Raw genomic sequence first — 72,089 nt, 5'->3', positions numbered from 1 at the left:
TTGAGTATTTGAATGTTTACTGATTGGCCCCATTCACTTCCATTGTAAGTGCCTCACTGTCACCCAGATTACTTTAGATGTATTTGTGTATTTGAAGGATATGGCAAAACTACTTTTTGGTAATCAACATTATTCCACAAATGCTGTCGATTGAGCTTAATTTGTATTGAACCTACAAATTTCCTTTAAGCAGTCAGTGAATAAATTGCCGTTTATAATCTTACTGTTATATCTAACCAAACCTGCTATTAGCCCAGTATAATTATATCCATTTATGTGTCTCCCTCTGTGTTTAGGAGGACCATGAGTGCCAGAAACAGATCCTGCTCCTCTTCTATCCTCTAAGCATGCAGCTCATCATCCGCTCCCAGGCAGCCACCCCATGTGTTGATAGTGGATGCATCGCCACCATGGTGGTCAGAGATATGTTATGTTTTGTGTCAGGCCCTGGAGAATTTCTTATTTATTATTTCAGAAGTCTAGCTGGGCCCGTTCATATGCCCCCTTATTGTCTTTGCCATCAGAGTACAGCTACAGTAGAGTGCCTTCTACCCTTTGTGGTGGGAATGAGCCTGTGTGAGTGTTAAGTTTGACAAGGTTCTATAGAAGGGGTCGGCAACCTATGGCACAAGGTGCGATTCACCAAAAAAGACTAAATAGTTGATTGGCTTGTGATGTGCGAATGGCTTGCACGTGCAGTGCGAGTCTCGTCACACTCCCATTCAGCACACGAAAACACGCCCATTCAGATCATGCGGAAGGATTACATAAGGTGTAGATTGGAATGCAGGTGCGAAAAACTTCATATAAATAAATAGACTGCTCCTCTCTCGCTGTTACTTGCGTACTAGTGATTACAGGAAAATTAAATATGGCACTCCATGTCAAAAAGGTTTCTTTTCTATAGATTGGTGTTGTACTTACTATGGCATAATTTAAACGACAAATAGAATTGCATATGTCTTTAAAGCTTGCCTTAAATTCACCTGTTCATTCCTTTTTGTTCTCTTCTCTCAGCATGTTAAGGGGAATTTGACACGTCTGCTCTCCTGTTTTGAAGAGCTGTGTTCTTTACCTCAGGAGGGCTGAGTTCGGCAGCGGGGGGCACTCCTTAAACAGGCAGTGCTGGACAGCCTGTAGCAGTTTAAACAATACATGTGTCATACAGCTCTTGGGGACATCAACAGCAGTTGTGTGGAGGTGAGAACTTAAACCTCTATCACGAATACTGAAGTGCTTTCAAAGCTGTAAATTCCTTTTTCACTAGTTTTGCTTAATGAAGACCTGGGATCTCATCCTTCAAAACAATAGTTGCACCCTTTCAATTTAAACATACGTCTAATGGCTTCATTTTTTGAGCGATTCAACTTAATGTTTTGTTTAAACCTCGCATCGCAAAAAAAGAAATGGTCTCATCTGCATTAGGCCTTTTCAAAACACAGGCATTCACATTGAGATTTCTTACCAATAAATCCAAAACTCATTTAACCTCCACCATCAGCCTTGAATGAAGATGTTGGCATACTAATACAGACCACATGGCCCTCAGCAGCCACTCTTCTCTCAGCAGGCTCTATCTAAACCCAGCACTAATGTCCCCCACAGGAAGCAGAGCAGAGGACATGTGCTTTTAATCAGATTATACAGAATATTTTTTGTGCCCTAAATGGGATTAGATGGTGCAAACGGGCTTGTTCGCTGTCTCACTTCGCAGCGACATAGATACAACAGGACCATTGTAATCATACCAAAGATGTCTATGATATGAACAAAAGCATGATGTATTTATATGTTTGTAAAATTAGCACTATGATCCACTGTGTTAAAACATGCAACAGATGATGTAGCAATCCTTTGTGAATGTAACATATCTATAGCATCCATAGCAGCTTTGATTCATTTACTGTTACTGAATTAATTCTACTCTCTTATTCTTTATGCTGTTAGACTTCATAGATATGTTTTTGTGCTGTGTAATTTCACTGAAGCCTAGAGTAGGAATATATTTCAAAAAAGTTATCATGAGCGACAGCTAATGACCATCATCAGCTTTCATCCATACAGTCATAAAACCAGGGCCATTACAGTACATTCAGCTCTGTGGCTTTCTAGTTTAAGCAGGGACAATCAGTGCTGAAATGGCGTCTTTAAAGGGGTCATGAAATGCTCTTTTTTTAAATCATTTTATTATCTTCCATGTGGTCTACTGATAATGTTTGTAAAGTTTTGTTTAGTTTTTTGCACTATAACAGTCATAATTTAGTAGCATATGATAATTTTCCACCCTGTTTTTGTCTCTCTCTGTGAAATGCTTGGTTTTGGCCTAAGCGCCTCCTTAAAATGCCAATGTACACGGACACTTTTATGATGGGATAACATCGTGCAGCTCCTCGAATGAAGCCATATTTGAAACTCAAATGGAAGAGAATGAACAAGCCCCCCAACATTATAAAACTAAATTTCAGGGTTTACACATAACTCACACCCAACACATTGTAGCTGAATGCATTAAACTGTTCACTTAAGCACAACTATTCACTGCAGCACCATAAACTATCAAACAGTCATGACATTTGAAATGTTCATGAATGAAACTGTTTATTTACTGTTTTGTGATCACGTCCAAGTGTTTTTATCTGCCCATTCCTTTAATAACAGTTCCTTTGCAAAGCTTAAATAGTATTACGACTATTTCAAAAGAAATCCTTGCTTTTTGCCAAAAAAATGCACATATATTGTCCAAAGCAGTGCACTAGGGAGCGGTTAGAAAGAGAGAATTGTAAAGTTCCTGACTTCCTCTCCAGTGCTCAGTGCTCCTACTCCAGAGCTCTCTGGCTGCCCTTCAGAGCTGCGTCTTTAGAGCTGCCCTTCAGAGCTGCGCCTTTAATTTCCAGTGTTTGCAGCTGGGCCTGTGTAGCTCCATTCTGGCATCTCATTTTCAGAGTTTTAATTTGACATTGCGTCTTTTAAAAGCATCACAAGATAAATGACAATGATCAAAAACCTCTTTATATTGCATATTTATATATAAACATTATTTAAATAGTCCAGATGGGTCCCCTTTAGTGTTCAGGAATAGTTAGGCCACACTTGGCCTGTTTGTCCAGCTCTCTCTCTCTCTCTCTCTCTCTCTCTCTCTCTCTCTCTCTCTCTCTCTGAGTATGAACTGAGTGCCAGATGGCGGGGCCAAGGGTGATATGACGTAAAGTAGGAGTTGATGTTTTTTCGCTGTAGTGGCAGTCATGAATTAATGGGCCCCCTAGTGATGTATAGTAGTCGCAGAAGTAGAGAATGAGGCAATCTTGCAGCTTGGTTTCAATAAATGCTTTTATTGCATTGGGGATTAAGGTTTGAATTCTGAAATGTACATTATGTTTTTACAGTAGAATGACCTTTTATGTCAAAATATCAAGAAAAATATTTTTATGTTAATGTTAAATTAAATCAAGTCTTTCCATGCAAACACACCTCCTTTCTATGTAAATTAGGATTATTATAGATTGCGCCTCATTCACATAACTATTTTATTAAAAATACACAAGCATCTCTTTCCCAATCATTACAACTCACCATCCTCTGAATAAAACTTTAATTTCAATTCTGATTTGCCTCACCCATCTCTGAAAAGGAGATGCTTGTGTACATTTTCTATTGATCATATAGAGCAGTAGTACTGATTCATCAAATTAAAGAGATGATTCAGGTGTCTGGATCACAGTAGTGATGCTCTACAGTCTTGTCAGAGTGAGCCAGATCATGGGTATCTACTGTATCCTCTACCATATAGTGTTCAGAACTAGGGGTTGACCAATGTTTTTTCCAGGGCCGATAACGTATTCAAAGAGACAGATAAACGATATTTGGGGATTCAGGGGTATTCCCTGAGAGAAAATGTAAGTAAAAGTCTTAATGAATCAATTTTATATGTTAAAATGCAAATCTACCAAAACAAACATGCAATCTACATCTAAATAGTGTAGTTTAAAAATACTGTTTGCTATCGTTAAGTATAAAGGGGCTGACTATCAAACAATGGAAATGTTTTTCACCGTAAGCAGAGAACTCATAATTTCAAAGTTTTTGTTGTCTTTCTTGCCATCCATGCAAGAGATGATGTTATTTCAGATTACAAATTGTAAACTAAAATCTCTGTTTATTATCAATAAGGTTGAAACATTTTGATTAATAATGCAAATTTTAGACGGGAAAAAATTTCTAGTCTGAAGGTGCTCTGGAACCATGATAAACTGTCCTGTCACAAACGTATCTGCTTATCTGAACCGTCTGAGTCATATCAGACACATGAAGTTTGTTTCTGCTTCATTTTCGGATTCTCCAGTGCATTTTAGCAAAAGATGCTCACTCAGCTACTGTCTACTGTCATTAAAATAACGGCATCTGTAGCTCTACTATGCAACGTTTCATGTCGCGGGCTGGTGGAGAGAGCCAATGAGTGCGGAGTGTGAAAAGGCATAAGCGTGTTCAGTGTTAGAGAAAAATATTCAAGGAAATAGTGATGAAAGATTAGTGCTACCTACATCTTGGAGCACTTGCGGTGTACACAGCTCCATTGTTTTGTCATACTATTAACCTAATGTTTAGAAACAGTGAAATGGGACAACCATTGTCATGATGTCTCACGAGCTGGGTCTGAACTCCGAACCACGGATTTTCTCCATCCGGACCGCGAGACAACATGACAATGGTTGCCCAATCTAACCGCTAATTGGTGACCTCTGGCATAGAGTATTGTGATGTTTATTGCAACATCAGTATCTGTATTCTCGTTTTTGGAAACAGCTTGTCCTCGCAGTGATGCATCTTTCTCTTGCTGCTTTCCTCTCTTCCTATGCTTCCCCACAAATACGGTTTACAGTGTTGATTTGCCATTTACTTGTGACATATAACCAATCTGTTAATACTGTTGGCAGGACATTGAGCCAGTCTTCAAGCAGTAAGCTTTCAGAGAGAGGCAGATTCAGAGCCAACAGAGCGCATTTTAAAATTTATCGGCAATCAGATTAGACAAAATAACGATTCCAATCATTTGAACAATTATGAATATCAGATCCGATCATCGGCCAGGATGATCATCGGTCGGCCCCTACTCAGAACTTGTCCGCAAGATTGGAGTTGTGCTTTGCAAATTGTGTTCAACACAAATTTTGTGGGTGGTTTGTGCCTTTGTCTGATCTGCATAATTCCTTTAATGAATCAGGTGCTAAACCAATGCAGACAGTGCATGCAAATATATAGCACTTTTACAGGGTTCAGTTAGTTTTTAGTGAATTTCCCCCCTGAGACATTTGGTAATTAACACAGATTGCAATTTATACCTATCACATATGGTCATAATGTACAGTAAATCTGTAATATCTGCCAATCTGTGAATTAATTGAGAGTTAAGCAGGGATACAGACATTCTTTCCCTATCAGAATATTACATAAAAAAATGTATGATAAAATAAATGAGTTACATACCCAAACAAATCTCAATTCAAAAGCAGATTTGGGGGATAGTTGTTTCTATGAGCAGGTTTTTCCCAGAATTAAAGTCCTCTCTTACATAATTATTTTAATTAAGGTTTTGTGGTCGACAGTCTCAGGATTTCATACCACAGTCTGAGTGAAATAAGATTCCAAGGGTGAGCAATCCAGGCTCCAATTCAGAAAACACAGCCAAACACTAAAATCTGTACTTTATGTGATCTGACAGGTAGTAATTTAGAAATCAAATATGGGCAGTGGAAATTTTGTTAGATCCAGGGGAATATGTGGCAAGTTTATGTTTGGACATTTATAATCAACATGAGATGATAGCTTGGGCCTAATGTCAAGAAATCTCTTTCTCACCCTCATCTAAGTTTTATGATCAAGGCTTTTCACATGCCAATGTTGAAAATTTTGACCATGATGATCACACATTCTGTCATATAGGTACATGATCAGCTTTAGTGTTGAAGCAAAGTTCTCAATGATTATTTGAATATTTTGTGAATACACATGTATTGCACTGTGCCTGACTGTTGGTTTCATTTAATGACTTCCAAAGCTTGGGTGGCACATACTATCACTGCATTTATAGACTGTCATCAGTGAGGAATGTAAGAATGGTAATTGGCTGGTGAGAGACAGCTTGGCTGTTTATATTTTAATGTCTCTTTGTTTTTTCTTTTCTCCAAGTGTGTGGAATGGTTGGAGTGTTCTTTTTCTTTTACTGAACACAATAAAACTAGAGCAAACCCTCTGGCTGTTCCCTTTGCCATGAACCCAGAGAGGTTACCACCCTGGAAAATAGTGTAGGCTGGACATTGCATAATGTCTATGGAAGAGAAAAAAATGTAACAGCTTCAGGATATAAGTGAAATCATAACAATTCAATTCAATCACCAGAAAGTTCTTTCTTTCAAAAGAAAGAGCCAGATGAGGTCATTTTAAGAGCACAGCACTGTATGCACAAACCCATCCTTGAAATTTCAGTTACATAAACCTATAGCTGCTTTACAGTTGCAAACAGATCACTAATCTGACTGGACTGCTGTTGTCTAGCAGATATGTCTAGTAAAGGGAAGTTTGAGGTCATGTTGTCCATTGTGTTTGGCTGGATAAAGTCCATACCAGCTTTATTATTGATTGTTCTCAGGGGAGCAGCTAATGGGATAATGGCCCCATATCAGTCGACCTACACACATACGCACTGAAACATACATATCTCTCCAGCTCAGTTTTGACCCTGACTGCCTCACACTGCTACACAAACTCAGGTGTAAGCAGCTAGGCCAGCACAGAAGTTCAGCATCCCTCCCTCTCTGACATCCTGTTTTTAACGTCCAGCAGACAAACTCAAGTGTGAGGAGGACCTCACAATCAGCACTTTGACACTGTGTGCCCGAGGAAGGAAATAAGACCATGTGTGTATGTGTAAGAGAGCCCTATATGAGAGTGTTTGTGTGTGCATGAGAGAGAGAGAGTCATGTTCTGTTTAGAGTGTCATCCAAGACCGCTTTATTCCTTGCATAGGTTTATAAATAAGAAAATTATTTGACTGTAATCAAATTCAATTGGAAGTCATTCATTTTGAATGAGAGTTGACAATTTGATGTGGCATGAGCAACAGCATCTGTTGTTAAAAGATGAGCAGACTTTAACTTTACACACATTAGTAGGGGTGGGTAAAAACATCGATTTTCCAATCCATCGCAATCTTCATTTGAACGATCTCGATATCGATTCTTAAATCTCAAAATCGATGTTTTACGCTATGCGCAGCCCTCCGCTACATTGAGAGGAAATCACTCGCATTTGCAACCATATTTCATGCTATGCGACAAAAAATTTATATATTTGGCAACTGGCTGGTAAATGTTTAGATTTCACTCACCACTGAATGAATTGTGTCGTACAGTGGTGGAGAATTCAGTAGCAAGATCTTTCACTGCGTGTTGAGAGTAAAAGTTGTTCCAGTTTAATGTGCGCGCAATCTTTACACGCAACCCATTTGTCACTGAATAATGTCTCTTCTAATACCCTTTCTGTTCTGTACAGTCAGTTGTTGATCATAAACTACAAAAAAAATAATAAAAAAAGAAACTTACACTGGTGGCCAAAAGTTTGGAATAATGTACAGATTTTGCTCTTATGGAAAGAAATTTGAACTTGTATGCACCAGAGTGTCATTCAACTGATCACAATATATAGTCAGGACATTAATAATGTGAAATATTACTATTACAGTTTGAAAAAAAAATTCAGAACTTCTTAAACTACTTCAAAGAGTTCTCATCAAAGTATCATCCATTTGCAGCAATTACATTTTCACAGATCCTTGGCATTCCAGCTTTCAGTTTGTCCAGATACTCAGATGACATTTCACCCCACAGTTCCTGTAGCACTTGCCATAGATGTGGCTGTCTCTTCTAGCACTTCTCACGCACCTCACAGTCTAGCTGATCCCACAAAAGCTCAATGGTGTTAAGATCCATAACACTCTTTTCCAATATCTGTGTTTCTTTGCACAATCTAACATTTTCTTTTTGTTTTTCTGTTTCAAAAGTGGCTTTTTCTTTGCAATTCTTCCCATAAGGCCTGCACCCCTGAGTCTTCTCTTTACTGTTGTACATGAAACTGGTGTTGAGCGGGTTTAATTCAATGATGTTGTCAGCTTAGGACATGTGAGGTGTCCATTTCTCAAACTAGAGACTGATGTACTTATCCTCTTGTTTAGTTGTTCATCTGGCCTTCCACATCCCTTTCTGTCCTTGTTAGAGCCAGTTGTTCTTTGTCTTTGAAGACTGTAGTGTACACCTTTGTATGTAATCTTCAGTTGTTTGGTAATTTCAAGCATTGTATAACCTTCATTCCTCAAAACAATGATTGAATGACGAGTTTCTAGAGAAAGCTGTTTCTTTTTTGCCATTTTTGACCTAATATTGACCTTAAGACAGTCTATTGCATACAGTGGCAAATCAAAAACAAACACAAAGACAATGTTAAGCTTCATTTAACAAGCCAAGTAGCTTTCAACTGTGTTTTATAATGGAAAGTGATTTTCTAGTACCAAATTTGCAATTTAGCATGATTACTCAAGGATAAGGTGTTGGAGTGATGGCTGCTGGAAATGGGGCCTGTCTAGATTTGATCAAAAATGACTTTTTTCAAATAGTGATGGTGCTGTTTTTTACATCAGTAATATCCTGACTATACTTTGTGATCAGTTTAATGCCACTTTGGTAAATTAAAGTACCAATTTCCTTCCAAAAGAGCAAAATCTGTACATTATTCCAAACATTTGGCCACCAGTGTAATTCTAATCAGGCATAGCACAGATGATATAAAGCCATTTTAGTCTTTCTCGTTAACATGTGCTCATTTACAGTTTTTTCCAATCGCTATGACAGTTTTTTCAATACATTTAACAAGTTTCCTAAACTCTTAACGCACCAACACACCTAAAACACACAATTGGCAAAACGGTTAATTTCATGCTCAAAATCACACATTGTAAACTAAACTCCAAAACTAATTTTCAAAATACAATAATACACTAACACAATACACTATGTCTAACAAAACACTGCAAACATGTTTCAAAATCAAATAATTATTCAAAACACTAACACATGTTCTCTTCCAACAGGAACATTTAGTCAGTCATAACACAATGACAAAAAAACACTATCATCAGCTGAAATTACAGAAACTGCATTATTTTATGTGTCAGGTCTGCCCTTATACAATAGACAGTATTGTTATATCATTGTCTTTAATAACACAATGAGAAGCGGAGACGATTGCCGTGTTGATTCATTTTCTGTTTACTTGGGAACTCAATCTTCTACATGTTTAACACAACCAATACAGGGGATGAACTAGAGCGCCCTCAAGTGCGCAGGCATATTAAGTGCATATCACAAGTATATTGTATTGATCATAGATTGTGTTTTGCACTGTAGTTTCTTTTGATGCCTCTCTACATTTTTGTTTTGTTGGGTTTAGTAAATGCATGCATTTTGAATCTTTTGCTGCAGAACTTCAATACAAAAAATGAATGACCATCTCAGAGTAGCTTTATAGAATGTACAGTTTCTGAAAAAAAAAAGACAGAGACAGAATTGCTGCAGTAAAGACTTTATTTGCAAAAGGACATTGCTGCAAGATATACAAACAGAAAAAGCACTGGAATAATAATTTAAAAAACAAAGTAATCTTCTAATCTTCCCGGTCTTCTGCATTTGGCCACATGTTCTCATCCACATCACACCTGATATCTTCTCTGGCAAGGCATCGTGGGAAGAATCTTTTGGCATGCCCTATCCACCCCTGGCAGTGTTCAGCTGTGATGTCTTGGCATGCAGCATCCATTGCATCCAGGAGGGACATTTGGTCATGTGGACGATGGTCAAAAACCTTCCATCTCAACTTTGTATAGTTGAAAAACTCCTCAATGGGGTTGAGGAAAGGGGAGTAAGGGGCAAGGAAATGGGACATCATCCTTGGATGGGCGTCAAACCAGGCTGTGACTGCACGGGAATGGTGGAATGCCACATTGTCCCATATGATCACATATATTGGCAAGTGGTCTCCCACCTGTCCCCTTTCTACCTCTGGCACCAGTCTTTCGTGCAGGTCTTCTAAAAACAGGAGAAGGCGGTCTGTGTTGTAGGGGCCAATCTCACATTTATGCAGGAGTGCACCGTTGTTGGAGATTGCGGCGCACATGGTAATGTTGGCTCCTCTCTGGCCCGGCACGGTAACTGTGGCCCTTTTGCCAATTATGTTTCTCCCACGGCGATGCCTTTTTGCTAAGTTGAAGCCAGCCTTGTCAACATAAATAATTTGATGTGGGACTTGATTGGCCTCCAACTCCATGACTCTCTGAAAGTAATTAGACACAGTGTATGTAAATGCTTTGCTGTATATCTACTGTATGTCCTAATGTACTCCAGGTTTATAGAGTAGTTTACTGCAAAACACACTGTGTATAGTACAGTAATGACTGTATTGCATAACCTTACCTGGACGTATTGGTGACGGAGTTCTTTGATGCGCTCACTGTTCCTTTCAAAAGGAACTTTGTATAGTTGTTTCATTCGAAATCTGTGTTTAGCTAGAGTCCGAGAAATGGATGTTATGCTGATTGCTGCAATGTTCCCAAAGACAAGGTTGCCCTCTACAACTCTGGACTGAATGTCCTTCAGTTTTATTTCATTGTCAGCAATCACCATGTTGACAATAGCAAGTTCCTGTTCTTCATTCAGGAGCTTTCCTCTGCCCCCTGAGGGAGGTAGACGTTCAATCCTTAGAGGGACAAAATACAGTTACATTTTAGAGACCGGAGGCATACAGTCACTCTAATAAATGGTAAAATTATTTACACTTTGCTGTAGGAGAAGCAATATCCTACCTGTTGGTATCTCTGAAAATACGGACAATGGATGCCACTGTGTCCCGGCTGAGATTTGGCTGTACTCGTTCACCAGCTACTCTGTATGATAGCCCATGGTTTATGACATGGTCAATGATAGTAGCTCTTATTTGATCAGTTACCCTAGCTCTGGTCCTTCTTTGAGCGCCACCACGCATTCTAACTCCTCTACCTTGCCCCACTCCTCTCCCTTGCCCTTGCCCTTGCCCCACTCCTCTCCCTTGTCCTTGCCCTTGCCCCACTCCTCTCCCTCTACCTTGCCCCACTCCTCTCCCTTGCCCTTGCCCTTGCCCCACTCCTCTCCCTCTACCTTGCCCCACTCCTCTCCCTTGCCCTTGCCCTTGACCCACTCCTCTCCCTTGTCCTTGCCCTTGACCCACTCCTCTCCCTTGTCCTTGCCCTTGCCCCACTCCTCTCCCTCTACCTTGCCCCACTCCTCTCCCTCTCCCTTGCCCTTGCCCCACTCCTCTCCCTTGTCCTTGCCCTTGCCCCACTCCTCTCCCTTGTCCTGGTACTCGTCTTCCTCTCCCTCATGCAGTCATTTTTTCTTTCTTTCTTTCTTTCTTTCTTTCTTTCTTTCTTTCTTTCGTTCTTTCTTTCTTTCGTTCTTTCTTTTTTTGTGTTGCTCTATATTGTTCCTTTTCCACACAAGATCAGCCCAAAGAGTCCTGTTTTAAAACATATGATCATGCGATTGAAAGAACCTCAACACCTGAGTGTGCTTCCTAGATGGGAATCAGCTGTGATTTATATATTTGCATAACTTCAATAAGCTGTTTCTCATTAGCAATGGAATAAGATACAGGGAATATATTTGTGTTTCAATTCACAATATGAACAGCTGTTCACTTTGACTTTAGCCTACATAAGTTATGTTTAGAACATGATGTTATCTGTTCTGACATACAGTGTGAAAGCATTTGTAAATTTGACTGTAAAATTACATTGTTTTGGTCTTGGTTGAGCTTGTGTGTAAAAGAAGTTAAAACATTTTATATTTGTGTTAATTGTATGCATTTTGTGTTAAAGCAACAAGAAATGTGTTAATAGTATAGCTTACACAGACGGATGTAGTGCTAACTGTGTTAAGAGTTTTGGAAAAATTTTTAAAGTATTGAAAAATCTGTCATAGCAATCGTAAAAAACTGTAAAGATGCGGTTTGCAGAAATGTAGGATTCCCTTAAAATGACAGTACCGTTTTTTATGATTGTGTTCAATAAATCAATGTAAATTCCTATAAATAGTATATATTATGCAATTATGCAACCAGAAGGTCAGGGGTTCAAGCCCCAGCACCACCAAGACACCACTGTTGGGCCCTTGAGCAAGGCCCTTGAACTATCTGCTCCAGGGGCGCCGTATCATGGCTGACCCTGCACTCTGACCCCAGCTTAGCTGGGATATGTGAAAAATAAATAATTTCACCATGTATATGCAGAAATGTATGTATAATGTGTGACAATTGATCAATTTATCAATTTATTTATTATGCAATTTAACAATACAAATTTAACTAAATATAATGTATGCAATATAATTTACATTTATTGGTCAAATACATTGATTTGTAGAACATATAATTAGCAAAATTAATATTTTCATATTGTACCTAGTTAAATAGGTCCCCTGTATAATTCACAGAATTAGCTGGGATAGAATGGATTTCATATGTTAGCAAAAGGGACATAATGACTGAAATATACCCATACGAATAGATATAGAATCGAATCCAAATCAGAATCAAACCGAGAGCTTGTAATATGGAAATCTGTATAGATACAAGGTCCTACAAATTAGCAGAGACATGATGCAGAGACTACCTTTGAAAGTACAGACAGTGCACCACCACCTTTAACTAATTAATCGCTGTTAGCTTGAACACCCCTTAACAATACCATGTTTTTTATATGTGATGTTATTACAAAGTAGTAAACAAAAATATGTAATTTACATAAGTATTCAGCCCCTTCCTTTCAAATTGAGTTCAGATGTATTCTATTTCTTGACAACCCTTAAAATGTCTCAAGAACCATGTTCAAACTTTCTCACTGGTTCACTCATTACCTCTTCACAACAAAGCAAAAATTATACGGGGAACCAGTGAGTTTAAAAAAGGGAGCGAATTCAGACAGTGATGTAATTGCCATGTGCCGGAGATTAAAGACTGAGGCACAGTGGAAGTGTTGCATAAACATCTTTGTTACAAACAAAACATCTATAATTTTGTCTTTGTTTCAGGCTTTGTGGCTGCATGGTGATACAGTAACCTGACTTTTCACAATTATTCATCATACTAGCCACGTACACTCTACAAAGTTTCAGGAGTGACAACCTCATTTAAATGCAGGAGTGAATCCCCTAAATTAATATTTAATTAGTTAAACCAGTTTTGAGCTCACTATTTTTGAGCAAAGACATTATCCACCAAATACGCATTATCTAGCAATGTTTAGTTGGCTGCCGTCGACAGAATCGCCGTGTTTTGTTTGTGTGCGTCTAAGTGGCTGCTGGAAGAGGAAATGAGGAAACGAGAATAAAAGTATCTGCCTAATGAATAAATGTAAATGTAGGATGATTAGCCAATATATACAGATGACTTTCATGCACGGCAGCAAGTTAATGACTTTTTCCTTCTCGCTTTGATTTGAATTTATACAGTTATCTGTTGTTGTTACCAACTAGTCCACACAAATAACTTTATTTGTTTACTAATTAATCTATTCATCCATTAAGAATATTACCTATTTTATTCATTTAAATATTATTATTATTATTAGACATGTTTGTTTAAATAAAAAGAACACATATATCCTTATGTAAAAGTCATAGCATAAAGTTAGCTGTTGGTATTTAAATTGTATGAAGTATAATTTTGTGTAAAGTCTGTATCCTTATGAAGCTCTTAGCGCACCTTTTTTTCATATCTCATGTCGTGCTGTGAGTGTATGTGAATGAGGTAGAGACAGATTTGTTCTCGGCAGAGTGCGTGAGTAAGTGGCACTTGTTAATGCAGAAATGCCATAAATCAGAAGATTTGAACATACACCCTCTTTTCACAGACATATCCTCTTTTTCGAACTTTAATAAAGCATCCGGTCGTATTTCTTGATTTCCAAAACGTCAGAGATTTGGCTAATTTAATTTTGAAGTGTACAACAAGAAACGCAATGAAATCTAGAGTATCATACTCGTGGATTCTCTCTCTCTGCATGCTGTATGTCTGTGTCTTTCTCTCTTTCACACACACACACACACACACACACACACGTGCAGCGAGCGAACTTTACCATGCAAATGTGTGTGTGATTGTGTTCTCATCTGTTTGGGATTGCCGTCAAAACCTAATGTCCATACCCATACATTAGTGTGAATGTGATTTACGTGAAGTAAACACAGACTTTTCTTCCATTTTTTACTGTTGTTAGTGATATTATAGTGCTTGGTAATGGGAATAAGTGGCAAAAAGGAAGAACACACTAAGCATTATGGGTAATTTCGCTGCCTGTAAAAAAAGTGGATAGATGAAGTTACGGTTTATAAACAAGCACTCCACCGTTTCCTGATTCTTTTAGTTGCCCATAAAATAACATAAACAATTGCTGTTTTGGGGGTTGAAACACCCCATTTTCCACAGATTATTGGAGATTAGAGCTTCTTTAAAATTCCCCCAGATCATTGCATCAGAAAAAACTCAGGATTTGACATAATGAGGACGATAATTCATGGGTCACCGTCACTGATATCATGTCTGCTCTATTAAACACAATTGACCCCAAGCTGATGGTGGATATTACATTTTACTAATAAATTAAGTAAACTGATTGCAAACAGCTGTTTTAATTTCCAAAAGTGCTGTCGCTGTGACAGATATGAGGTCAAATATGATCTAACAATTATATGATCAAGACCACCATATATGATACAACAGGAGGAACAGGTCCCGTCTCCACCACCGCAGCGCATGGAGCACTGTTTGTGAAAGGATAAGTGAATTAAAAAAAATTCATACTGTGAAAATGATGACTTTGCCTTTTTTTTAATGCAGTAAATAATATTGATCAATCGAAACAGCTGTTATTAAGTTTTGATATGGAATATGATCATAATGAAGAATATTATTATTTATTGTATGTGGGTTAATAATTTCACCAATAAAAGACACATATTGCATTTCTAGTGGTAGTTTTTAGTTTTATATATCAAATTTTTTAGGCTTTAGAAGTGTGTTAAACATGTGAGGATGTGTATTCATCAACCGGTTACATATCCGACCATTATACCCCCCGTCCCATTTATTACAATTATACCCCCCTGAATTGACCTCAGGTCAATTCAGGTACTTCAACCCTGTTTTGAAACCTTCTTCTAGTTCTTGTTGGTGTTATAATGATGAATAATTTTCTAATAAAAGACTCATGTGGCTAAACCCTTGAGCTGAAGAGAGTTAAATTGCTCTCTCAAGTGACTACATTATCACAACACTCAAGTTTATGTATATTCAGTGAACACACTCTGAGACTGTTTGAACCAGTGGATACTTGACCTTTGACATTCAGATTGCTTGCACAGCAGTTTAAGTGTATAATGTTTCAAATATGAATGTATTATAAATGTGTATATTTTAGTGACACATATACTTTTGTTACAGTTTAGCTATAAGGTACTGCTTACTTTCAGGTACATAACCATAAGCATACATAGGTGCACTCATTATTAGTAATAAACAAGAGCTGTTTTCTTTTTTTTTTTTTTTAGCAGGTAGACATTTTTTCTGTGAGACATGCAGAGTAAATATATATTATTTGTATTATTGTAAAGCCTCCACTTAAACATATACCAACAGTGTATTTAAGGGCACGTCCAAAATGTGCTGTATGAGCATGGTCCACTATTGGATTTCACACTGCCTTCAGCATAATTTGTACCAGTTGTTCAAAATTTTTAAATGTCCAACACTCTCACTTATGGAAACAATCATTTTTAACTGTTGAAGGCAAAACAATATTAAAGTTATGACTTCATTATTCCCTCATGTCTAGACTGTCTATCTGTCAGTCTCATTCTCTCTTTCTTAACTTCTCCATCACTCTACTCTATTTCTAACTCTTTTTCTCCTCCATTTAGGTTGCAACCCTGTTTTTATTCATTTCAGAAGTGGCAGATTTAGTGATGTGGTTTGGGAGAGTCATGGGACCAGAAGGGTCCAGCCTTAACGCCCATGCTCATCTCTCTCATCTCACCCCTCCTTTTGGTCTGTAGCGTTGCCATGGTAATCGTATGCCGTTATTAGGGCAACATGCTGATGTGAAAAGCAGGACCTATGTTAATGTCACTAATGTTGTTGTTTGGTAAGATAAAGTGTGAGTGGGTGTTGGTGTGTTGAATTTTTGGGTCATTAGGAAGCTTGCTTTAAAACAGGGCTGTAGATTAAGCCCCATGAGGCTGAACTGATTAAAACAACAGACAGATTCATGAACTGTTTTTCTTTGCTAATGCTGCTGAAGGCTTAGCTCTGTGTGTGTTACAACCATCTGTTGCCTTTAATCTGAAAATAGTTTTCTCATTCTCGATTTCATTCTGTACATTTTTTTATTAAATCAAATAACTTATTCACCACAGTCTCATATTTTCTCATTTCATTGCACTAGGATGAACGTACCTGTAATGAATTTGGTAACACTTTCCATGAAGCCCATATTATAATGCATTATGCATTTATAGTGCATTGTAATATCATTAAAATCAGATTTCAACATGTGTAAGGATGCCAGATTTCTATAGGTGAAATCACCCAATCAAATCTTGACACTTTAATTGATGGTAAATATTCTGCCAGGGTGAAACTTTAGTCCCGCAATCTGGCAACCTAGAGCATGCAAGCTCTCTCTCCTTTACGAAAAGACGCCGGTTTTCTGAAAACATTAGTTTAGAAAACATCTGAGTTTAGCAATGGGTTGACATGTCTTTCCTCGTGTTCACATGAAACTTATGCCGCTGGAGGTTATGCAAGTTTTCAAAAGTTTCACGCACTTAAAAAAATGGCCAAGATAACAGTTCAAGGAAATATTTTGTCTTTCTTTAAAAGAAGACAGAAGATATTGCTATGAGTGTATACTTACACTAAATGTTTTTAAATCAAACAATTTTTAGGGTTTCGCCCTGTGACTTCCTCGTAAAGGAGGAAGTGTGAGCCAGGTAAACAATCCACGTAAGCTTTTTATTGCACACACTTTTTAGTAAATTTTTAATACACACTCTTTTCTTTTCAGCAACACACACACCTCTACATCTCTCATTCCAACACAAAACAGCTGTTAGAGGGGATTTCCCACAGGTGTCAATCCTTACCGTTCTTCCTCTACCGGCCTCACTCTCCACAGATGTCGCTTGGCCACATTCACATCACCACATACCCCATCGCACTTACTCCACCCCACCCCCCTCCCCTCCCCTTTCTGAAGAGGAAATCTGCAGCAGTCACCTGCGCCCCGGCCTGTGGACCAACTTGAACTTAAAAGGCTGGAGAGCTCGATACCAATGGGTGATCCACGCGTTGGTATCATTCATGCGATGGCGCCACTGGAGCAGGGCGTGGTCTGAACAGAGGGTGAAAGCATGCCTCAACAGATAGTACCGGAGGGTGAGGACCGCCCATTTGATGGCCAAACACTTCTTCTTCACTGTGCTTTACTTAGTCTCCCTCAGCGAGAGCTTACGACTAATTATGGCACAAAGCACTCCTCCTCATCCATCATCTGGGACAGTACCGCTCCCACCCCCCTGTCCGATGCATCTGTCCGTAAAATAGAAGGGAGAGAGAGAAATCAGGAGAGTGCAATAACAGCCTACCGCAAAGTGCAGCTTTCACCCACGTGAATGCCTGCTTACACGGCTCCGTCCACTGGACCGGATCTGGTGCACCGTTTTTAGTCAGATCAGTCAGGGTGCTGGTGATGGTCAAATAATTAGGCACAAAGCTATGATAATAGCCAGCCAGCCCCAGAAACTGTCTCACCTGCTTTTTGGTGTTAGGCCTTGGTCAGGCTGCAATCGCTGCGGTCTTATCAATTTGGGGCTGCACCTGCTCATAACCTAAGTGGAAGCCCTGATACCGCACTTCCACCTGGCCAATTGCACACTTCTATGGGTTTGCGTGAGTCACACCCATCTCAACGATCTCAGTACAGCCCTCAGATGCTGCAGGTGCTGCTGCAAATCATTACTGAAAATGATGATGTCATCCAGATCGGAAGCAGCATAAGCAGCGTGCGGTCTGAGGATTCTGCCCTTGAGCCACTGATATGTAGCCGGGGCACCGATCAAACCGAATGGAAGCGTCACAAATTGGTGTAATCCGAATTGTGTGGAAAATGCCGTCTTTTCACAGGACACGGGACATGGGATTTGCCAATATCCCTTCGTTAAATCCAGTGACGAATAAAAGCGAGCCACGCCTCACTGATCAAGCAGTTCATCAATCTGAGGCATTGAGTGCACATCAAATTGACACAACATTGACTTTTCTATAATCCACACAGAACCGTCACTCTTCTGAACCAACACCACCAGGCTGGCCCATATCTAGCATGGCCTGTAATTCCTCCCAAACCCTTTTTTTGTGCTCTGGTAATTGGTAGGGACAACTATGTACCACTACCCCTGGGGTCATTTTGGTTTGGTGCTCTATGAGATTTGTACAACCTGGAAGATGCAAGAAAACATCTGAGAATTCTCCTTGCAACCTGGCAACCTCCGTGACAAGTGACGGTGAGAGGTGGTCTCCGGAAATGACCGGGGGTGATTCAATCAGTGGCTTTTAAGTTCACCTTCGGTCCAAGCTCTTCCCTCCCCGGAAACACTATCACCAAAGTCACAGGAACCGCCTCTCCCCATGGTTTTAGGAGAATGAGATGGTGAATCTGACATGCTCTGCCTCTATCTATTTGTTTAACCTCACAATCGATTTTCCGGACTCGCCGTGTGACCTCAAAGGGCCCTTTCCACTTGGTGAGTAATTTAGAGCTCGATGTGGGGAGTAATCCAAGGACTTTATCTCCCAGTGCAAATTCGTAGCCCAGTATCCCTATTATACAGCTGGCTTTGACATTCTTTGATGTGTTAATCGCCCCAGTGTGTAGAGCCCTCGAATTTTGAATTAAACCACAATTTTGAATTAAATAGTATTTAATCCCCAACAATTTGTACAGTTCACGTAGTGTACATGACATAAACATCATGCCCTGATCAGTGAGGATTTCCTTCGGAAACCCCACTCTGGAGATTATTTTGAAGAGTGCCTCCACAACACTACGTGCTGAGATGTTGCGCAGAGGCACTGCTTCCGGTCATCACGTTGCATAGTCAACCAGAACCAACACAAAGCTATTCCCACATGCTGTCCGGTCTAATGGCCTACGAGGTCCATGCCAATTCTTTCAAAGGGGACCTCGATCAATGGAAAGGGGCGCAATGGCGCTCTTGTTGTGGCTGTGGATTCACCAGATGACATTCACGGCATGCCACCACCTGCAAACTTCCCTGCGAATGTCCGGCCAATAGAAATGGGCCATTAGACGGTTTAGTGTTTTTTCTTGACCTAAGTGACCTGCCATCGGATTACGATGAGCCATCTGAAATAGCATTTCCTGATGGCTCTTCAGTATTAACAATTGGGTTTTATCCTCCTTTGTCTGAGTGTCCTGTGTTACTTGATACAACCGATTCTTAATAATAGAAAAATATGGGTAAGATATCTGGCCGGAGGCGTTGACAATCAATCACTTTCACTTGGTCTAAAGCATGCCTAAGTGTCTCGTTTCGTATCTGCTCCAGAGGGAAATCCCCTGCAAGGAATCCTCTGAGTGTGGGGAAGCCGTGGAGCTGATGTAGACCACCCTGGCACCGCCTCCCCAGCCATTGAATCGCACCCTACACACCAATACACTTTGTTACAGGACCCCTCCACACAAATTCCCCTCAACCAAGTTGTAAATTCCAGCCAATTTGTACACAAAATGAGTGGATGGGTGGGATGCTTTTGCCCATTGAATTGAATAGTGACGGACATTAAGGGGTAATTGTGAATATCCCCATGCACACACCTTACCTTCACCTGCCAGCTTGCATCCAAAGCCTCGGATTGAACCAAGCTTTAGTGAATGGAAGTTTAATTACAACCTGAATCCACCAAGGCTTGATATGTAGCCCCCATAATATTCACAGGTATCCGGTATGCTCCTGCTTGATGGGGGGCAGCCTGTGGAACATTGGGGACCCAGACCGATGTCTCGACCTCCATCGTGGGACATTGGTCCTGGAAATGCCCAGGCTCCCCACAGCTCCAGCAGACCAGCCCAGACTTCACCGACAGAAGTCTGAACTAAAGATCAAGGATGGATCAGTACCAACTGTCCATGATCCAACTTCAGATTTGCAAGTCGTAAGTTTCGCACTTTATACTTTGTTATTGTTTGTAATTTGGCTTTCTGAATTTGCTTGTTTATACATTCCGCGAAAAACGGCTGTTGTGAAAACATTGTGCTATGTCTAACGTCTCTAACTACCTTACTCAATTGCAATGAAGCTGTAGCTCTGATTTGTTTATGATATAAACTGATTGGCATCCTCCACAGTCCCACTTGAGTGGTCATGGCTTTGCTGTGTAATAAAATCAGTCATTATGTAAAAAATTATTAAGAAACAATAGTGGTATTTTTCTACAACTATAGCTGTTTTTCATATATCATAACTGTTATGCACAATACAGTAAGATGATTGACTTTATCAATTGTTGTTGCAATTGCCATGGCACCAGCAGAAAAGGCACAGCCCACTTCCAGAGAGGGGTGCGGAGCAGCAGCTCTTTTACATTTAAATCTATAGACACTAAAACAGCCTGTTTACATTTACATTTTTATGCATTTGGCAGACACTTTTATCCAAAGCGACTTACAGTGCAATTATTACAGGGACAATCCCCCTGGAGCAACCTGGAGTTAAGTGCCTTGCTCAAGGACACAATGGTGGTGGCCGTGGGGTTTGAACCAGTGACCATCTGATTAACAGCCCTGTGCTTTAGCCACTACGCCACCACCACTCGGTTTGGGAAAGGGCTACAAAACAGGGGTATAGAGGCATGGTAGAATAAACAATCTGTGAGGTATTTTGAGCTGAAAATTCACAGACACATTCTGGTACCATCTGAGATTTATATTAAATCATGTAAGAATGGGCATAATATGTCCTCTTTAAGTTTTACCATCATATCCTCATCTGGCTTCATTAGTGATCAGTTTCATTTAGTAGAAACAGGTCCTCAATTATCTCTGATTAGCTTGTTGGATCAGACCTGTTTTTCTTTAACCCTGTAACCAAGCTGTAACTATTCACAACTTCTGCTTTGCAAAGCCTTTGCATATAATCTTCAGCAATAGCACAACTAGCAGCACCAAACCAAATTGCAATTTATTTGTTTGAGTGGCCTAAATGGGCTGGACATAACAACATTGACCCTACTAATATTGTGTGTTTGGTACAGAACCTGTTTGTCTGATTATGATTTATGATTGTTTCCTGATTATTTTTGCAGTTGCCTTTTTTGCCAATATAATGGCCAAAACATTTTTAAAAATATCGCTTCATCAGTAATTAATTAATTATTTTGTATAGATTATTTTAAATTTAGTTTACCCCAATTGTGGTCCAATGGTCCAAAGTGTTAAAAGGCAACACGAATTAGAATAAAAGAGGTCAATATCCACAAAAGCTCTTAGTTGACAAACATTTTACAGGAGGTGAGAAAGAAACAGAGGAAGGAGATGAAGGGGAGTGAAAGATGTAGGGCTGAAAATAAGGTACACTAAGAAAAAGACAGGAGTAGGATTGGCTGGAAAAAACATGGGACATAGAAGAATGAGAAGCAGAGGATAAAATGTGTGAGTAGAAAGAGTCTTAGCATAAGACTTAAGACTGCAATGAAAGGAAACTGAATGTGTTAAGGCGAGTGATTTAAAAAAAAAAATCTTGCCTGAAGGGTATCTGTAGAAAAAAACAGAGCCATAAACTCCCATTCGTCCATGCAGAGCAGCATGAAAGATTAACTATGACTCATCAGTAGGAGTCTTTGCCTGAGGATGCAGACATTCAGTTGGCTCTTCTCTTGGATTATGTACAGTATAACCAGTACCCACATCCTAAAACATCAGAGGGATATTTATTATGAAACTCACTACAAACTGTTCTGTAAATCATTTGTAGTCAAAGCATGGAGGTATCTTATTACATTGTCCTAAAAGTCCAATTAAAAGACACATGAAACTAATAAAACACCACCTTGAAACTAATTGAACCTTTGCTAAGCTCTGCCTTAAAAGCCTTTCTGTCTTAGAAATTGTTGCCGGGCCACCATTACTCTGAAAAGTGTTTGCTATTTTCCAATGAGGGTCTATGGGAGTAATGTGTGTTTGAGGAGTTTTAAGCAGTATTTTATCAAAATTTAAACGAGTCACTTGTAATAGTGACATGAGGTACCCAGAGAGGATGCACACAGTGTTTTTCCTTTCTTTTAATTTAAAAAATAAATAAATGTCAAGAATAGTCCTCATTCCAAAGTGAACATGAATAGTAACAGTGAGGATGCCAATAGCACATTTGCTCTGAAAGAAATCAAAGCTAATAACTTATTGTTAATTAATTTATGTATTGTTTCAGGTCTTAGTACAGGTGATTAGTAAATAAAGAGTTCAATCACATTACTGTGTAATTAAAAAATTTGTGTTGTTTTTTTGTTTTGTTTTTTATATCTTTATAACTTTTTATATGCCTTACAATCTCACCCTTCATTCCAGCCCACTTGAGAATACTATCCATTCTGTTTATGAGCATTTTTTGCCAAAAACCGCTCCGTTGATGGCAATCTCCTATTCATTCCAATAGGACGTTTTGCAGAACTTGTCAGCACGAGCGACTGTAACCAAAGGGAGCTTAGCAGAGGTTCAATTGGTATGTCTTGCATGTTGTCTTTTATTTTACTGTATGAATGACCTAAATTCAAATTTTCCCCACTGATGAGTCTTGGCAAGTGAATGAGACTCAGTTCCTGTACAGTATTTAGCTACTTAGTGCCCGTCACCCCCTAACTGCTTGTTTCAGACAAAGATAAGCTCCATTTTGGGAAGCAATGCAAGCAAAGTAGCTCTAATTTTTGGACTTGCTTCTCTATCTCCGCTCTTTTATCTACTCTGTCCTTTTCCAAACTAGAGAAATTGTACTGTATCTCTTTGAAATGACAAGATGGATGTAGGAGCATGTGTGTGTGTGTGTGTGTGTGTGTGTGTGTGTGTGTGTGTGTGTGGTCTGTCTGCATACTCAGTTTCATCACCTAGTGTGCATTTCCCATGAGAATGTGTCTATGCCAATGATTGTAGAGGATTTAAATGTAAAATGTTTTCGCTCTCCCTTTCTGCACTTTTGATCTCATGCTCTCTTTGAATCTCTCTCCATCTCTCTCTCGCTCTCTTAAAAAAAGGAGAGCTATTTTGAGTGTGTAGTCATTCATTTTGCTCCTTACCTGTATAATACAATGATGAAAGAATGAGGGAATTAATGCTAGCTCTGCTTGATGACTTTGATGTGTCTGTACTTGAAATGTAAATGTCAATTGTACTTGAAATTGTTACACAGCAGACATCTTTATTAAATTTGGTAAAAGCCTATCCTGAGTAAGCAATTTATGCAAGTATATAATATACAATGGATCCAGGCTGTATTCAGACCTGGGTCCCCATTACATAGTATACAAATTATCCCAAAATATTTCCTCTTGTTAGATTTTGGCAGTTCCAATGTCGAATATTAGGGGTGTGACATGCAAAGCTTATTCTCAGAATTTCTTAAAACATGTAAATGCTTAGCATTCAGTACACAATTTACATAGATGTATGTGGTTTAATCTTTAAAAATATCTGGATGTGACACAAAGAATGTAACATTTGCACTTTGAATATAAGGTGTCTGAAACCTACCACAAAGACTGCACCACCATGAAGGTGGGGGTACACTGTCATTTTAAATTCTTTATTCTGCCATAAAGCTCAGATCTGTGGAGTGTTGCAGTGATGGTTGTCCTTTTGCAAGTTTCTCCCATCTCCACACATGATCTCTGGAGCTCAACCAGAGTGACCATCAGGTTCTTACTCTCTTAGCAAGGCCCTTCTCACCAGTTTGCTCAGTTTGGCCAGGCAGACAGCTCTAGAAGGAGTCCTGGTTCCAATCTTATTACATTTAACAATTATGGAGGCCACTGTGCTCTTGGGAACCTTCAATGCAGCCGAAAAATGTTTTGTAGCCTTTCCCAGATCGGTGCCTCTACACAACCCTGTCTCTGAGCTTTGCAGGCAGTTCCTTTGACCTCATGGCTTGGTTTTTGCTCTGATATGCATTTTCATATATGTCATAATACGTAATGTATATGTTAAAAGGAAGTGATATGGGGGTTGTCTTTTAAGATAAACCTTTTACTCTCTCCACACACTTGTCTTTTTTAACCCTCTCCATCTGGACCAAATCAACTAGATATTTATCATACTGATATGTTTTAAAATGCTTGTGAACTAATCAGATCTGCTAATCATTCGTGCACACCCAATGATACAGTAGAAATTGATTCCAATGTATGTTGGCAGCTAGATTTGAGCTTTGGAATAGGCAATTAATTTGAATAAAATGCCTCTAATTAATTTAAATACAGCTATTTGGCCCTGAGGGTTTATGCTTAACCTCTGGCATATAGATATTTCTTTGCAGGAGTGGTGCATTGGTTTACTATTTTAATCTGAACTGTTGTTGAGATACAAGAAATTACAGTATATGCCCTTTCACAACCCTAAAAAACTGTTTTATTGTGTAGTTTTGGTCTGATAATGCCCAAGGTTGCTTTATCATATTTATTCCCATGGCAGAGATTGTCATCGCTGTGATTCATTTCAGTGTTCTCCTTCTCGTATTTTAGCAATCAGCCCTTCTTTCGGTTATTGAGTTAGTTTTGGAATGAAAGATTTAAGACATACAATTAAACCCCATTATCCTTTTAAAGCCCTATAGAGCTTTAGAGAAAACATTAATAATTTAGAGGGATTGAGAGTCCAAAGAGAGTGGCCATGTTTGCTCACATAGATCTCGGTTTCCACTTTAACATGGCATTTAAGGACCATTTGATCGAGTGTTTATTTAGGGCTGATATTTATGTTAAAGTCAAACATATAAATATTTGTAATGTGAGACTTTGAATTATCATTGTTAAACTTTTTTTATCAATAATTTGTAACTTTTTGGAGAGAGAGAGAGAGAGCTTTTATTACTATATATGGTGACACTGGATTCAAGTTTAGAGTACTCTGAGACTAAACCACCCAAGATGGCAAAGCTCATTGCCAAAATATTCACAAGATTAAATATCACAAATGACAAGCAAATTGAGACTTTTCAAGCTGTTTTTGGTATGATTATATTTTATGGGACACACACCAGTTTTACAGCAACCTCTACTGGTTGTATTAGAGTATTGCAACCTTTGCCTTTCTTTTATCATCTACTTTGGATAAAAAGCATCTGCCAAAGGGCAATTTATCAAAGCAACTTGAAACATACTAAGTGCAGGGAGAGGCCAACTGCCGTAAAATGGGGTTAAATACCACATATTTAACATTTTGTGCCATAGTAATGATAGGACAGGTGGGAGCTCATTTAAACTATTTTATTTAAATTGGCAGCCTTTTTAACTGCTTGAGCCGAAGGAAACAGGAGTGTGATTAAAGCTTCATCCAAGTTTATTTTCTTTCTCATATATGAAAAGGCACAATGTATTCCTCTTCCTCCTATAGAGGGTCTTGTGTTAGGAACAGAGATGTACCTACAGCAGGAAGAGGGCACTGTTGTGGCTGTGGAGAGTGCTCTGAAAATGTGGCTACATGACAAGGGTGGAGACTGGGAACACCTCCACTTGTTATTACCCCCTTCTCTCAGTAAACAGGGTGCTACACCTAACCCTGCCAATAACAGGCCAAGCCTTGGTATACACACACATATAGTAATAATTGCCTATAAGTGTTCTTCCGTGCACACAAAAGTTTCTCATACAAAATTTCCATCAGATTGACAGGTCCGTATGCACTTAAACTTGTTCTTATTCTTCTTCTAACGCATTACCGCAGTTAGTAATTAGTATAATACCTGATTTTCCCATAAAATTGGATTTTCTGCACAATCTTACCTGTACAGCCATTAGTCACTATCTAAAGAACATCTGCGGCAAGATCTTTGAATAAAGCCAAGTGTGCCATTCTCAAAACCATTTGAGACATATTAAAACCTTTTATATAGGCTAAGACTACAGAAAATTAGCTGATTTAATTCTGTGGTAAATTAGGTATTGTTGGTTCCAGATGGGCTGGTTTGAGTGTTTCTGTAAATGCTGATCTCCTGGGATTTTCAAGCACAACAGTCTCTAGAATTTACTCCAAATGGTGCGAAAAATAAAAAAATCATCCAGTGAGCGGCTGTTCTGTGGACGGAAACGCCTTGTTGATGAGAGAGATCAACACAGAATGGCCAGACTGGTTTGAACTGACAAACTCTACGGTAACTCAGCAAAACGTTATTCTGAGATGCTGGTTGGCGCGGTTTTGGTGGCATGAGGGGGACCTACACAATATTAGGCAGGTGGTTTTAAGTTGTGGCTGATCTGTGTATATATACTCAACAGTTTCAATTCCGAGTCCTCTTAACAATTCCAGTTCCAATTCATTTTAAAGGGATAGTCCGCCCCAAAAATGAAAATTCTCTCATCATTTATTCACCCACATGCCATCCACCAATGAGTATGACTTTCTTTTTTCTGCTGAACCTAAACTAAGATTTTTAGAAGAATATCTCAGCTCTGTAGGTCCATACAATGCAAGTAAATGGTGACCAAAACTTTAAAGCTCCAAAAGGCAATAAAGTCTGCATAAAGGTAATCCATAAGACTCCAGTGGTTTAATCAAGGTCTTCTAAATTGATCCAGTTGGTTTTGGGTGAGAACAGACCAAAATATAACTCCTTTTTCACTGTACATCTTGCCATTGCAGTCTCTAGGCATGATCATGATTTCAAGTTTGATTACACTTCCTAGTGCTTGACGCACATGCAGAGCGCTAAATGGTGCTAAGCTATGTAAGAAGTGTAATTGAGCTAGACGTCATGATAGCCAACGAGACTGTTGTCAACAGGAGTTCGATTTTGGTCTGTTCGCACCCAAAACCAACTAGATCATTTCAGAGGACATTAATTAAACCACTAGAGTCTAATGGATTATGTTTTGCAGACTTCATCTGCTTTTTGGAGCTTCAAAGGCCTGATCAACATTTACTTGCATTGTATGGACCTTACACCACACTTACGTGTATATGCATGGTTAGTGAATAAGACCCATTATGAGCTTGTAAGTTAATCCTATAAAATAATTTAAAACAGACTTGGATCAAGTTACTTCCACTAAAATATTCATTTTGAAATCCATCTGCTGCTTTTACATGTCTGCTCATAATCCATGTGTATGTGATGTTCATATCCCCCTCTACAGTCTGTTTAAAGTGTGACATGCAGGAGAGACTTCTTATTCCAGCAATGCTTCCCAGCACTCTTGACTTTGGAGTAAAGACTAAGAGCATGCAAGATTTCCAGCCCCCAAACAAGAGCTTGACTATTCAGAACCCATTAACACAGTATCTATGAGTTATCAAGTACAGCCATGCCTTTAGTTTGTTTTTGTGTTCCTGTAGCTAAGCTGTGAGCAAAAAAAATATTTTTGCCTTAAGAATTTTAGATGCAAATGACTTCTAGTGCTGTAATATTGTATATAGTATTACAGTACAGATCTGGCAAAGTACACAATGGTAGTTTTGTTTAGCTAATAATGTTCAGACATATTCAGTTACAGTATCAGAAATACATTAGGTGATTTTTGTTTTTAAATCGGAACACAATAACATAGTTTGTATGTGGCCTCTGAAACATACTCAATGCTGAGTGTGATGGAGAATGGGGAGAAAGAAAAAAATTAATCGACAATGCAAGTGTCAGTTTGGCCTTCAGTTGTTTCAATCAAAGAGCTCTGTGTTTGAGTCCTCTGTCTACCACACACAGCCATTCATTGTATTACTGGAGTATTTTGCATATGATTTACATGCACATAAGGTCATTCTTTCAGGCACTGTACATGATACAATCATACCAATTTTCCCCACCTAGTCATTATGAGCTGATTTCAAATATACTTATGCAACTGTAACTCCCTCACACACGTTTTTTGTTATGTCAGTTTCACACACACACGTTTGCTCTTTGGAGGGGTAAGGGGGGTTTCTGTCTTTTTGTGATCCCAGTATTGTGCTATAAATTTAACTCAAAAATAAAAATTATGGTAAATTGTCTGAACTTATATAGCACCTTTTAACCTTAGCGGATCTATAAAGAGCTTTACACTGTGCCCCATTCACCCATTCACACACCAATGACAGCAGAGCTACCACGTAAGGTGCTAGTCTGCCATTGGGAGCAACTTAGGGTTCAGTGTCTTGTCCAAGTCATGTGGGCCGCTAACCCTGTGATTAGTGGACAACCCGCTCTACCACTTGAGCCACAGCTGGGTGTTTATTACTCTATATATGTGTTCACAGTTGTGTGGTAATTTGTTGTGTGAGGGATGTGAAAATGTCATCTAAAAGTTTCTTAATCACATTATTTACAATAATATTTTAGTATAATATCAGACAATATGTACATCCGTGTTTGTCAGACCAGTGACTGGTTGCTGCTGGCGCGCTCAGAGCCAAGGTCAGGCTCGGACTCTGGTGTGCTTTCAAAACTAGTTACATCACTTCTGTCATATTTTTTAAATGATGTGATTAGTAGTGTTACTTATACACCTTATTCAGCCCCTCCCCTTTTCTGCACTCAGCTCTTCTGAATTTTGTCATCTAACTTCCTGTTTGTATTGAAGTTACTGAGAAGAGTCGATTAGGCATGGGAGCACAAAGTATTTTTCACGAAGAGTTGATGGTGTGAGGGATTTTTCTGTCACTCTAAATTTTGTCCAACACCTGCAGAGGTAAATTGGACCTGGCAGATCACATTCGGACAGCTATGACACACTGAATTTCTCCCGCACTGCTTCCAGTTGTTATGACATCACCTGAGCACCTTAAAATACTCATGATAGCTTTTGACAACTCTATAACCTGTAAATCCACTTCGCTAGCTAATTACACTTTGACATCAACACCATAGATATCTATATAGCGACCGCTAGAACGGAAGTTCCGAGACAAGCGTTTCATGATGGCTGCGTGATAGTTTCTCTGGTGCATAAGGTAAATATTGGCAAATGAATGTCATGTGATCCCTGTGTCCAGAGCCCCCTGGATCAGCTTGAGAAGGACCCTGTTTTTATCCCCTTCTGCCTTGACTCTAACCTTTACATGAACCTGAGAATGCATCCATTCAGCACAACCATTTGGAGCGCAAGGCCAGGAACGTGGCCATCGCAGAGATGCCAGTCGGCCACCAGAGGGCTCTACACATTGTCAGGTTAGAGATGGAGTAGAATGGAACAAGATGTCTTGTTTCAAGATATGTGGAACTGAACAGGTGGTTGGAAATATCATGATATTCAAGTGCAGTGGCGGGCCGTGCATTTTAATTCCAGGCCTTCAGTGTGATTCATGCCATTAAGGAAACACAGTTTCACAATAAATAAGACACTCTATGCCTTTGGGCATCATACATTATGTCGCAGCTAACTAATAATACCAATTGACATTTTATAAACAGGTCCACACATGAAAGCCAAAACTTCAAACGACACTTAATGCTCAAGCAAGCCTAATGTTAACTGCAGCATGACTGTTTTGTGAAATGAACGACTCCCGAACAGACATTCAAAAATCATTATTTTTCATATGAATCTACCAAGGAGGTCTATAATACCTGGAAAAATCTATCTAATGATATTTGCTATTTATATGTTGCTTGCAATAAATTTCATTTCGTCGGGGTACACGGTTATGCAGCATTCCATTCAAGTTGGATGTGGGATATTCCTACTTGATATCTCCGACCATAAATGCATTCCATTCCCTGATATTCAGAAGAGGACTTTTAAGGAAACAAAACTGCAGCACTCCTGTTAGCTTAGTAGGAGTTTGATTCTCATTACAGATGTCTCCTAGCAACCCAACTGATAAACAATGCTGCAGCTCTAGCATTTGTGCTTCAGCAGTACGATTATCAAAAGAGATTATAATGTTTTATACACCTATTTCTGCAGGAGTTTGTTAAACAAGCTTTAAAATCATGTAATGTGGAAACAAACTCATTTATCGATATTACTAAGTGAATGTTTATCACTTACTTTGTTTATCTCCCTGTGTGTCGACATGCTTGCGTGACATCATGCCCCTGCATCTCGGTGAAGAATTGAGTTGAGAATTTCTGCATGAGCCTACATATTGTAATTCTGACTTCAAGATGCATTCCGTTGCACTTTTCCTAGTAGAAATCTGACTTTCCGAGTTGAATGAAAGCAGCACTACTTTTCAAAACTTGATCTAACACTAAATGCTCAAGCAGCCTAATTTACACTTAGAAAACTCCTGATGTTGCTATAACAATGTAAAAATCACTTACCAATTTACTTGAAGTGAAAATCAGTCCTCATTTCCTGTTTAATAAATTAAGCAATCACACGGTCATGCAGAATATCTCATGTTTGTAAATCCACAAGGATCTCTTTCTCAATGGCGATAGCGGCAGTGATGACAGCCGACTCCTCAGACAGATCTCGCGCGCTTCGCTTACAAATTACGTACATCCCTTAAAGCGTGATTGCGTCACTCAAGGCCAGCTAGAAGGCCTCGACCAGGATATATCCTAAAGATCACACCCACCAAGAACAAATCAATCAATCTGATTGGCTGATGAATCTGACAATCTGTCTTAAGTTGTTCATTCATTTGCACTGTTGAGGGATTCTGTGGAAATTCTGAAGGGGGATGGAGCTCACGCTCTGCTTCGGGCATTTGATTTGTGAAACAGCTGTCACACTTTGATTGTAAGCATCAAGGCATAAATTCTGACTTGATAAACTTTTAGTTTTTCTCAGTTTTTTTGTAGATAAATTCAAAGTGGAAAGCGATTAAAAATACATAGGCAAAAAGGTGATTGAGTATGAAAGGATGAAAAAATATGTATTTGGCATGTTAGGCCAGCAGGGAAGGCTTTGCTGGCCCTGAGTAAACGCCACTGTTTAAGTGCATGAAGCAGAACAATCGTGTGCCAGAGTACATGACATCTTTTGAGTACATGTCTTTTCTTTACCCTCCTTTCCTTTTTCGCTTTTGGTCAGCAGGGTTGGCAGTCTCATTGTCATGTACGGGCTACAGATGTCCCAACCCTCACTTAACCTCAGCCACTCTCGACCCTGTCCCCCTGCCCTCTGTTTCCAGGACAACTAAGATGACGAAGACCGTCTCATGGTTCAGAGAGAGTAAGGAAAGATTTGTAATATTTTAACTATAAAAGGAAATCACACATTCATGCTCTAAACTCACATTAACTGACACAACTGTGCACAACCAAAAATTATGAGCATTCATTTCCTAACTCCCACAGACAGGATGTAATGTACCAAATATAACATAAATACACATGAACGGATATCCACTATTATATGTACCATTACCTTGAATATATTTCCGATACACATTTTCATATGGCTTACTATTCAGAGGACACTCTACTGAGGTACAGTGTCCCTGCTTTGCTCACCGAATACCTAGCATGAGTTTAAAACTCTAGACACACATTCAGCCAGCTATACAGAAAAAAACTCACATACTAACATTGCTTGGCATCTACTGTACTTATACTTTTAATAAAATGATTTAAAAATCAATATGACAAGTTTTCTCAGTTTCTAATTAGACGAGTGCTAACTAAGTTGAATCAGTTTACTATACTCTTCATTTCTTAGAAAACAGTTTAGAGCAAAATTGCAATTCTGTTTATCTCCTTACATCTGAATAACATTACAGTGCAGATTAAACAGCCTCATTACTTCTCCAAGTCAACAACTTTGTGACTGACACTGCAAAACCAACCCTCATATTTCAGACTCCAAGGGTGCATGAAACTAAAGCTAGTTTGGTACTTCAATTCTTGCCATGAATCACTCCTCACAGTACTTAACATGATTTCACTCTTGGTGGAGTAATAAAGGGTAACTATAGGGCCATATAATTTAACTAAGGCTACACCACAAGTGGGATAATTTAGAAAAAAAAACGAATGTTGTGAAATTCTGAGGCTGATGGAAAAAAACTAAATACTAACTCACAAAATTATTAAAAAAAAAACAAGTAGAAGAAAGACTGTTTAATGAGAGAGCAAGAACTTTCTTCTTCGTGCAAATGCTAGTGCTAAAAGGCTCTATGGAGCGTTGGGGAGTTAGAAGGCGAGTGTAGTGGAAAAGTAGAGCTATTGTACTCGTTTATGGAAGCTTCCACCACGGCCACAAGGGAGACACACTGTACTATGACGAGTAGGAATTCAAGCCTTCAATGAGCTACAGAGAACCAAGAGAGAGAAAAAGAAAGAAAGAAGTTGCTCTGTTTAGCCCTCATGACCCTGCGGAACAAGGTTCAGTTTGGAGGCGTTCGTTTAGGGTGAGTTGAGGGAAATGGTTCTGAAACCAGTCTGAGGTCGCCATGCCGCTATAGTTACTCAAGAGGCCTCTCTTACTGCAGCCCATCAGTATTGCCTCATTAAACGCTCTGCCATTCCACCCACCTGGCACTGCCTACGTCTTGTCTTTGTGACATCATGTTGCGGTTTGGCATAGTGCAAACTCAACGAAAAGCAGACGTAAGAGGAGGATCTCACACAATTTTTCCATATTGTCCACATTTCATGTTTGAAATTTCATAACTTATAGATTAGTAATGAAAGACGTGTTTAATTGTTCTCAAAATGTCTGTACTTCTGCCCAACTAATGTCTTAAGCGTGTGGTGTCTTGGGGGCTCTAGGGATATCCTGTATAATATCTTTACAGTATTGCTTAAAACACAGACCCAAACTCAGAAGCTCTGATTCACATTATACTGTAAATGTTCAAATAACTGTTAAATGAAAAAGTACTTGCCAAAATGTCTTGGGGGGTTGGGGGTTGTGGGCAGGGGTCATTTAAAAAATAGAATGCATAATAATTGTAATCTTTAAACTATATTTATTTAGAGTTTATTGAATTAATATGACTTATAAATAAAATTGTTGTTTTTTCACAATCTGATTAAGGGAATTTACAGTGATTAGGCCAACTAATACTTGATATTTCATAAGAAAAAACGGTTAACCGTTTACTTTATCCCTGAATTTATAGGGATGTTGTTTAAAAAAAACAATGTATCAACATGGTTCCATACAGTATAATCTTACAGATTATTTACAATACATTAATGCTTTATTATTAACTGTTTATTCATTATTATTAGGTTAGTTATAATTAGCTTGTAAAACAAAATGTTCAGCTTAATATACACTTTTACCACGGATACTCCTTAACCTCTTTGTCAGTTGTGCCTTTTATGTATTCAGTAATCCACATTTTGGGTGATTAAATGACAGAAATCATGTTCATTGCGATGTGCTTTATGGTACAGATTTATTTTTCAAACATTGACATTGCTTTGGTCGAATTTTGGTAATAAGACTAAGTATTTTCAAGAAACGAATGCACTTCCCCGTCATTTGATTCACACTTCAGAGAGCAACAGCTCAGTTCCGTTTTCCATTTGGTTATCCAAGGATTGAGTTGCCAGCGGAACGATAGTATAAACAGAACATTCTAGAAAACAGGAACTAGTACAAAATGAGAAGTGCATTCATATTAAACCAGTCTGCACATTAAGCCACATGACGCAAACACTGAAACTTTGATAATGTGACCTTTTTAACAAGCTTTAGTGGTAAAATGTGGCTTTAAATAGAAAGCATCGGCATTTAGCGTATTGAAGCATGTTTAATCCAAATGTAGGGTTTCCCCTGTATTTCTCAGCAAGTTCGAATCTTATCCAACAAGTAAAAAGACAAATACTGGTTAACAATGTTCCCTCTAACTTTTGTTTTTGTCGAGCAAATCCTATTTCTATAGGACAGAAGCTTCGGCCACCCAGGTCAAATAAAAACTGTGTGTGTGTGTATATATATATATATATATATATATATATATATATATATATATATATATATATATATATATATATATTCTTGATATTTTATATTCAATATCACAGTAAAAATGGATATGCTATTGATCACACTCTTTTATTTCAAATGTTAAATATTAATACAAATATAAGCTTATAAAATAAAAACAATGGCATGTTGCCATACTGTTTCTCAATTAAGTATACACAGCTTCATTTTATTTTAAATTATTCAGGTAAATAGTCATAATAATAAAGAAGTAGACCAAGTAAACTAAGAACATAGTAGTCTAATAATAATAATAAATAAATAAAGAGCAGTCTGTGGCTTTCTTTTCAATATTGTTGTTTAATTCATGCCATCAACATAGCAGACAGCTGCAGATCAATTATGCAGCATAAGTGCATTTATACTGCAAAGTCTTTAGCACACATCTGATATTTTGAAACATACCTGATTTGTTGCACCTGTTTGCAATTCATGTAAGACTTAAGCAACTGTTTATGTTAATCACTCAAGAATAGGCATTGACCATGAAGCACATTTTACCATTCAGGCACGCATCCACACTTGCGCATTCACGCCTCACGATAAATGCGGTTATGTATGTGTTGTTTCACAACTCAGTATTTCCACCTTGTTTACATACAAGATTTCACTCAAAGCTTTAACTCCATACTGGAAAAAATTTACATTCATATGGACTCCAGTTGAAACATTGTGCATGCATTTAGCTATGATTCAGGAAAATCTCTAGGTTTTCCCACACACTCCTTTAGAATAGTTCACCCAAAAATTTTAATTCTCAAATAATTTACTCACCCTCATGCCACACCAAAATTTTGAAGGCCCAAAATCATATAAAGGCAGCATAAAACTAAACCATATGACTCCAGTGGTTAAATCCATGTCTTCAGAAGCTATATAATAAGTGTGGGAGAGAAACAGATCAATATTTAAATACTTTTTTTACTATCAATCTCCACTTTCACATTCTTCTTCTTTTGTTTTTAGAGATTTGCATTCTTTGTGCATATTGCCACCTACTGGACACCACATTTTATAGTTAAAAAAGTACTTAAATATTAATCTGTTTCTCACCCACACCTATCATGCCGCTTCTGAAGATATAGATTTTTCACTCGAGTTGTATGGATTACTTTTATGCTGCCTTCATGTGCTTTTCGGACCTTGGAAAATGTGGTATACATTTACTTGCTTTGTGAGGACCAGCAGAGCTGAAACACTCTTCTAAAAATCTTAATTTGTGTTCAGCATAAGAACGAAGTCATTCACATCTGGGATGGCATGAGGTGAGTACATGATGATAGAATTTTCATTTTTGGGTGAACTATCCCTTTAAGTCCGCCACCTGCCCGGATGTTTTTTTCATCTGTGCGGGAGCAACATCCGAAGTGCAGGCACGCAGTTTAGTGGGAATATTGCCAGTGAATCTAAATTAAAATGATACTGACTGCCAATTAACAGTGTTAAAGGGATAGTTCATTCAAAACTTCAAATTTTCAGAATTTGTTTATGTTGTTCCAAACCCTGTGTGATTTGTTTTCATCCATGGAACACAAAAGGAGGGTGAATTAATGATTACAGAAGAATTTAAATTTTGGGATGAACTGTTTCTCTAAGAAGAAAGAGAAAAGATGTGTTGTCAATGCACTTTATCATAATATATAAGAGTAATCTGCTTTTTAATGTAGTGGTTTGTGAGGAAGGCTTTTTAATGAGGTTTGTGAGGAAGGTCTGCAGCAGGGCACTTCTTGAATTTTGGTTGTCTTTTTCTAGCGTACTGCACCTCACATTTTTTATTACTAGATTTTCAGGAAATCACCCTACTAATGCTTATTAGTTACAGCTTGCCTGGTGCATAATCCTGCATACAAAGTATAGTAGTAAACTGTAGGACAGACCTTGGGCTAAATTAAAGTAATCTTTTTGCTAAAAAGCCCTGCACTGCAGATTAATTTATTATAAATAAAGCAATGTGATGAATAGATCAGATTTTGGTGGTCTGCTCAAAATAAAAAACTTAAACAATGGGAGAAAAGACTGGGGGAGACTGGAGATAGGACATAAGGAAATGAGTGTGAGGACAAAAGAGAATAAAACAGGACAGGGAACAGTATGTACCTTCAAACCCTGCCAGGCAGACACATTAACACAGCCAACATTTAACTGCCATTTGAAATAAGGCCCCTATTTTACACAGATGGTTAATATTCAGTTTGCATCAGGATTATCCCTCAGCTGTCAAATGCAGTTCAGGACAACAGAACACGAGGTGAATACGGGACTGAGAATGAAGGATAGGGCATTCAGGTTAATTTCATGCATCCTTAGGAACTCAAGAGACAAACCAAGTCCAGATTTTATTTTGGAAGTGCATATACTTGTATATTTTTGCAAGTGGAAAAGTAAGAGCATGTACAGTCTTGGGACTCTTTTATTATAATATTTTATTATCACATTTAACAACAGCACAGATGCCAACTCATGCACGCACGTGCACACACACACACACACACACACACACACACACACACACACACACAAACGCATGCACACACACAGTAGAGGATTAGTATCCTCCTTGCTACAATCTCCATGCAACGTAATGTTTGTTTGTGCAATGACTGACCTTTTTGTCACAGCACATTAACCATTAATTTGGAACTATTAGATAATGTTTAGACTACAACACTTAACACTCCATTCTCTCACATGGGGATTTTTTGACAAGTGCTTCATAATCTTTTACAGATTCTGATATGCAAGTCACAGACTTGGTTTTACCACACAGGACTAATTTGAGAATTTGAGAAGTGCAAAATGTTCCATTACAGTCCCTTTCAAAGGGAATTATCCACACAAATGTTGTTGGGGTCCATTTTATGTAGTTCTATAAGCCACCATTATTGCAAAGTCAGTTTTTACAGCCTCAAATGTCATTTTAGTATTAGCTATGGTCAATGACTAAATGGCTAATGAAATGTCCAGGTATATAGTACCATTGTCTCCCTTGGACATATTTCCTAAATGTCTTCAAGTGTTAGGTCAAATGTCACCCAAATTATCATAGATGATGTCTGAAGTTTGCATGATAGGATGCCAAGCATTTGCTGGAAGCCTATGTCTAGAGACTTTACTGTAAAGCTCCACATTGTTACCTGCCCTTTCAGTACCACCACCTCCTCTAATGACTCCTCCACCCCTGCTGTCAACCACAACACCTGTCAACCCCTTACTGTTGCTGCTACTATTATTGTTGTTCAGGTTAGCAGTGCCCTTACTTTGAGGCAGTGGTAGATGGTCTTTTTTGGGAAGTGCTACTTTGCTTGGCTTTGGTGCGACGACAGGCTTGAGGCCTTTAGGTCTGGGTACATGCAATGGTTGGAGAGCCTTGCCAAAAGTAGGAACTGAATGATCATCCACATTGGGATTGTAGAGAACCTCATGAATTTGAGGCTCCTCCAATCCCCTGGTTCTCCAGGCATGTATGTCCAACCGTGCTTCATCGTAAAGAGTGGTAATAGGCTGTGTTTTTGGAGGTCCTGCACGTCCCTCTGGCTCATCATAAATGTGCTCTGTTGGACAACCATCAGCAGGGTGCCTGCTTCGCCCATCAAGTCCCAATGCCCCTGTCCTCTGCAGCAAGTCAAGACTAATCTGATCATAGATGTCGTGGTTGATACCCTGGGGGCGGCTCTCCCCCTCATCAACAGGTGGCCTGAGGCGTGGGCTGGGAGTTCGTATGACGGTTTTGATACTATCCACCGGGTCAGAGTACAGACACTCTCCTAAACTGGGTGGAGAACGGACTGAGTCAGCAGGCTCCGAGTACAGGCTCCCCTTGTCCTCTAAAGGTTGTCCACTTTTGGATCCACGAGGCATGGGCGATCGTGGTGGGGTCCCACCAACTGGGGTAGGAGGCTCTGGGAGGCTTCGGCCTTTTACATTTTTCCCATCATTTTCCTTTCGACCAAAGACACCATCCGCCGAACCAGGCTTGCTGCCACCAGAATCACCATCTGGTTCACGAATGTTTCCATCTGAAATAGCAGAACAAATCTGCAGAAGAGCTTGGCAGTCACCATCTAATGATGGACAGCTTTGGTGTCGCTCTTCAGCTTGGGCTTTTTGCTCACGGATGGATTCTTCAATAATGTGGAATATCTCATTCCCCTGCTTTGTCTCGAAGGTGAAGTTCCCTGGCCCAGATTCACAGCGTCTCCCTGCCTCAAAAGAGAACATAACCTGCAGAGCAAATCAGAATTTTAAGAATGCATTCTTAAAATAAAGAAATAAAAAAAATATATATATATATATATATATATATATATATATATATATATATATATATATATATATATATATATATTTTTTTTTTTTACTTTGATCTTTATCTCATACATGTACATCACGGGGCTCCCACATGACACAAACACATTGAACTCTATGGAGTGAAGAACCAGCTTCAATGTTGCAATTCAGTCAAGTGTTGTTACGCAGCACTCAAAGTTAACACTATTTCAACTTTGACCCCGTTGCCTTTCGAAGCGCCAGCTAATGATATCTCGTAAATTTACAAAGTCTTCACAATGATAGGTCCAAATTTACACCAAAGTAATTTCCCCACATTTTTACCTCACTAATAAGGTCTTGTAGATTACAAACTTTCTTAACTTTAAAAAAATGGATCCTGCTACCAGTTGACCCATCACGGACGCAAACGTGGTGGCACGTTCATGTGAGAAGGCAGAAGCATGCGCTTTGTATACAACAGAGGAACGAACGTCATGCGAGAGTTAGGTCATTTCAAACAGGAATACAGCGCTGGCAGGAAGTAACAATTTATAGTTAAAAAACTTTCAATTATCGATTTGTTTCTTAAACAAATCTATCAATTTGCTTCAAAAGACATTCATTGATGGACTGGGGTCATGTGGATTACTTTTATGCTGCCTAAATATGTCATTTGGACTGTCAAATAGCCAGCAGCCTCGTGGCACCCATTCACTTACATTGTTTGGACATACAGAGCTGAAATTTGCTTATAAAAATTTTCATTACGGTTCTGCTAAAGAAGGAAAGACATGCACATCTGGGATGGCTTTAAGGTGAGTAAATCATGAGAGAATTATAATTTTGTATTATACACTGACCCTAGAACCGCCTGTGGGTGTGTTGACACCCCAAAGCTTTAGACTTAGACTAGGAACGAAAAACAAATTGAATACAACACAGGGCTTCTTAAACTTTTAAAACCATCATAACCTTAATTCATGTGTCATTCACAGCATTGGAACGAAAAACAAAAATGGTGACAACACAGGGCATCATAACCTTTTAAAACCATCATAACCTTAATTCAGCAGTCATTCAACTCATTGGAATGAAAAACTAAAATGGCAACAACACAGGGCTTCATAACCTATTAAAACCATTTTAACCTTAATTCTATAGTCATTCACTGCATTAGCCCTGCCTTCCACCCACTCATAATGGAGAGAGGAAGGCCAGCTTCCTGTATCAAGGCAGTTTCTATGGTAATGACAGGAAGCAGAGTTTGAAACAATAGTGACCTAAGTTCCTGCCTTAGCTGTCATTTTTAGTTTGAGGCCAGCTGTCTGCAACAATGTTGGTTTGACGCAAACAGCTGTTAGATTATTTGAGACACAAACTGTGTGCAGTCTACATGTTCATGTGTGGGTGTCCAAAAGCTATTGTATAGACAAAGTCAAGGCTGAGACTGAACAAGACAGTTTTAAAATCACATGCTAATTGTTACTGAATAGATTAAATGACATTACATGGCTTTAAACCTCAGCAACAAATTTAATGCATTTAATAACTTTTAGAACTCTACATTGGTTTTTTGCATCAGTTTGAAGATATCCAAGTATGCTGTAAACCAGGACAGTTCAGAAATAACTAAAACTCACCCGGTCTCTTCCATAGCGACGGAGGAGTTTGTAGGGCCATACCAGCAAATCCTTTTTAGTCTTGGGCTCCTTCAGGATAAGGTTGTCTATATTAGCCCTAAGCCAGTAATTTCCAGAGAGACCACAGCGCTCTGATGCTTCTGTCCTCTGGACACTCACCCAAAATTCATTAACTGTAAAATTTGGCAAAGGAAAATATCAGGTTTAACTCAAATAAGTGTGAAGTAAGATTCAACTTCTGTGGCTCATGATGAGTAAAACTGAAAGTTTTCTGAATTTAGGAAATTAGCCAACACTGGCCTTTTTCAAATCACATAGGAACAACAACCCACAGTATAAAAGTACAGCCAGGATGTTTTTCAATTGATGGGTCCCATGTGCTGTTTCCCTGCTAAGTTCAGTACAGCTAATGCTTATGGAGTCTCTGCTTAACAGAGACTAAAGACAGGGAGACTTTACTTTTAAAGTGTGTCTCTAAATGCTCTCATGCGAGCAGATAATGTATACATTTCTTTTTTTTCACCCTTTTTCTCCCCAATTTGGAATGCCCAGTCCACCATGGGCTCTAAGTCCTCGTGGTATCGTAGTGACTCGCCCCTCAGTTGCCTCCGCGTCCAAGACTGTCAATCTGTGCATCTTTCACGTGGCTTTTGAGCGCATTACTGCGTAGACATATCGCGTGTGGAGACTTCACGGCATTCTCCACGGCATCCAGACACAACTCACCACGTGACCCACCGAGAACGAGAACCACATTATAGTGACCACAAGTAGGTTACCCCATGTGACTCTACCCTCCCAATCAACCAGACCAATTTGGTTGCTTAGGAGACCTGGCTGGATTCACTTAGCACGCCCTGGATTCGAACTCACGACTCCAGGGGTGGTAGTCAGCGTCTTTACTAGCTGAGCTACACAGGCCCCTTAATAAATACATTTCTAAAATGAGTGGCTCCACTCTTATCTACAGTTATCGTCTTATCTAACTCTGGATTAGCTTTAAACAAAAATACCAACGTATGACATTGGACTGGGCAACACTAATAATTAACCATACATGTCACCATCTGTTGCACACTGCCACTTGTTGCCATGCCAGAAAAGATATAAATTAGATATTTGAGTCAGAGTCAAGCCTTTCAAATGTCAGCTCCCAGCCTCATTGAGGAAGTCAGTGTCACCCTTACTAAAACAGAACTGATCACTAGTAGAAACACCCAAGGATGCTTAAGCCCAAAGTACACTTCGATTTTGACACGAACGCTCAGCGCCTGCGTACAGTCGAACGCGAGCCTGTCAAATTTTACTCACATTTAACTGTGCGCGCTTATACAGGTGTTTGCCGCATGCGCGCTACAACTGTTATGAGATGACGGACAATTTCTTATTAGGAGTTTAGACCCATACAGTTGTCTTTATTATAATTCAGACTAGAGTTATACAAATGCAGGGAGCTCCTGACCTCCTCACACATGCGCTCTTGACGTGCATATCTACTGTTTTTGTTTTTACCTTCATCTCCTGTCATTTACCAGCGATTATGTCTTTGGCTCAAATGCTAGTATTGCTACCTTGTGGATCCACTAATTCATATAAATAATTCCAGGCAGTCTACACATTCAAAGAAAATTCAGTCTGCATGCATTCAGTGCTTGAGCACTCTGCTGATGACAAAACTTGCATCACGCGTCCTGTCTGACCGAAGGGCTTTAGCAGGAGCAAGAGTTTGGGCACTGAGTAGACATAACGGGATAGTTCACACAAAAATGAAAATTCTGTCATCATTTAAATCACCCTCACATTGTTCCAAACACGTATGATTTTGTTTCTTCCATGGACACAAAAGGAGATATTAGGCTGAATGTTGGCCTCAGTCATCATCCACTTTCACTGAATGGGGAAAAAACTGCAATAAAAGTGAATGGTGACTGAGGCTAACGTTCTGCCTAACATTTCCTTTTGTGCTCAACAGAAGAAAATAATTTGAGTTTGAAACAACAAGCAATTGGTTATCAATTGATTACAGACTTTTCAGTTTTGAATATAGAAAGTTTACCTCTCATTGCACTAGATGTAGTGAGTGTAAGCCATGGAGGAGGGGTGTAGGGGAAATGCCTGAGATTCTGCTCCAAATTCTGTCCTCCTCCATTGCATTTGTTTGCCTCTTTCACTCTGCTTTTCTGTGACTATCCAAACCAACCAACTCTGTAAACATATTTCTGGAAACATAGCTCTCCTAATCCATCAAGTATAAACATTAAAATTCTCCAATGTGTGACTAACAGACCAGGAAATTTGCATCCAGTCCATTTGCATCTAACAGAATCAGGTCAACAGACATTCATGTCTCTTCACTGACCTTTTCACAGTTTTATGGTTTCTCATGTGGTGATGGTTGATTGAGATATAGTCATGGGATGTTGGCTATAAGCAACTTCTGTGTAGAAACCAAAAAGTACTAGACAGTGCAGGTGACGTCACAGGTCGTACACTTTAAGAAACTCATTGCCTATTATGAAAATTAGTCACCACAGCTGTTTGTTGTAGAACGTGGATCTGGTCTGGGTGTGTATTTGTGTTTTCACATTTGCATTGTCATACAAAATTACTGTGGCCACATTTCTAACGAGCAACAAAAAAGATTGTATAGCTATGATTAAGAAGGAAAACATAAGTGACTTCTGAAAACATGGCAAATAGCAATAGTGTGGTGCCATAAAATGAATGTCTATGGAAATAACTGTAAAAAGCTCAAATAAATAAATAAAAACAGCTGGCTTTCTGTCCTTACACAATTAAAACCAGTTGTTGAAAACACAACAAGGGAGAGTAAATTGATACTATGCTGCATGTCCTTCTTACCTTCTTCTCTGGAGTAATAAATGAGATTTTCTGCCATTTGAAGCTCTTGCTTTCCATTTGAATCAGAACTACCAAGAGAAAAACTCCCTCCCTTGTGAGACAGACAGAGAAATTGAGATAGAAAGAGAGAGATGCTGACTTAGTATAGGGGAAAGCTGTGTTACAGACCTTATTCACAGTAACTTCATCTTTGATTATGGATGGGAATGAAGCTGTGAGGACTAGACTTTCTATCTCTTCAATTAAATGCAGTGTATAAAGCTATCAGAAAGCTCCTAGATCCAGTAATTTTCCCAAACTCATGTTGTCTGGAGTTTTTTTGTCTACTTAAATTTCTTGAAAATATTTTTTTTCCCCTAAAGTTTTGTCAGTGCAATGATCCAAAAACACTTTAAACAACCTTACAACCCATTCAAGAGACATAAGTCTGTCCCTCACAGCCTCTTTGTCATTTACGTCAAAAAATCTAAGATGGCGCTACTGTGAATAAGGTCTATTCAATTTGGATATTCAAAACATGTCTGGACTTATCCTCAAGTTAACATTACAAGTTACTTTCAGTAAAACACTCTAAAACATGGTTCTAGATTTACAATACTGGCAAATTATGTGTCAAATGAACATTCATTGTAAAAATAAAGAAACCTGCAATTCTTGTCTTATAGTCTTATTAATAGATTACATTTTAAAATAATGTTTTTTTGTTTGTTAATTGTGACATTATTTTCACAAATAACCAGCCATCCCACTCTAAAATATAGTTACTGTAATGGGAGTAAAGTTTAAAAATGACTTTTTACAAATATTTGGAAAATAGGTTTAAAAACTTTTTTTAAATGAATGATTAAGTTGTAATTAATTATAAACTAACATGTATTGAAGGTGCAAGGTGTTGAATCTTTTAATTTTTTTTAAGAAAATGCTATAAATATTTTTTTAAATGTATGAAGCCAACAATGACACAAATATTATATTTATGCAAACACGTGTTTTAAAAGCTTTTTAAAAGATTCTGCATTTCCATCACCTCAGACAACTATGTTTGTAAGTGGCCCCTATTATAACAATCATAGTTACCAAATGAACCTGTAATGAAAATTCTCACATTTCTAAACTCAGCGACACAGACACTGAATGTTTACCACATTGAGGTCTTAAAAATGTACAAAGTTTCCATGATGTCATCTTACCTGAAAAGCGATCTCGCACATCTTCTCTACCCACTCATTGGTAATGTATTTCTCTGCTGCAAAGACATATGTCTTGTCATTGGTCTCAACACAGAAGGCGGCCATGTTTTCTTTAGGGCAGGTTTCAGTGACCGCAGGGAGTATGCTGATGCATTCTGAGAGACGAATGATCTTCTTGTCCATTTTCTTAGTGCTAGGTTTATCGCTGGTGCTGCCCGAGCAGTCATAAAACTCTAGCCGTGCAATGCCATTTTGACTGGCTGGGAAGAGTACGAACCAGTTCTTCTTCCATTTCTAAGAAGGAGGGAGAGAGAGAGAGAGAGAGAGAGAGAGAGAGAGAGAGAGGGAGAGAAGGATGCACAGAATGAAATGAGTTAAGATCACAATTTTATTCTCTGATAAAGATTTAGCAGTATCTTGTACAAAGGCTTGGGGGGTCCAAGTATTATCGACTTATGGGTCGCAAATGCACATACACAACCACAAAACTTGAGAATGCTTCTTGTGTCTGTTTGAATATAAACAAACATACACACTTAAAATGCTGATTTAGAAGAACTTTTTGAATCTTTGCAAGTGAATGTTGCATTCACACTAGGGTTTGGAGAGATGATGATGTAATCAGATATTGATGATGACACACAAGTACCACAATGCCAATTGCAACAGTCATTTACCTGGAGCAACTATGTGGAGAAATGACAAACAATGGAGCTGGGAAGTTGCCAAATATATAATAATATATATAAAAACCTCAATAGGTAACATGCACTTGTGTTTATGTTTTTCAGCATTTTATATCCAATTATTAAAATCCAAACCAATTAATAAAGATTTAAAACCATTACAGATTTAAGAGGTTGGTTGTGTCTATTTTCACTGCTGACATGAACATTTTTACATAGCAGTTATAGCCTACAATTTAGACTCAGACATGAATCGAAACATACATGCAAGTACTTTTTTTACTCTAAATCTCCACTTTCACTTTCAGAAGTGAAGATTTAGAGTAAAAAAAAAGGAATACAATTTTGATCGTCTATAATATCGCTTTTGAAGATATGGATTTAACTACTAGAGTCATAAGGATTACTTTTATGTTTCCTTAATATGATATTTGGAACTACAAATCATTCACTTGCATTGTATGGACCTACTCAGCTGAAATATTCTTTCTAAAATTCATACACTTCTGGGATCATATGAGGGTGTGTAACATTCACCTTGTCTCGTTTTGCCCTTACCTCTTCTTTGCCCATTTTGTCCCTTTTGGTCTTCCGTAGTTTTACTTTCGTCCCTTATTTAACTCCACAGTCCCCTTGTTAGCGTTCATGTTCTCTGTTATTAGTTTCACCTGCACCCGCCCCCTCTGGCTCTCGCGCTCGCTCACTATCATCAGAGTATTAGTTTCACCCGCACTCGTTCTAATCAATAGATTATTAGTCTCACCTGCACTGTTCGTTTTCCCCTATATATACGCTGCCCTTTCGCTTCACTCTTGTTGGTTATTGTTTAGTTTACCCCTTCGCTTTGCCAGCTCTAGTGTTCCCCTAGCTTCCCCTGTCTTTTCCTCTCGCTTGTCTCGTCTCGTTTGATATACTCTGATTCCCCGGCTTCGACCCAACGCTCCCCTCGACTACTCTTCTGTGGATTTGCCCCTTTGATATACTCCAATTCCCCGGCTTCGACCTCGCGCTCCCCTTGACTACGCTTCATTGGATTTGCCCCGTTGTTGTTTACTGATTTCCCGGCTTCGACCTTACGCTCCCCTTGACCACGCTTCTCTGGATTCGCCCTTTGTACTTTTGCCTGCTCTGTTTAATAAAGCAGTTTTACTCCGACATTGTGACTGTCTCGTCTTGTGTGCGCGTTACAGAATAACCAACCCTATACAGAACAGTCACAATGGATCCCCCGGTGGATTTTCTTAGCTCATTAGAGCGGATTTTCATGGCACGTTCTGCACGAGGATCTACGGTTGGGAGACATGACCAAGAGCTCACGGCCCAGGGGCAGCAGGTACGTACTATTTCCGATTCATTTCACCCTGTTCTACCTGTGTCTGCCCCTGAGCCCGTTGATGCTCTCAACGCATCCGCGAGCGCCGTAAGCTTCCCACCCCCGGAGAGGTTTGATGGCTCTTCGGACGCTTGCCAAGGGTTTTTTATGCAGGGCAGCGGTTGTAGAACTATAAACCTTGCCCGTAACATTATGGACCCAGCGGCCCAACTCTTGGTTTTGCGTCAGGGGAGTCAACCCTTGGAGGCTTATGTGGTAGACTTTTGTGCCCTGGCTAACCAGGTGAACTTTGATGAGGTGGCTCTGAAAGACATTTTTCAATGTGGACTGAATGAGCCAACCTCGTCGTTCATGCCTGGTGGTCGCTGCTCCCTCGACCTGGCTCAATTTATTGACCTTGCCCTACTGTTCGCTGGTTCCTCATTTACCGTGGGGGAGGCAGACACTGAACCAGAGTTCCACGCCACGGCCCCAGTCTCGAAGCCTGCCACGGCCTCAGTCTCGAAGCAGACCAAGGCCAGCGAGCCAGCGCCCACGCCTGCCACGGTCAGCGAGCCAGCGCCTGTAACCTCGACCGTCCCCATGGCCACGCTCCCTGTTGGCCGAAGGAGACAGAGAAGGAAGTGGGCACCTTCTCCCCAGTCTCGTCTTGCGCTCAAGACCACAGAGGTTCCCTCAGAGTCTTCCATGGCTCTGCCGAGCTCTGTTCCGCCCTCAGGGTCTTCCACAGCTCTGCCGGCCTCTGCTCCGCCCTCAGAGTCTTCCATGGCTCTGCCGGCCTCTGCTCCGCCCTCAGAGTCTTCCATGGCTCTGCCGGCCCCTGTTTCGCCCTCAGAGTCTTCCACGGCTCTGTTGGGCTCTGCTCCGCCCTCAGAGTCTTCCACGGCTCTGCCAGCCTCTGCTCGGCCCTCAGAGTCTTCCATGGCTTTGCCTGCCTCTGCTCGCCCCTCAGAGTCCTCCAGGGCTCCGCCTCTCAGGCCTCCAAAGGCCCCGCCTCTCGAGCCTCCCAGGGCCCCTCCTCTCGAGCCTCCCAGGGCTCTGCCTCTCAAGTCTCTCGAGCCTCCCAGGGCTCTACCCCTCGAGCCTCCCAGGGCCCCGCATCTTGAGCCTCCCAGGGCTCCGCCTCTCGAGCCTCCCAGGGCTCTGCCTCTCAAGTCTCTCGAGCCTCCCAGGGCCCCGCCTCTCGAGCCTCCCAGGGCTCCTCCTCTCGAGCCTCCTAGGGCTCCTCCTCCTCTCGAGCCTCCCAGGGCTCCGCCCCTCAAGCCTCTCGAGCCTCTCAGGGCTCCGTCTCTCGAGTCTTTCAGGACTCCTCCCCCTCTCAAGCCTTCGTCTCTCGAGTCTTTCAGGGCTCCTCCTCCTCTCAAGCCTCTCAGGGCTTCGTCTCCCGAGTCTTTCAGGGCTCCTCCTCCTCTCAAGCCTCTCAGGGCTTCGTCTCTCGAGTCTTCCAGGGCTCCTCCTCCTCTCGAGCCTCTCAGGGCTCCGTCTCTCGAGCCTCCTAGGGCTCCTCCTCCTCTCGAGCCTCCCAGGGCTCCGCCTCTCAAGCCTCTTGAGCCTCTCAGGGCTCTGTCTCTCAAGTCTTTCAGGACTCCTCCCCCTCTCAAGCCTCTCAGGGCTTCGTCTCTCGAGTCTTTCAGGGCTCCTCCTCCTCTCAAGCCTCTCAGGGCTTCGTCTCTCGAGTCTTCCAGGGCTCCTCCTCCTATCGAGCCTCTCAGGGCTCCGTCTCTCGAGTCTTCCAGGGCTCCTCCTCCTCCCGAGCCTCTCAGGGCTCCGTCTCTTGAGTCTCTCATGGCTCCCCCCCTCAAGCCTCTCGAGCCTTCCAGGGCTCCGCCTCTAGAGCCTCTCGAGTCTTCCACGGCCTTTTTCCCCGAGCCTCCTACGGCTCCCCCTCCAGAGCCTCCTACGGCTCCACCTCCCGAGCCTCCTACGGCTCCCCCTCCAGAGCCTCCTACTGCTCCACCTCCCGAGCCTCCTACGGCTCTGCTCCCAGAGACTCCAGAGCTTTCTAGGGCTCCGCCTCTCGAGCCTCCTACGGCCCCGCCTTTACTGATTTCCTGGCTTCGACCTTACGCTCCCCTTGACCACGCTTCTCTGGATTCGCCCTTTGTACTTTTGCCTGCTCTGTTTAATAAAGCAGTTTTACTCCGACATTGTGACTGTCTCGTCTTGTGTGTGCATTACAGGGTGTTACTGATGAGAGAATTTTCATTTTTGGGTGAACAAAACAGCCCTTTTAGGGCTGTCAATTGGGCAGAGAAAGTAAATTCAAATTTTTACCATAAACATTTCTATATTCAAATTAAATTCAAATTTTAGTCAGCTCATTGAATACATATAACCATACAGCACCATGTTATATTATTGCAAAGAACAATCCTGGCTGTTAAAAACACTTTACAACCCAAAAATAAAAGTCAAAAGTAAACGCTTAATAGTAAACGGCCACTGTTAGGATTGGCCAATATCATGCCTCCCCTCAAATACAGCCATATATACATTTGAAACTCAATCGGAAGAAAATGCATCATCTTCACATTTCAGGGTTTACACATGCAACATTCTATATGATATAACAATAACAACAAAAAGTCAGCAAAACATATATTGCATCCAAATGTATCAAACTGTTTACTTGAGCCCAGCTGCACCATAAACCATAAATATCAAACGTTCATGAATCCAATAGTGTTTTTAAACTTCAGCCACTCTTTCCTAATGTTGGGGTGCTCCAACAGAGGACAAAGCAAAGACGCTTATCTTCATCTTAAACTTTCCATGTCTTCAGTTCTCTGAGAAGATGAACAGTGTATAGTAAACAGACATGCAGATAAAAATTTCTGCATGGCTTATGAAACATCTCCTTTGGAAAAAATACATAAATAAATAAATAAATAAAGGCATTATCGAAGGTAATGCAGGTACATATTAATGGAGGTTAGCATGTTGACAAAAAACAATCCATCGTCACGGCCCTGGTAAGGTAAGAAGCAGATTTTATTATCTCTTCAATACAACACACAGCAACAAGTGAATGATTTACTTTTTTACTATAAATGCTGAAGTTAGAAAATTATTCGACATTAGGTCATTATTCTGCTGTGCATCCTGTAGTTGTGTGATAGTTTATAAGCCCATATCACTAAATTCTGGTATTGCTCTCTTCTAGTTATTTACATTGCGGCCAGACATACGGAAATGTATGGTGCCTCCCTGGATAATATCAGTGGTATTTACAGAAAAATCATACAAGTTTCCTTCAAACTTTTTTAAATTACGTTTGTAGTCAACATATGTTAGTAATGGACAGTTTTCACAATGTTTACAAATGCAACATGTAATTTTCTTTTCTTTGTAATCACAGCTATTGCAAGAGGAGGCCATCTACCTCCATTTCAATGAAACAGCATACGTCTTCATTTGTTTAGTAACTAGGCACAGTGATTGTTGTGGATTTTGTGTGAACCATGACTTTGGTTGCTTGGAAACACACAAATACAGTATTCATGGACATGCTAAATTTGATTATCAAAAACAATTCTAATCTTTCTTTTACCTTGACATTCTGTATCACTAGATAATTGAGCTTTATTTTACACTACATTAACCGCCATATGTGAATTTACTTGCTGGTGTATTTACTATTTGAAATGGAACAAAAGAAGAAAAAAAAAAACAGTAGACAAAAGCTGGAGTTTCTTGAGGAAATTACAGCAAAGAAAAATTTAACTTGGGGAAGCTTGATTATTATATCACATCATCGGAAAGTAAGAGGCGGGCAAGGGAAATGGTGGCTGATTATTATGTTTCTAAAAAAATCTCAGAGAGCACTACGCATCCACTTGAATTGACTAACATGATTGGTCACCACATTAAAAAGCTTCAAACAACACTTATTGTTTGAATTTCATGATAACATTTACCATGAAACCTCAGCCCATTGCAACCTCAGACTCAACATGATATAACGCATCACATTTGAAACAACCCAGTCAATTCACTAAACATCATACCTATTGGGATTTAAGAAAACTGTGGGGTTCTTAACTTTAAGATTTTATTTTCGCAGATTTTTAAGAAAGTTTTTTTTAGAGAATTTGAAACCTTACATTTTTTCTTAAGAACAATCTTTATAAAAAATAAAAACATTCTTAAGAAGTTTTTTTGGGGGGGGGGAATACAAAATATTCATAACTTTTTTCTTAAATTAGAATGGTAGTTAAGAAGAATAATGTTCTTAAGAACTTTTCGTGAATCCGGCCCCTGGATGCTTGCTGCCACTTCACACCAAAGAGGTTTATCTTCTGTTGTTACTTTTCTGTGTCTTTCCACATCTCATACTACACACATCCTTATTATAGACATTCTTGGATTTAATCAAAACAAACTTTTGCACGTTGTTGCGGGCTGGAATGTTACCGTGCAGCTGCGACTCGATCGTGACTTTTCTGCTGGCTGTTTTCTGATGTCTGTACTTGTGATTGCCGTTTGATGTCATACCGCTTTTCCGTTAATGCCGCTATGAGAGCCGCAGGACGTAGTGCTTTTTTCATAACTCTCTATTTTGGACATTTTATCTTTTCACTTACTCTCATTCTGTTTTGACTGTCTTCTGGATCACACTCCTGCTGATACCATCACTCTAGACTATACTGTTGACTCAGGCGCTGGTGTTGTTTGTAGTGAGTATATTGTTTGGTTTGCTTGTTTTGTTTACATTGTTATTTTATGTTTGAGCCTTGGCAGAAAGTGCTACATAAAGTAAACATCAGAATCAGAATGAGCTTTATTGCCAAGTATGCTTGCACACACACAAGGAATCTGTCATGGTGACAGAAGCTTCCATTGCAAAAGAATGCAATGTATATGCATACATACAAACATATACATTTAAATATATATATATATATATATATATATACATATAGTGACATATTATTAAAATAATAATAAAAAATACATTATATCAGATTAAAAAAGAAATACACAATAGCGCAATAATGTTGCTGGAATATTTTATATACAGATATAAAGCTATGTGCAGGTGATGTATTGAAGAAGAGGTAGAGATATGTTAAAGAATATAAATTAAATATGGATACAAGTAGGAATGGATGGATTGAATATTGCACATGGTTGTATTGACCAAAGGAAAGTATTTAAGGGCAGTTTTAACTGTTCATCAGGTGGATGGCCTGAAGGAAAAAAACTGTTCCTGCACCTGGCTGTTCTGATGTTTAGTGGTCTGTAGCACCAGCCAAAGGGCAACAGTTCAAAGAGTAATTATGCTGGGTGATGGGGGTCAAGAGTGATTTTACCAGCCCTTTTCATCACTCTGGATGTGTACAGTTCTAGCAGGGTGAGTAGGGGAGCACCAATAATCCTCTCAGCAGTCCAAATTATCCTTTGAAGTCTTCTGATGTCTGACTTGGTAGCTGAACCAAACCAGAGTGTTATAAAAGTGCAAAGGACAGACTCAATGACTGCTGAGTAGAATTTTAACAGCAGCACCTGTGGCAGGTTTAACTTCCTTAACCCTACTGGGACTTTTTCAAAGTCAATGTGGGTGTCCCACTTCAGGTCCTGTGAGATGGTAGAGCCCAGGAACCTGAAAGACTCCACTGCTTCCACAGTGCTGTTCAGAATGGTGAGTGGGGTTAATTCCTCCTAAAATCCATCATCTCCACTGTTTTAAGCGTGTTCAGCTTCAGTTTGTTTTGACTGCACCACACAGCCAGCTGTTCAACCTCCCTTCTGTATGCAGACTCATCATCATCTTGGATGAGGACGATGACTGTAGTGTCATCTGCGAATTTCAGGAGCTTAACAGAGGCGTCCTTGGCAGTGATTGATGGTCATAGGGGTTTGGCAAGGTATACATATGGGAGGATCTTCACCAGTCAGTAAAAACGCACATCTTGAATGGCCCAGTCAGCATCTGGTAAACACTATTTAGTCATGCCTAGATTGACATTTTTGAGAGTAATTTCATTGGATCATGGGGTTTATTTTGTATAATTTATTGCTTTTACACTCATTCCATTCTGATCCCCACATTTTGGGGATATATATTAATCGCCTGAGGTCAAATGGTGGTATCAGATATTCCAAGATCTTTACGTTTAATGCCTCTTTTGCAGCCATATCTGCTTTTTCATTTCGTGCCAGACCAATATGTCCTGGCACCCAAAAGAGGATAATGTTGAAATCCTTCTTCTGTAATCGATGCATTTTTGTCAAAATATTTATGATTATAGGATGATCGGTCTCCATGGATTCAAGTGCTTGAAGGCAAGACTTTGAGTCTGAAGCAATCAAAAGGTTTTGTCCTCATCCCTGCTCAATGTTTTCCAGTGCCAGTAGCAGCACTCGGGCCTCAGCTGTGAAGATAGAGCTCTGTTCTGGAATAAATATGCCATATTGTTGGTCTCCAATCACTACTGCTGTGGATACACTGTCATCCATTACTATACTGTACTTTAGAGTGGGGAAACTACATTTCGGTTCCAATAATTCCTGTTGATGCACACTGGGAAGTTTTTCTGCCTTTTTTAGTTGTGCCAATGCCATAAAATGTTTTGTTTTTTCAAGATCCAGTGGGGAACAGGCCAAAAATTACACTGTCTTATGTTGTCCAGTTTGATGTTCAAATTATCCAAGTATGGTTTAATCCATATTCCAAAAGGTTTGATCACTTTAGGTATAGCTTCATACAGATAAGATAATTCTGGTTGGAATACTGATGTAAAGGCCAGACTACTTAGATTTTAACTGCATTTTAACTGCATATTGGAAAGCCAGATTCAGATGCCTATTGTGGTGGGAAGGTTCACCGGCTTCTGAATAAAGGCTGTGAATGGGACTTGTTCTGAAGGCTCCAAGAGCTAGACATATTCCCTGATGTGTATTGTGTCAAGTGTTCGAATATATGACTTCCTTGCCTGGCCATAACAATACTCCCATTATCCTGTCGGGATCTAATTAAGAGATCTGTAGAGATGTAAAAGAACGGTAGTGTCCGCACCCCATTATGTATTGGACAGCACTTTTAAAATATTAATTGTTTTTAAAAATAAAATCCTCAACATCCTCATATGTGGGATAAAGGTGAATTTATTATAACAGACAAGGCCTAAGAATTTGAAATCATTCACTATTTTAATGGGTTCTCCCTCCGTACTCAACTCTGGGTCTGGGTGTAAGGATCGGAGAAGGCAAAAATGCATGCATACTGACTTTGTTTTGGGAAATCTGAATCCGTTTTTTATTGTTTATAGTTGTTTGTTTTAGTTATGCATAGTTGTAGCTGTTGTTCAATTATATTCATGTTTATCCATCTATAACATATGCATAGGTCGTCAACAAAGGTCAGTAACTTTGATTATACTATTGATTTTGATGCTAAATAAAGTCACAGAAAGAATGCTCCCTTGTGGAACTTCTAGCTCTTGTACATGTGGGTTTGATAGTGTAGTTCCTACTCGAACACAAAAACGTGCTTGTAAAGAAGTTGTAGATAAAGATGGGTAGGTTGCCTCGGAGCCCAAGTTCATACTGGTCTTTGAGTTCCATATCTCCAGGTGGTATCATAGGCCTTCTCAAGGTCAAAGAAGACAGCTACATGTTCTTTTTTAATTAAGCTGTCCTGGACAAATGAGTCAAGACTGATAGGGTGGTCCAAGGTGCTTTAGCCTCTTCTAAACCCACACTGGTAATCACTAATCTTATGCTACAATTCCAGAATCCATAGCAGATAGTAATTGATCATTCTCTCAATGGTTTTGCAGAGGCAGCTACTCAGAGCTATTGGCCAGTAGTTGTTTATGTCAGAATGATCCTTACCTGCTTTGGGGACGAGAATAATTATTGCTTCTTGCCACAAAGGTGGTATATTCCCTGTTTTCCAAACATTATTAAAAATCTCCAGGAGGAGTAGTAGTGTTGTATGTGGTAAGTGATTCAGAAATTCGTAATGGATTCTGTCTGGTCCAACTGCGGTATTATGGGAAAGTTAGCCCTTGTAAGTTCCACTATAGTGAAGGGTTGATTGTATGGCTCAGTGTTATTGGAGTTTAAATTCAGAAGTTTCAGTTCCTGTTGTATATGTATCTTATTGAATTCTGTTTGTTAGTTGTCTAATGAAGAGTTAAATTTCAAAAGATGTTGCTAGTATATTGGTTATTTCTTGAAACGTAGTTACGAAAGTGCCTTGATGCTTGATGTGTCTTCATTTTTGTTTTTCATTTTTCTAATCAGGTTCCAGATTTTTGGTTATGATGTATTTGCTGTTAGATTTGATACATATTTTCTCCAACTCAGCATCATTAATAATCATTCAGTGCTTGTGCTCAGCATATCTTAAATCTTACTTGATTTTCTTCTGTTGGGTGTCTGTTGAAGATTCTCTCTTTTATTCCGAGTTTTTTGCTGTTGTCATCGAACCATGGGTTATGCATGCAACTTGGTTTTGGTGATGTTTTAGGATAGTATAATTTGCTATTTTGTAATGGACTCGAATCTGCATGCTCTGGTCAAGTTATAATTAACAGTAATATGTTAACATTATATTAAACAATGCAAAAATTCATACTAAACGTAGCCTACATGTATTAAAATACAATGACCTGAAAATATAGAACAATGGGATCAAAATCCCATCAAAAGTATTGCAGTCATGGATCCAAAAATAATAAGCGTGAATCAAAATAATAAGCGTGAATCAAAAATAATAAGTGCAGATAAAAAATAAGCGCAAAACTAAATAAAAAGGGAACATCAAAATTATAAGCGCAGATCAAAAAATAACAAGTATGAATCAACAATTGGAGAAAAAAAAAAAATGCAACCAAAGTCATCAGAATTGCAAACAAAATCATGTTTTATTTAAGACTTCCTTATTTGTAGGATATTGGCTGTATATCTAAATAAAAAAACAAGGCTGGGTTGGTGTGGATGTTTGATGCATGTTTTTACTAGCTGTAGTAGCAAGTTCAGAACCAAAACGTATTTATTTAAATTAGGGCTGTCAATCGATAACATTTTTTTTATTGAATTACAAGGTTCCCGATTAATCGCATTTAATCGAATACACAAATATACGCTGAGAAAGCCCCTCATATAACAATAATTCAATATATAATAATGAAATAATTATACATAGTTATCTTTAAATAATTAAAATTATATCTATATCTATATCTATATCTATCTATATATATATATATATATATATATATATATATATATATATATATATATATATATATATATATATATATATATAAAATAAATCAGATAATTAAAATGCATTACATTCTTGTGGCAGAAGAGTTCATCATAAGACAATACAAAAAGCGGTTTTAGAATACAATGTATTGTTTACTACCATATTATTGAACATAAGCCAATCATTGGCATACAGTTCACAGCAATCCATTTTACACGTGAATTTGTCAATCAGTTGGAGATTTATTATGAGGGCTTGTTTAAGGCCACGTCAATGTATACTTGCGTCACACTTGCTTGTGTAGCGCCTCGGGTGCATTGCGTCATATACATAAATGTTTTAGGTCACTGTGTCAAGTTAAATATAGTTTAATACTTAGTTTAATCTCATGCTGTAATACTTACAGCATGAGATCTCTTTTTTTGCACTCCAAGTGTTTGGAACGCTAGAACGTAACGCATGTTTGTGTTGTGCTGCTGCTGGATGGTTGTTTTCTTCACTGTATAAACTGCGCGTTACCACACTGCTGAAGTTTCACTTACTACAAGCTTGCATTTCTCAGGAATCTTCCTTATTACGGTCCGGGGGCAGTGCGATTAATTGCGTAAATTATTTTTATAAAATTAAATCGCACTGAATCAACTTATTAAAAAAGCCCTAATTTAAATTATTATTTAAACATTAGGCTACATGCACATATTTTTTGGAGTCCTCATGAGTTTTGCAGTACTACCATTAACAATTAATTGATGATTAATTTCCATGACAATTTATTATAAAATATTTCTAAAAATGAATTTTTCAATTAGAAAAAATAATTTTTAGAAGAATTTTTTTGGAAAATTACTTTACATTTGTGAAGGGAACATTGAATGTTTATGGCCTACTGGATAAGAAGAGTATCATGCTTATGTCGTTATCTTTATTTAGCATGTGAGGTAATAATGTGGAGGTCGACAAGACAAACTTGACAATGGCAATGACTCAAGTCCCTACCTCCAAATGGACAACAATCTGCAAATTCTAAAGCAAACAAAAGTCATCTACAGTATGCTTGTATGGGTGTGTGTTTGAGAATGAGTGTGGCACAGTTCCTGACAAAGTTTAACATAACAAGAAAGGATGAACTTCAGAAAAGGCACAAGTGGAATTCGTGTGTGTGTGTGTGTGTGTGTTTGAAATGCTCTTTATTTATCCAAGCTTATTCACTTTTGAGATGCAGATGCGTTGTGGCTTGTATTCATCACTGTAGCACACTGCCATGGCCAGTCTAATACATGAAAAGAAAAATGCAATTCATTACTTTTTTTTAATATTACAGTTAATCTGTGGCATTAGCATTATCTGCACAAACTTGAGTTTACAGTAAGTCATTTACAATGAAACGTGAAACGTTACGCATTCACTTCCCTCACAACAAATTCTATTCACAAGTCCACTACATTCCTCAATAGTGATTCTCAGCATACTGAAAGGGAGTTTGTTAGGTCATTTAAGGGTCCTAATAAACCCCTCGTATGCTACAAAACTTTCCTGTCAGTTTACAGTCAATTGAAGGGTCAATGCTCTGAAATTCCAACGATGACCACAAAGCCATAAATCTAAAGATACACCTGAGCACATCATGAAATAACAACTGTAACTCATGTTGCTGTAATGCAAATAGTCATGCAAAAATCAGAGATAAGCAGAAACTGAAACATAAAACAATAAAATAGCAAAAATACCTTTTCTACCTTATATACACAGAACACTCCAGAGTCACAGCAACTGGTCATGGCTCAATGTTAAAAGCTGGCCTTTGTACAGACAGCTGATTTAAACACTGCCCTCTTCTTTTTACTATAACTGCGCCACTCCTGTTTAACCTGTGCTCCCAATGAGCCAAATAATGAGAAAGAACCAAATTGCTTACCACAGCTATGCAGACGACGCACAGATCTACGTAGCCCTATCACCTAACGATTACAGCCCCATTGACTCCCTGTGCCAATGCATTGATGAAGTTAACAGTTGGATGTGCCAAAACTTTCTTCAGTTAAACAAAGACAAAACTGAAGTCATTGTGTTTGGAAAAAAAGATGAAGTTCTCAAGGTGAATGCATACCTTGACGCTAGGGGTCAAACAACTAAAAATCAAGTCAGGAATCTTGGTGTGTCTCTAGAGTCAGACCTTAGTTTCAGTAGTCATGTCAAAGCAAACTAAATCAGCATACTATCATCTGAAAAATATTGCAAGAATTAGATGCTTTGTTTCCAGTCAAGACCTAGAGAAACTTGTGCATGCTTTCATCACCAGCAGGGTGGATTATTGTAATGGACTCCTCACTGGCCTTCCCAAAAAGACCATAAGACAGTTGCAGCTCATACAGAACGCTGCTGCCAGGATTCTGAGCAGAACCAGAAAACATGAACATATCACACCAGTCCTCAGGTCTTTACACTGGCTCCCAGTTACATTTAGGATTGATTTTAAAGTATTATTACTGGTATATAAATCACTCAATGGGCTAGGACCTCAATATATTGCAGATATGCTCACTGAATATAAACCCAACAAATCACTCAGATCATTAGGATCACATCAGCTAGAATTACCAAGGGTTCACTCTAAGCAAGGAGAATCTGCTTTTAGCTATTATGCCAGCCGCAGCTGGAACCAGCTTCCAGAAGAGATCAGATGTGCTCCTACAGTAGTCACATTCAAATCCAGACTCAAAACACATCTGCTTAGCTGTGCATTAACTGAATGAGCACTGTGCCACTGTGTGTCCGACTGTTTGTACTGTATTTTATTTTATTTTATATTCTAAACTGTTTCAATTATTCTTATTGTTTTTTTATTCTTATTTTAATCTCTTCTATGTAAAGCACTTTGAATTACCATTGCGTATGAAATGTGCTATATAAATAAACTTGCCTTGCCTCATATTTACAGAGGAGGACATTCTTTAAAAACATACATTAACACTGGCGAATACAGACTATAAAATCAAATTAGTTGACCTAACTTAGATTTCTTAAAGGGTAACTAAACCCCTGCTCAGAGTCTGACTCCACCCACTAGCAATATTCACATTCACCTTCACTCGCGTGCAGGAAAAACAAACGAAACGCTGTTCAGTGATGTTTATCCTTTTAGCAGGATTTTTATTTAGCAAGCTTCACTTGAACTTAGCTGTTCTCTCAACTTAGAAGAATGTGACGTAAAGCGTAACGTCATCATGTACAAAACCATATACCTCCAAATAAAACTATACAGGTAGTCAATACCGTAATACAATGTATAAGGGTGCAATACGTTTAACACTCCCGCATAGCCAACGCGCGTTTTTCGACCCCAGAGGATTAACTTTAGCCTAACCATAAATTGTGATTCAAATATATATGATCACTCACCTCAAGACGCCGCTGCGGTGGTGGAGTCCATGCAGGAGGAGCAGCATTTGGCACTGAATCAATGACCAGTACTAATAAAGCCCCATTCTTACAGATCATTAACTAAAAAAAGTTGGTTTAGGGTTTAGTTACCCTTTAAGGAAATCGGTTTGCATACTTTTTCTAAGCGTACATATTAGGCTCAATAAACGAAACTTGATTTTTTTTAAATTAACGTTAACTAGTTACATGTAAACTTAACTCATCTGTGATTAAAGTATCATTGCTATTATTTATATTGTGTTATAGTACATCTTATACTGTATAATGGAAATTATGACTGGAATCTCGGTTAGCCATATGGCACATTGGATTCTCCTCAGTAATTCTTAGTGCACATAAATCTGCACTTTTGTAAACTTCAATTGAGCAAAGAATTACTTCAATTTACAGGCTCCAAGTTCACAAGAGGTAACACTTAACACCCTCATGGTTACTTCACACATATCATAACAAAACCACAACATGTCATAATCATATGTAATGGTCATAAGAAATAAAACTATATACATTTCTAAATAACAATTATTATTTTTCTATTAAAGTTCCCTTTTTTTTTTTTAACCAAACATACAACATTTTTCAAGCACAAGGGCTTATGGGATTCCACACAGTTAGTAGCACTTAAAGCCAAAGTTTAAAGAATGTATATATTTGAATGTATACAAAATGTGGCATTTCAAGAACTGTTTAATTATGGCCACTTAAATGTTTTTATTAATGACAATTTTAGAGTTTAGATAGTAATGGTAACTTAAGTAAAACTACTAAGTATAGTAAAAATGTAAGTTTAACTTAAGTTGAGTAAACTATTCTTTCACATTTTGAGAACCACTATGCTTTAACTTTACACTACGAACTAAATAATGCCAATACTGCATAATATTAAATCAACTGATGTCAAAATCATCTTAATAAATAAAAATGCAATTGGACTGTATGGAGTTATTTTAGAACAATTTAAATATACATACAAGGCAACATTTATAATATGGAGGATGGAAATTATGCAAATTATTTAAAAAAATGACAGTGACTGATGACTACCTCAAATCTCTATCCAAAAATGTATTTATTCCAGATATTAATATAATATCCAAAAAGACGAAATGTGTATGTCTTCTTGTGTGCATATATATGTGCTGAAATTCATTATAGGTATGGGTATGTTTAACAAATGTATTTCTGCCTATATGGAAAGCAACAAGTAAAACAGAGTAAATAAATATGCTGATATAGATGTAAATACATCCACACTGCACACACTTCAGTGATTCGATCTTGTTGATATGAAGCCACAGGCCAGTAAGATGTGGATGATTAGGTAACTTCAATCAGTTCAATCTTTAATCCATTTTCATAAATAAAACATCAATATGACACTGTCACCAAAATATCAATGAACCCCTCAGCAAATGTTGCTCTATTAACAAAAAATTGTATATGCATTTTGACTCTGAAGTTGGCCAATGTAAATGATGCAAACATTTGATTTTAATTGAACTTTTGCATTTTCACCTCCCATTTTATTTCAAGTGCTGCAATGTAAGGGTATCAATTTACAACTTGACACGTCCAATAATAAAAAGAAATCTCTAAAGTATTTATCAAATTACTGATGTGACAAGCTGCAGAGATAACGCAAGAAAAAATATAGCACGTTTACTTACACAAAATTAGCTTTTGCCTTAACAAGTACTCTCACAGACCACAGTTAAAAAGAGAAAGTTAGCTGTCAACCTACCAATCACACTAAACCTATACAGTGCATGGGGGAAAAACTTTCCACTTTGAATGTCTCTGCAATAAGACATCCAGAGGATTGACTCCACCCATGCACTTGTTAGTGTAATTAATTAGGCTATATGTTTCCTTAAGTAGTCTGCCATTTAGAAGAGACAACAGAACATACTGCAGTATGATCAGTAATTTATAAACAAGTTCCATTAGTGTCATAATACATTTTATTTTAAATATTTACTTTTTACGAGTTGCAATTTCAAAAGTGGGTTTTGGTTATTTATTGAATGAGTATACTGATCAGTCACTATAAAGTTTCAACTGCTGTAGAAAATATAGGAGCAAATGCCAATGTGGGCCAGGCCAAAGCAGGATCACTTCACTCCTCTGCACACAAACAAGTCTGTGAACTGTTTGGCATTGACAGAGATTGTCACAATATATATCACAAGTTTCACAAAAAACGTGCATATTCAGCAGCAGCCATGCTTTAAACAATGGAGAGCTTCCGTTTGAAAATGTGCATTGGTAGAGATGTGCTTAGTATGAAATTGCAACATGTCAGAAATTCCACTAATGAACAACCTCAGTTAACACTACTGTAGGCTTCCAAAGAAAGCTTCTGAATAAAGTTCTAGAATAACAAGCTTATGCAAAGTAACTCAATATTTACAATATGTACAGTTACAAATGAGTGTTTGGTTAACTCTGGTGAACTTTTTACACAGTTATCTACAGGGATGGGCGATATGACGATATTCAGGGTTCCCACTCTTTTCGACCAGTATATTTCCATGAATTTTCCATGATTTGAAAGATAATTTCCATGCCCAAACATTTAGCTTTCCATTCTGAAAATGGCACTGAAATCGCATAAACCCAAATTTGTAAAAAAAAAAAAAAAACTATTTGAAAACATTTAATTTTAAATTCAATACATAGAAACACATTGCGTGAATCCTAAAATGGGCTGGTGTTTCAACGGCACATCGTTGTCTCTATGGATGCTTTCACACTTGGTTCTATTGCTTGGATCGTACACGGGTTCAATTCCTCACCCCTCCCCTTGTCCCCGCTGTTTTCTATCGATATTATTTCGGTCCGAACCGCGTTCCGATTGAGTAATCAACGTGACTCAAGATGACATCAGCTTCACTGTGTTAAGAATTAATCTCTATGGATTTACCGCTAAAAACTTTACATGCACAAAACAACACTTGTTTTTGTCTATCGCGGATGTATTGAATTTTACAATTGAGCCTGACGATGTGTTGCAAGAGATATGAAGAAGTATGTGAGCTGCTCTCTGAAGGGGATTTATTTAAACAAACAGGTGTGAGAATTGCATTATACCATGATAATTGCAATCAGGAGCCTGCCAAGATGCAAATTATATGTTATCACAAGCGGTTCACTTTAGGGCTGGGTGATAGGACGATGTAATCGTACATCGACGATATCTTACAAAGAACCCGACACTCAATAGACCAAAGATGATCAATAAAATATCGGGAAGTAGAAAAACTAAGGATCAGCAAATACATTAAACAGTAGCCCAGGGTGTGAAACTAGCACCCTCCAAATGCGACGAGGCTGAATTCAGTTCTCAAGCTCCTCATCCAAATGTATTTCATGCAAAGTAATTTTGCTCATCTTCCCTCAACAGGCGGGCAACCTGATAGACGTCTCGGAGTGACAAGAAATGCTGTTAGACACAAAGACACGCGCTTGAAGAAACACACTTATGTTTTTAAGAAAATTCTAAGAAAAGCTATCAGTGCTTGTGTACGATTCACTGTTTGTTCAGAGGTGTGCAGTATGAGCCTGTCTCGTGAAACAAGCGCATATAAATAGTTATCAATTTTTTTTCACTCATCTGAAAACTGTTTGCAAGAATAATGTTGTTTATAAGAATGTTGCAAATGATCTCCACACATCTCTAGATGTGCTTTATTTCCACAGACCAGACTGTGTTTAACATGCATTGTGAACGCAACTCTGCAGGTTAAGTAATATATTTCTTTATATTAAAGAAACGTGACAAAAGTGATTAAATCATAAAATAAATTCACCTTGAACCTAAAATTGAGTTTTATTTTCTTTTCTTTAGGCAGCATTAACTGTATTACCAAAATGCAATACAAACACAAATTCGATAAGAACACACATTTAGCAGCATTACATTGGGAACACAAGGGAATTTATTAGGCTTTATTATTATATTATACTATTATTATTATTTATAATTGTCTTAAGTTCTAAATATTTAGGCTATTAGTAATGTTCCACCTGTTGTCATTGACGTATACTGAACTTGCATGATGGCAAATGTGGTTGTTGGAGATGGTGAATGTTTGAATTTGGGGAGGAGGTTATATATAAGATTTTTAGAGTTATTTTATATTATTATTTTAATAGCTTCTTTCGTTTAGTTTAAAGTGCAATTAAAAATACCATTCGAATTTCGCAAAGTTTTGCTTTGCTGGTGATATATACAGTGAGATGCATATACAATTCTGAACACACAAACTAAACCTTCCAGTTATAACAGAATGCACTGGGTGGCACTAGACACAAGTTGAGCACATTTGATGAGCAAACGGGTCTGTCAGTAGGTTTAGATGTATACCAGAAAGCAGGTTATTTTTAGAATGTGTCTTACTGCGAGAAAGCTGGGTTCATGTTTAATTGTACTGTATAAGCACTGTACTCTTTACTCCCGTATATGTGCAGCTTGTCAGAAAGCAGCGTCCCTGTTGCAACGTAATCCCCACGGCGCTTCTGTAAACAACAAAAATGGCATCCGAGAAAGACTTTGCTATTTAACTTTCTGTTGTTTAGCTTTATTTATAAATATTACATAGTTGTTGCTGTTTTTATTTTCTTAACTTTCTATTGCAACCTGCAGTGGAATTGTGCTGCAATAGTGGGGTTTCCCCACACGTAAATCTCAAATATTCCCCCCAGTAAGGGACATCCCATCGTTTATACTGGTGTGTATAAATGAGTTTAGCGCTCTGAAATGAATTAAAAGAATAGTTCACGAAAAAAAAAAATGTACTCACCCTCATGCCATCCAAGATGTGCATGGTATTCTTTCTTCTGCAGAACACAAATGAAGATTTATAGAACAATATTTCAGCTCTGTATTTTTGCTAGAAATTCTTCTCACTGCCCAGTAGGTGAAGAATGCATGAAGAATGTAAAAAAGAAAGTTAAAGTGGAGATTGACTGAGCATGGAGAATTTATATTAAAAATTGACTAAAATATTGATCTTTTTCTCACCCTCACCTATCAAATCGCTTCTGAAGATATTGATTTAACCATTGGAGTCTTATGGATTACTTTGTGCTGCCTTTATGTGATTTTTGGAGCTTCAAGCACACATTCACCTGCATTGAATGGACCAACAAAGCTGAAATATTCTTCTAAAAATCTTCATTTGTGTTCTGCTGAAGAAAGAAATGCATACGCATCTGGGATGGCATGAGGGTGAGTAAATTATGAGAGAATTATCATTTTTGGAGAACTATCCCTTTAAGTCTTTTTTCATTTTCTTGTTGCAAGAAGTGTTAGCATAATTTTTGATATTTTCTACAAGAAGTGTTATTTTTGTTGTTATTTTTTTTTACTTTTTCTTTGATGCAATGCTTTTGAGAAGATCTTGAGTTTCTTGTGTAATGTTTATAATAATAGTACTGGTCAACAACTTAATACTGAAATGTGACATAATGAGAAATTGAGCATTATGGTAAATGTGTTTGTGTTTTTTCTTTGACTGTTTGTAAAGTTTCAAATAAAGAGAAAATTATATAAGAGAAAGTAGTTATCATTTATAAAGTATTAAATTCACTGACTGGATTTTCCAAAAACAGGCATTACAATGTGGTTATCTTATATGTAAACCAAATTTTATTGATTTACTATATTGTGATATAAGATTTTGGTCATATCGCCCACCCCTAGTTTTCTAAAAGGACAAGCTGGAAAGTATGAGTTGCAAGCCTAGCTGTATAAATGACATGCTGCACTGGTTTTCCCTCCAAAAGTATTGCACAAACTCATTTGACTTCTATTACCACACCAAAAACCCACATCCATGAAGGACTTCAAAGTTTCAGGTCTCCCAAAGGCCGCATTGTAGAAGTTTATGATGCCATAACCTCTCACTTCATGACACTTCAAGGGATAGTTCACCAGAAATTTAAATTCTGTCATCATTTATTCAACCCTCATGTTCAATACATAAGACTTCGTACTATAGGCATTAGTGGTGGGGGAAAATTTGGATTATATTACAAATAGTGATTCATGTTTTGCTTAATATGCAAATACTAATAGATAGATATAGGAAACTTTTGTGCAGAGTACCACACCATCAGGTTATCTCTTTGAGAAGTCTCTTGAATTCTTGTTTAGCCCTTCATTGCTGCGCTGCTACAGCCATCAAAGTGCTTCTTGTTCACTGTCAGACTTTTAAACCTCTGCTTTGGGTAATGTTCTTGTTATTAAGCATAATCAACAGGTTTACTTGTTAGGTGTTGTGGAGATATTTTTCAAGAGTCATTCTGCAGATTCTGACACTTATTTAATAGTTGCAGTAAAAAAGGCTCATTAAACTGTTGGATGCGGTGAACTACATGTCTGTTGGCACTATTAATCTGTTAGTACACCATCTCTCATGTAAGCAATATGATTCATCCATCACACCATCAACAATGAGTCTATCAACACCCTTTCAGCCTCTAAAAGAAGAAGCTTTATCATGCAGACAAGACTAGTCATATACGTCTAGGTTTCTAGTTTAAAAAGGTGCATGGCACTGTGTTTTTACTATAACTTCAAAACATAGTTATTTTTAAACCTGATTAACAATCGTATTTTATCTAATTACACAATTATGATTCATTGACATTATAGACATTACAGTTTTATCATCTGTTAATGATAACCTGACCTTCTGTAAATCTGCTTTGAAACGATGCGTGTTGTGAAAGGCGCTATACAAATAAAATGTATTTGACTTGACTCTTTACTCAACTGAAGTATTACAGTATTACCATTGCATTTCTGCAAGTGGATCAGAGAAAATCTTCCATGGCTAAATGCCAGCACTGAACTCCATCCTCCCAAATTTGAATCTCTGCCGTTAATCTCTGGAGCTAAAGTCTTGTATGCACCCATAATTTGCTTACTTTCATTTCACAAAGAAGTTTCACAGAGACAGGCTGAGGAAGTGAATAATGAAGTAGTGACAAGCCCTGGTCCCACGGTTAAAAAGAAACAAGATTTTTGATCCAGCACAGGTGTAACTGAAGACATATGACAAATAATAAAGGCAAAAGAATGATGGGAGAAAAAATAAATACCTAACATATTAAATCATAGTGAAAATAAACACGACCTGTTTGTGGCCAGGCATCTATGATGCTGCATTTTCCACTGCACGTGTACAGTTAGGACAGTGGAAAATAATTTGCAGAGAAACAGCTGACTGTGGTTTGATTTCTCTCATTAAATTAAAGAAAAACGGGTTGATTTCAATCCATTAAAACAGTTGAAGTGCTTGAAGACACTGCATCCTCCTGATTGAAGTTCAAATAAAAAGATGTGCGCTGTGGAGAGCAGGATCTAACTGATCTACTCCTTCATGTGACCATCTCACGTCTCAGGAGAGCAATAAAGATTAGAGTCGCTCCTTCCAACGCGGAGTAGACACGTTTAAACGGCGATTGATTATGAAGAAAACTGAATCAGTAAAATTATTCAAAATAAAGTGTAAATAATAATAATAGCACAGCAGACTTATTTGAGCGTTAATCGCGCTTTTTGGTGGATGTTTTAGGTCATTTTCTACTATATTTAGTAACTTCTCGTGCGCTGGTTTGAATAACTGACATAATTTTAATCAAAAACAAGCCACAAGAGATAACCTAAGTGTGTCTTACCTTCCCAAACTTCAGATGTTGTACATAAAGTTGTCCCTCCTTAACGTGAGTGTCCATTTTCCAAAATACTATTCTGCTCCGAAGCACTTTAAACAATAAATAGGTAATGTTCAGCCTTGTCGACTCTTTTTCAGATTTCCAACCGCGCGAACTTCCGCTTGGCAAACGTTTGCTTCACGAGCGCCTCGACGAGAATGAATTAATATCAGTATATAAGTTAAATGAAAGTTGGTGAGAAATAAAAGGCACAAAGTGAAACATCATGGGCTGTTTTCATATTGATGATCCTGAGCTTAGACATGTAGCGCTTGTTCTGATATATCTCTCTCGCGCACGGGCGCGCGCGCATTAGAGGAAACGCACCCGCGACCCCGATGTCTGTTTCGCTTTCCTCCCACCTACTCACTCAACCCTAACCATAGGCAAAGCATTACGTTTGAAAACTGCACTTTTTTCTTGCAATTATGGCCATTTTGCATATGTACATAGTGCATATTTTTTATGTCTGTGGAAAATCCTAACACAGGTGCAGAAAGCACCTTTTTTAAGCATAATAATTAATGAGTAATACATGACTGGAATCATTTTAATTTTTTAGAGTGGAATGCTCTGTTTGGACAAAGCACTTAATCCATGTCTTTCACATTTTGTTCACGTTTCTAGCCATATTTGATATCTACTGGCTGAATTTTCTTTCAACCCTTTAATTATTGGCATACTTTATCATCTCAGTGTAGGAATATTGTTACTGTTACTCATTACTGAGTTGTTTTAGAATATTAAAGGGACAGTTCACCCAAAAATTCTCTAATAATTTACTCGCCCTCATGCCATCCGAGAAGTGTATGACTTTCTCGCTTCTGTTGAACACAAATTAAGATTTTTAGAAGAATAATTCAGCTCTGGTTCATACAATGCAAGTGAATGGTGACCAGAACTTTCAAGCCCCAAAAAGCACATAAAGGCAGCATAAAAGTAATCCATATGACTCCAGTGGTTAAATCCATGTCTTCAGAAGCAATATGAATGGTGTGAGTGAGAAACTTATCAATATTTCAATCTTTTTTTTTTCTGTAAATTCTCCTCCCTGACCAGAAGGTGGCGATTTGCACAAATAACATAAATCGCCAAAAAACAACAGAAGAAATTGAAAGTGAAAGTGGAGATTTATAGTAAAAAAGGACTTATATATTGCTATGTTTCTCACCCACACCTATCATGTCGCTTCTGAAGATAAAGATTTAACAACTGGAGTCTTATGGATTACTTTTATGCTGCCTTTATATACTTTTTGGACATTCAAGTTTCTGGCCACCAATCACTTTGCTTTGATCAACAGATCTGACATATTCTTCTAAAAATCTTTATTTGTGTTCGGCAGGAGAAAGAAAGACCTACACTGTCATGAGAGTGAGTAAATTATGAAAGAATATAAATTTTTGGTTGAACTATTCCTTTAAGGTTTCTATGATTTATTTGATTAGGTAAAATAATGTGGAACACTTACATTTCTCCTTTAGTCCACAATCTAAGACCTGATTAGTTGAGAAATGTGACCATGACCCTTGCTTTGTGTCTCTGTTCTAGATTGTCAACTAGTGCTTGGATACCCCTAAGCCACATATCAATGTGGTATGTGTGTTGAACTAGCTATGTGCTTAGTGAAAGCTCTGTGGTCGGAAATAAAATTCAACTCTAGGCTTAACTTAAATATGAACAGAGAAGAATGTTGTCTGGTTATAGTAGTATAACAGAGGTAAAACCTCTGTTTTGTTTTGTTTTTTACTTTTTTTTCTTCTTTTTTTCCCCCACTCTATCCCTCTTGTACACACAATAACTGGACTCAAGTTTTAGCTATAACACATGTCATAAATTAAGAGGACAAGAAAAATTATATAATGCCTAACCTTCTGTGCATATAACCAGCCCTTGGTTAAATATTTCAGATGAAATGACAGTTTATATCAACAAACCAGTGAGACAGTGTGTGGGTTTTTGAAGAGTGAATCACAAATGCAGTGGGAGTCAAGGAAGTAACACAATCACTGCTCAACCCTAGCAATAATAATAAAACATTACATATGAATACGTTTAATTACATTTTAAATATATATATATATATATATATATATATATATATATATATATATATATATATATATATGCAATTTTAATATTTAATTAAAAAGAAGCATGTGGACAGTATATGAACTTGAGACTCAAGTAACTTTTGATTGAGTAATGCTTCCATCTATCGGTAAGAGTGTGTCTGCACGATCGGGTATTTAGGGGTTCAAGCAGAAGGGCTGAAACTCCATTGTATTCGTAAGGATTATTATTATGTCCTAAAACTGATCGTGTAGACGAAACTGTTAAGGCCTAGAAACTTGAAATTTTGGGGAATACCCTGGCTGACTACACATACGCATGGAATCGGCCCGATCAGCCCATATGTGGCGCTATTTTTTATTGACAAAAAATTAATTATCTTTTTGGGCATAACTTTTGAACCACAGGGGCTCAAACGTACACTGACGGCCAAAAGTTTGAGATAATATACAAATTTTGCCCTTATGAAAATAAATTTGTACTTTTATTCACCAAACTGGCATTCAACGGATCATATAGTCAGGACATTAATAACGTGGAAAATTACTATTACAATTTAAAAAAAAATTTAAAAAATTAAACTCAAAGAATTCTAATAATAAATCCTCCACGTGCAGCAATGACAGCCTTGCAGATCATTGGCATTCTATAGCTGTCAGCTTGTTCTGATACTAAGATGACATTTCACCCCATTCTTCCTGCAGCACTTGCCATAGATGTGGCTGTCTTGTCTGGCACTTCTCTTGCACCTCACAGTCTAGCTGATCCCACAAAAGCTCAATTATCTGTTGTTCAATGTCTGTGTTTCTTTACACAATCTAACCTTTTCTTTTTGTTTTTCTGTTTCAAAAGTGGCTTTTTTTTGCAATTCTTCCCATAAGGCCTGCACCCCTGAGTCTTCTCTTTACTGTTGTACACAAAACCGTTGAGCGGGTAGAATTCAATGAAGCTATGACATATGAGGCATCTTTTTCTCAAACTAGAGACTCTGATGTACTTATCCTCTTGTTTAGTTGTTCATCTGGCCTTCCACATCTCTTTCTGTCCTTGTTAGAGCCAGTTGTCCTTTGTCATTAAAGACTGTAGTGTACACATCTGTATGAAGCCACGCCCTAGAAACCATTTAGAGCACCCTAGCAACCAGCCCCATTGACTTCCATTCAAAATGGCTGAGAGGGATATCATTCGATCAGAATGCTATACAGACTTCAGTGTTGGTTTGTTTGATTCAGGATAGCAAGTAGCCTTGTAAGTATAACCCTGGCAATGGCTTAGTAACCAAATGAGCTCACCCTAGCAATCAAGTACAAAACACATTTCTCTGCACCAGAACATTGTAGAGACTTCTGGGTTGGCTCATTTGACTCAGGCTAGTAAGGAGCCTTTTGAGTATCACCCTGGTAACTGCCTAGTAACCAGAAGGGGTTACCCTAGCAACCAAGTAGCAAAACACATACAGTGCATCCAGAAAGTATTCACAGCACTTCACTATTTCCACATTTTGTTATGTTACAGCCTTATTCCAAAATGCTTTCAATTCATTATTTTCCTCAAAATTCTATAAACAATACCCCTTAATGACAATGTGAAAGAAGTTTGTTTGAAATCTTCAAATCAAAAATCAAATGTACATAAGTATTCAGAGCCTTTGCCATGACACTCAAAATTGAAAATTTTGGACATGATTTGGAAAGGCACACACCTGTCAATATAAGGTCCCACAGTTAACAGTGCATGTCAGAGCACAAACCAAGCCATGAAGTCCAAGGAATTGTCTGTAGACCTCTGAGATTGGGTTGTAGCGAGGCACAGATCTGGGGAAGGGTACAGAAAAATTTCTGCAACATTGAAGTTCCCAATAAGCACAGTGGCCTCCATCCTCTGTAAATAGAAGTTTGGAACCACCAGGACTCTTCCTAGAGCTGGCCGCCTGGCCAAACTGAGCAATCGAGGGAGAAGGGCCTTAGTCAGGGAGGTGACCAAGAACCAGATGGTCACTCTGACAGAGCGTTTCTCTGTGGAGAGAGGAGAACCTTCCAGAAGAACAACCATCTCTGCAGCACTCCACCATCCCAATACCATCCCTACAGTGAAGCATGGTGGTGGCAGCATCATGCTGTGGGGATGTTTTTCAGCAGCAGGAACTAGGAGTCTAGTCTGGATCGAGGGAAAGATGAATGCAGCAATGTATAGAGACATCCTTGATGAAAACCTGCTCCAGAGCACTCTGGACCTCAGACTGGGGTGAAGGTTCATCTTCCAACAGGACAACAACCCCAAGCACACAGCCAAGATAACAAAGTAGCGGCTACGGGACAACTCTGTGAATGTCCTTGAGTGGCCCAGCCAGAGCCCTGACTTGAACCCGATTGAACATCTCTGGAGAGATCCGAAAATGGCTGTGCACCGATGCTCCCAATCCAACCAGATGGAGCTTGAGAGGTCCTGCAAAGAAGAATGGGAGAAACTGCCCAAAAATAGGTGTGCCAAGCTTGTAGTATCATACACAAAAAGACTTGAGGCTGTAATTGGTACCAATGGTGCTTCAACAAAGTATTGAGCAAAGGCTGTGAATACTTATGTACATGTGATTTCATTTTTTTTATTTGTAATACATTTTCAAAGATTTCAAACAAACATCTTTCACGTTGTCATTATGGGATATTGTTTGTAGAATTGAGGAAAATAATTTAATCCATTTTGGAATAAGGCTGTAACATAACAAAATGTGGAAAAAGTGAAGTGCTGGGAATAATTTCAGGATGCACTGTATCGCTGCACCAGAACACAGATTTCTGTGTTGGGTCATTTTACTCAGGCTAGCAAGGAGCCTTTGAGTATCATCCTGGTAACTGCCTAACAACCAGAGAGGGTTACCTTCGCAACCAAGTATCTAAGTGCCAAAATGTGTTAGCAATGCTAGTTAAGAAATCTAAAATATGGTAATGTTAACAACATCATGCTAAGTGCTAAAACATGCCATTCATCCATACATCTCTCTATCTAGTTAATACTTATCGGTTGCATATGCACTTAAATGACCTTAAGAGCTTGAACCCCGTTCGTTAATTGCTGCTTGCTGTATTTCTCTTTATTTTGTATTAATCAATATTTTAACCGTTAGCGTTAATAAACATATTTAACAATGTACCGGCTAAAATCTGGATAACATAAACAAGGGAACATTGTATAACACGTTCTTCTCATAAAAATAATCTGATTATAAAATGGGTGTGAATCGAGATTTTATGTTGACTTTCGTAATAAAAATATTACAGATCTCAAAGTCCGTCTGCTAGTTCGCTTGAGTTAGGGGTCGTTCACACCGAGCACATCCTTGCGCTAAAATAGAACAAGAACGCATGAGTCTCGACGAGCTTT

The 72,089-nt window shown here is 38.6% G+C and overlaps 1 protein-coding gene across 1 annotated transcript; it reads right to left on the bottom strand.

The window, feature by feature from the left end:
* Positions 1–34,561: 34,561 nt before the first annotated feature.
* dok1b (docking protein 1b) lies at positions 34,562–66,911 on the bottom strand. Its single transcript, XM_052154680.1, has 5 exons — positions 66,600–66,911; positions 44,234–44,527; positions 43,044–43,134; positions 40,182–40,354; positions 34,562–38,493 (listed from the first exon to the last, which is right to left on the bottom strand). Exons 1-5 carry the CDS (start codon positions 66,654–66,656, stop codon positions 37,294–37,296), a joined length of 1,815 nt encoding a protein of 604 aa, XP_052010640.1. The 5' UTR covers positions 66,657–66,911; the 3' UTR covers positions 34,562–37,293.
* Positions 66,912–72,089: the final 5,178 nt, after the last annotated feature.

The sequence above is a fragment of the Xyrauchen texanus genome, chromosome 2 (assembly GCF_025860055.1).
Source record: "Xyrauchen texanus isolate HMW12.3.18 chromosome 2, RBS_HiC_50CHRs, whole genome shotgun sequence".
NCBI lineage: Eukaryota > Metazoa > Chordata > Actinopteri > Cypriniformes > Catostomidae > Xyrauchen > Xyrauchen texanus.
Note: the sequence above shows the minus strand (reverse complement) of the source record. Positions and strands in the feature narration are given on the sequence as shown.

What these genes read in the sequence shown, in the direction of transcription:
- dok1b (XM_052154680.1), bottom strand. Translation starts at nt 66,656, where the DNA reads ATGGACACTCACGTTAAGGAGGGACAACTTTATGTACAACATCTGAAG. An exon ending in AACATCTGAAGTTTGGGAAG is followed by an intron (nt 44,528 to 66,599) that starts GTAAGACACACT and finishes CCTCCTTCTTAG; the next exon opens with AAATGGAAGAAGAACTGGTT. An exon ending in GTCGCTATGGAAGAGACCGG is followed by an intron (nt 38,494 to 40,181) that starts GTGAGTTTTAGT and finishes TTTGCTCTGCAG; the next exon opens with GTTATGTTCTCTTTTGAGGC.